Source organism: Struthio camelus, chromosome 5 (genome assembly GCF_040807025.1).
Source record: "Struthio camelus isolate bStrCam1 chromosome 5, bStrCam1.hap1, whole genome shotgun sequence".
NCBI classification, from domain to species: Eukaryota; Metazoa; Chordata; class Aves; order Struthioniformes; family Struthionidae; genus Struthio; species Struthio camelus.
This window is the reverse complement of record NC_090946.1, coordinates 49,240,688-49,312,776: the sequence shown is the minus strand read 5'-3', so window position 1 is coordinate 49,312,776 and position 72,089 is coordinate 49,240,688. Positions and strand designations below refer to the sequence as shown.

The window sequence follows — 72,089 nt, the reverse complement described above, 5'->3', positions numbered from 1 at the left end:
TTGTGATCTATAACTGTATTCTAAATGACACTGTACTTGCTGATAGTTTTATAATGAACATGCCTCCTGCTATATAGCAGCTATCTGTAACTGTAGCTGGTTTGAAAGGCCCCAGCAAGTCAAGCTGTTGCAGCAGTCACATGTTGATCTGATCTACAGAGGCAGTGGGTGCAAGTTCTGCTGAATATTTGTCTTACTTGGCAGTAAGTTAAGCAGTGTGAAAAACTGGGCAAATGCTCTTTTGGGTCATTATGTTATTGTGCATCATCTACAATATATTAACATATTTTGAGCTTGTGTACATGTCTTGTTAAATTTATTTGTTTTTAACAAATCATTTTGAAAACCTGCACACTTTATCACAACTGCTTCTTAAATCCAACATATTTATCATAAAGTATTTTATTTATTGAATTTTATTTGTCATCAAGAGAGACAGACATGAATGTAATGTTTAAAAAGATGTCTATTGATGTGAGAAAAATGCAAGCCGTGTGGTAGAAGCTCAGTGAGTGGGAGAAATGTAAATGTTCTCTGCATTTTATCTCACATGACAGAATGCATTATGGTCAAAATAGTGTCTTCTCTGAAACACAGGTTTCTAACATCTGCATAATACACACTTTTATGTAAGCTTTTTATTCTGCATGCAATTGTTTAGTTAAATGCCCTACAGTCTCACTTATAAGACCCTCTCTTATGTCATCACCTTCTTCAGGTTCTGTACCTTGGATACATATAACCTAATTATAATTACCATGACAATATGTAACACCTTTTTGAAACCCTCCTCGTGTGATATAGGGGTGTGGTACATACTGATGTCAGAAACAAGCTATTTTCATCAGACAATTAGTTGTCTTTGACATAGGCTTGCATTTCCCACCAATTAGTACGAGCGGCAGGGTGCATTTCCAGAATTTTGCAGAGCCAGCAGCTCCAGCTATTATGTGGAATTTAGGATATTTAAATAAGTTCCAATGCATATTCTGACTTCTTGTAATTTGTTAAAATTAATAGCCACTTTTTGTCTGTGAATCATTTTTGACTTAACATAGTGCATATAGATTAAAGGATTTATGAGTTTTACTCTTCCTGTCAACAAAGGGTTTTAGTTCTAATTTTAATCTTTCATACCTGATGAATGCTATTAGCAGCAGTTGAACAAAGGCTGAAAGTTACAATATCCTGTGTAGCAGTTCAGCTATTAAGTAAGGACATGTAAGATTAACAATTAAAATAGACCACAGTCTTCTGATCAGATATGCAAATACCAGCCTAGCAGATTGGTCAGATTTTAATGGATTTTCATATATCATGAATAGCTAGACAGAGTTGGGCTCAAGTGTCCTTCTCTACTGTGCTATGAAATCATCTTAGAAATGTCTTCAGATGTTATGGATCATAGTTTCACAGCAAGCAAAATGAGTCAGAATAATTTAGAGCTGTTGTGGTCAATTTTGCCATGGCGGTCGGCAGTGCTGAAGGGCTAGTGCGTGATCAAAAGCCATCAAAACTCAGCAGAGACTCCTGTTTGTGTCAATAGGCTTTCAATGAGTCCCCGAAAAAAAAAGAGGGGGGTGGGCAACATAACAGCATACTACACACTTCTTCCCAGAGGTACTGTGGTCCACATGCAGGAGGGTTGTTTGTAGCTCAGATTGGCATGTTTAACTGTAAACTTAAAGGACTGAATAACAACTCCTGTGAAGATGTACTTGGCCACCTCCTTGGTGGATCAAACCAGCTGTGCTTGGTAATACTGTATATGTATTCAGATGGCATGCAATTTGTTCATATTGCTCTTTCCTTGCTTTTGTCTACCCCCACCTTGTTTTGTTACAGAGCTGCCTTTAGCTTGCTTTAGTTTTCTTATTTTTGCTGCATACTTTTTCATGGAAAACAGTTAGTTTACTTAGGCTCACTTTTTACCACCCTTTTTCTCCCTCACTTTCTTTAAATACCACTGAGGTCATGAAAGACAGCATAGTCACACAACATAGTTCCTAGCTGCCTGGAAATCTTGACGGACAGCTGAGTATAACATAAGTCAGGAAATTCAGTCAGCGTTCTTTGGCGCTCCATGGGATCGTTACTATGTCCATATTTTCTGTATAGCTGGGGAATGGACAGTATGGATGCACTCTGCAAAAGCTTGCTTGACTGAGGCCGTGATGCGATAGTGCTGGACTGCAGTTCTCTCCCGTCATTCGTTTGCACAGGGGAAACCTGTGGAATTTCTAGCTCTACACCAGCAGAGCCGCCGTTCTCTTAAACCTTAAAAATGCATTGTCCCACTGATGCATGGAAGGCCATGGAAGGCACTCATCAGCAGTAATGTGAGCTCGCCACCTAAATCCCTTGCAATGAGAAAATAGGCCTCTTTTGATTTTAGAAGTCTTTCCTATGAGGATTTCCCTTGTGTCAAGTATGAGCATATAAATGGCCGTTTTATTGTATTAAATATGTATTACATCCATCATTTTAAATGCTGTGCTATGATGAAGACTTCTCAGTTCTGGGATCAGTTCTGAAAATATTTAAACTTGGCAAGCTAAGCAGGCTCAGCTGAATAGGCCTAAGGGTCCCATTCATGGAAATGTTGTATACCATTTATGCTTGTTTTTTTAGTTAAATTACACAGAAAAGGTTGGTATAATATTGTTTCAGCACAAATTAGAGTATTCTAATATTCATTGATCCAACTTCTTTACTCTCCTTAGTGGAAATCTTTCCACTGTTCAGCTGAGGTTCTGTGCAAACCTGGAAAAGAGAGGGGAAAAAAAAACAGTGGGAGGCAGCAATCCGCAACTGAAAGCTTAGAGGTTAAGAAAAATAATCATCTTCTGGAATAGACAGAAAATGGATGATGATGGTTGAAATCAACTCTTCAGCTGTATGGACAGTTAGTTTTATGCCATAGTGTTCATTTGTGCTTAAGTGTAAAGATCTCAATTTGATAGCCTTTATTCATTAGACTTTATATTGAATTATTAAAAAACCCCCAGCAAAATCAAACAAATAATACCAGAGAACTGAACATTAAGGAGAATCAGTACAAAATGAGAAGAATAGCACAACATAAACCAAATATGCTTTCATTTTTAAAGGTGTTCTTTCAAGTGTTTTATTTGCAGTTTACTTGACTATAAACAAGTTTATTTCTGTGACTCTCACGCTAGCTGTATTTTAACAGAAAAAATTGAATGAGAAACATTCAGAAATTACTTGTGGATTTTTAACTGTCATTTTTAACACTGTTTTGTAGTCCAAATCAGTTTGTTTTTACTCAGTACTGATATCTATATTTTTTATAACATTTTAATCACTTGAATTTTCTAAGCAGACCATTGTTAGCTTATTTTTTGGTCAACTAAATGCGGAATTTTTAAATTAATTTTTATATACTTTTTTTCTGAAGATTTTCTTTTAAATGAGATTAGTTTGTGTAGATTTCACATCACCGTTTTGAAATCATATTTCATCATTATAGGAAAATGTGAGCTGCGTATGGGTTCAACCACAGGCAGTTTCAGACTGCATGCAGCCTGTATCTTTTTATGAACTATGAAAGAATCTGCTTACAGCTTGTCTGACTCTTCTGGCACATATAATGTATGATATAATATGATAGGACTGGAAGGTAATTCCTAATGAAGAAAGTGAAAATTAAGAATAGCATGCAGTAGTCTCATATATTAAGACTATTAGGACTGGATTATGAAAGAGAGCATGTGTATGTGTGTATGTACGTATCTTAGGAAGACAAAGGCCCAAGGCAATTTGTGTTCGGATTTACAATGGTTTTGCTGCAAGCATGCAGAACTAACTGGGTTTAGATTAAGGCAGTCTAATTAGTGTCATGTCAAACTGGCAGTGATCATAAGACAAGAGAAGGGTCACTCTTGTCATCTGCTTGGTCTTTTGCCCTTAAATATAGAGCTGCATAAAGCACAATCTCCTTCTTGTTAATGGAAGCAGAATATGTATAATCTGCACATGAAATGAAAAGAAAATGTGTAAGGAAATTTCTTTTTCCCATTTCCTCGTCAGGAGCTGTGAATTTTAGTGAGAATTAAAGTAAGGCTAATTCTGCAGTCATCTTCTGACCTGTCAGGTTAGCTGTCACCCTCACGTCTCTCAATGCAGGTCTTTAGCTTCTTCTTGCTGAGTGCAGCCTTTGCCAACTGACAGAAAAATACCGACCATGACAAGAAAAAAGAACATAATGTCCTTTTCACCCATCACTACTCAAAATTGCTCAATCTTTACTGACATATTATTATACATTGTTTCTCTGAAAAAGCACTTGCTTTCTTTTCTATAAGAAGTATGAAACTTTCAAGAGACAAGTAACTGTTCTTTTGAAAATATTAAAGCGTGTAATTATTTTAAATTGTCTATTAATATGCAATATGTTTTTCTTTAATATGAATAAGTTGTTACAGATCTAAAGTCATTATGATGGCGCCCACTAGTGTCTCTGCAGTTGAGGGCTCGGTATTGCTATCACAACCCAAAGCAGCCATGTTGGGATTTGCTAAGGACACATTACCAGAAATACATGCTATTTAGTTAAATCAAAAAATATATTGTGATGATAAATGTGTTAATTGAAGAGCTGGTAAAATCCCATAGGATCAACTACTGAATCTTTTATTCCCACTTCTTTTTTTTCTTCCAATTTTTTAATGCTTCCACAAGCAGGGGTGTTTGACTCATAAACACAAGTTATACCTAGTTGCTTTTAGAAGAGTAAATTAAGCCTATACCAGTATAGAAACTGGGGACAGAAGTGAAAACTCCATTAATATCACCTTCCATGCTGCTGAGGTATTGGAAGGACCTGAAACGCTGGGTGAGCCTACATATCATCTTTGGTGCAATACCCACACTCTGTGGGGGTGGGTAAAAGATGGACTTTCAGCCGTAAGTGTCAGATTTTTTGCTTTTGTGAGTTTCTAATCTTTAATGTTACTTGACAGTTTCTTACGATTAACAGTTGGCCTTTTGTCTGAAAAACACCGAAAAATCTAAGTGTTTGCTGTAAGAAAATGATTTTTTTTACATTCGGTTGGAGCAGTGGTGATTAATGTATTTATATTACATAGACTAATACTTTAACATATTAATCTGTTTGCATTTCTTCCTCACTTATAACATTCCTTGATTTTTTTTTCCAGAGTGAAGCATGTGTTATTTCATCACATGACATTGCTTTGAAAAATCTTTCTAGTCTCAGATGTGGACCTTAATGCATTATGCAAAACCCAGGGATTTAGATTTTTGACATTGCATACACTCAAAATATATTCTAAAGGGAGACATTATATGCTAACTTCTTGTGAAATCCTGTAGCAGCTGCTTGGTTAATATAATATGTTGAAAAATATTTATGTAGTTTGTTTTCTTTTCTGTCAACCCTAGTATCTTATGAAATTTTTTCAAATGGCCAGTAGCTGAAGTAGTGACTTTAGTTTGACTTAATATTATGCCACATTGACAGATGAAAACTCCTTCTAAAAATGTCATTTGAGTGCTCTACTAATTTGCATTTAGCTCGAAAGCTTTTAGTGCTTTGCACATTCACATTATAAACATTTGGGTGAACATTAATACCCCAGCTAAACAAAAATGCTATTCACTTCAACCATTTCTTCCACTACATAAAAACTATAAATGATTCTCCTACAAAAAAAAAAAAATTGAATGCAACCCGAAAATCAATTATAGTAACTATTTAGAAATGTAAAGGAAAGGCAATGTAAAAAAGTGACAAAAAATCTTTAATTGTAGGGAAAATGTGCATCTTTTTTTCCAACGTGTGAATAAAATGCATTTCCTTCTTTAACAATCACAGTTACAATGGATCTATGCATCTCGCAGGAAAAAATTGACAATTTGATTATGACTTGTACTTTTTGCCGGGGCCATGAAAGTGGTTTGTGTTTGAAATGTATCAGCTGGAAGGTACTTATTACTCATAAACGCTGCGCTATTTCACTCTCTGCAAAGTGAGCTGTTAACAGATACAATTTGAGCAGAATAGCCAGAGGAGGCCTTTTGATATGCAGAAGAGCTGACCCGCGTGCTGAGCCTTTAATTGGGTTTTTAATTTTCCAGGCCATCTGACAATATCAAACATGATCCCAGTGCTTGAAATGTTGATTGGAGGCTAAGCAGGATGTACTCCAACATGGCATTATGGAGAGAAGTGGAAAGGACTCAGGTAGAAAGGAAGGCACAGTTAAAATAATCCAGGTCTCCATATTTGCTGTTCCCCAGAATACTCCAAAGCAGCTTAATATTTCACTTTATTATTTTGTGGTTGGAGTTTTAGATTTATGACAATATTTTAGCGTTATTGATCTTCAGTTCCTTATCTTGAATGAATCTGTTGAAATGAACTGAAAGCAAGTGCTGCGCAAAATAAGCATGAACAATTTAGCACATTTTCTTAAGAAAAATTAATGCTCTAAAAAACATAGCTGCAAGAAAATTATGTATTAGCCTTACATCTTCATATGCCTTCAATTTTCAATTTGATTTTTAAAATGTGTTTAAAAAAGTAAGATCGCACATTGCTTCGTGCATATGTATATTGCTTCTACCAAAAGGACTGGAGAAGAGTAATGTTTAATTTGTTACCTTCTGCTGGATTGCTCAGTAAACATTTTCTTAATTTGTTCATTCGTAAGGATAAGGCAAAGAATAAAATCTAATTTATCATTTTATTAGAACTGGGTATCTGAGTGAAGCAGGACTGTGGATTTAAGAAATCTGTAAATCTCTTTAATAAAGGCCTGGGGAATTATTATTAGGGACAAATGTAAAATGCCTGACAGTTACGTTTCCAAAAGAAAACCACAACAATCTCATTAAAGAAATTACTGACGGCAGCTCACAAATGTTAATGGTTGAAGCAACAAAGGACATACAATATCAGAAAGCAAAGATTTTTTTTTAACTATTGATCTACTAACTTATGGAGCATATCAAAATAATGTGCTAGACAGTTTCTTAGTGAACAGACATCTTCCTTAGCAGTTCTAGACAATGCAGTGCCAGAAAAGCTGCTGACGTACAGTGGCTACTACAGTGTAAAAAGATAAAGAGCAGCTACAGTAATAAATAGGCATCTTCTAGGAGAAACAATATTTTGTGCTACAACTTTGCTAAAACCTCTAAAGATTAGAATGAAACGAAAATTTAAAATGAGTTGTGTCTTGAAGCATATATTTGGCATGAACTTTGAATATTTAAAATGTTTTTGCTTTTGTATATCTATGACTGATAAGTCTTATAATGGTGACAATTGCTTATTTCTTTTGGAAATAAGCAAAAAATATTTTGGAACTACTGCTTCATATTTGAGTGTTTCTATTAGACTAGTTTTTGTACAAATATATGTCCTGTTTATTTTGTCATAATTTAGAGCTTTTGAGATCGTTGAAGAAAAACAAAATAAAAGGCCTATTTCTGACTTGTTTATCTGCAGCTGAAACTGACATGGAGGAATGCTTCACAGATATATCTGAGAAAATTAGTAAAACCTTATTTTACAGTTTAAATGCATTTTTCTTCCATTTTCTGTGTGCTAGTTTGCCAAATTATGTACTCAAGAACACTGATAGCCTGTATACAGACATGGAGAAATATAACCCCGTTTTATCAAGGCAGCTATGTTAACCTGTTAGGCAGCTTCTCTATGCCCTTACATTCATGATGCATTTTGGGACTTTTACCTTTAATTTTTCCAAGCCCGTCATGATATCCTGGTAACTGTGCAGGAATATTCTAGAAGTAATTATTTTCTCTTTGGAGTAAAAATAAAAATATTATATCACATGTAAAATTATATATGTATGAATTTTCCTAGAAATTTTGGACATATTAATTCTCCACTAATTCAGTTAATTTAAAATTAAAATTTGAATTTAAAACTTGAATTTTAAAAATAAAATTGGAATTTAAAATACATACTGTTTTGCTGATTATAAAAGAGGAGGAAGAAGAGTGCCTTCTAAATATTATAAGTAGAAACAAATGACCTCGTTCATGCATCTCATTCATCAGGTGCAATCCCATATTTGAAAAAAAAATTTAGGTGTAAAATAGAATGTAGGCTGAATTTTGTAACAGGTTTTGCTGTATTTATTCTTTTTCCTCTCTAGAGCACCACTGACGTGTGCCTCAAAATGTCTTCCTCAGGTCTGTATTCAAATGTATTAATATCAATGAGCCTATTTACTTCTTGCATACAAATTTCCCAGTGCAATCACTAAGGACTGTACATATTCAGGGGATTCAGTTCTAAGAACTTTATTGAAAAGCTTTACATTCTATTTATTGTTTTTATAATAGCTTAGTGCCTAAAGGTCCAAAATATAATCAAGGCATCAATGCATATGCCCTTTATTAGGAAACTGATATCATTACAAGTTCTAGTGCATAATATCTAGGATGTTTTTTATTCAAGTGCTTGCAGATATCTTTAAAATAGAAAAAAGCTTTACTAGACTGAGCTGACCACATCCAAATCTGATCCACATAATAAAATTAACTTCTCCTAAAACATAATTCTTTTTCTGCATGAGGTTTAAGTCAAATGTTAAACGTACTAATTTATTTTATAAGAAAAACTGTTAATGGTAAATAGTAAAGATACATGCTAATCAGAAGAAATAGCCTTTTCATTTATTTCACTCTTGTAGCCCTATGTTAAGAAGGAAAGGCTTCAAAATCATAACTGGCTTCTGTTTTCACAACATCCTGACAGGTAGGTATGTAGGACTGCGTTTTGATAAATACTAAGCTAAGACAAAAGGTAAGTTAATGATCACAAGAAGTCAAGCCAACTAAAGAAGTGAACCCTTCTTTCTGGTCCCAGTTAAATAACTCCTTCATTAGATCAGTCTTCTCAGCTCTGTGAAGACCTCCTTAATTAGATCTGTAGTATCTGAAGAACACTTGTGATCCCTTGCAAACAAATATTAAGTAGTATTATGTAAGAACAATATCAGCCTTCAATAGTGAGAAGCACTTACAGAAGTGGCAGTGCTGTATGTAGCATGGCAGTGACCTGAGTTAAACCTGTGGACGTGCGCACTAGGAACTATCCATTTCTAGACCTCTGAGCAGTCAGTCTGAGTCATTTTGTGCTTATGCAGATTAGAGGGAAGAAAGGGCTGTGCCCTTTATCCTCTCAAAAAATACCACTTGTGACTAGAACTGACCAAATTATTCGTTGTGAATTTTGTATAAGATTAATTTCCAAGCAGCGTGTTCATGAGAGTATTTTGATTTATTTAATCAACTGTAGAATGAATCAATTTGTATTTATTTTTTTGTGTAGCACTGTTTTGTGCTAACTTTTGTGCAATTGACTTACCAATTTAAAAAAAAGAAGCCAGCTGTATTTCTCAGTGGTTGCTAAAGAGGGAAGCCATGGGCGGGCATTTCTTATGAAGAATTCCTTGGAAATTCCTTCTACAAATACGCAAGTGTTAACAGAATGCTGCTGGACTCGGTTATCCTTCGATTACCCTTTTGGAGAGATAGCGAGTTTGCACTCATGTATGGTAGATATATTATTAGGCAGAGCCAGTCACACTGCAGGGTAGTTAACCCATTTATCTTGGAACAATTTTTAATCTATGGTGCAGAACATCCCCTAGAACATATTTCCCAAGGTTTCAAGGAACAAAGAGGTCCCAGAAAAGTCGTAAAAGGCTTGATTGCATAGTCTCAGGTAGTCTGCATATTACTCACTCTAGCTTCAGACCTTAGGATAAGATTTCAACTTGGAGAGGGAGAAAGATAAAATATTGGAAGCATTTATGCCTTTCTCCTAGTTGAAAGAGACCTCACCACAAAGATCTTCAGGGAGAGGATCTTGCCCCACACAGAAGTAGCTAGATGTCTACTATGGATTTATGATGATGAGAGTGTAGAGGTAGAAGATGAAGAGGGGAGAAAAATATTTGATATCTGCAGGTTATGATTAACAAGGAAAGACCACATTATCTAAATTTCTGCATTTCAGGACAAAATTAATTCGTATGTCTGTGAATTGTCCACCATACACTGAGAGTAATATAAATCATAATTATAAAGTAAGATGATACAGTTGATTAATCACTTAATTAAGCCTTAATTGATATTTGTAAAGCAGTTTAACATTCTTAGTCAAAAATTCTTATAGAATTGTGAGATATTAAATACTATTTACAGTCAGAGGTTCCGGCCTGCCCCTGTTGAAATTTCAGAGATGCTTTGGAAAGTCAGTATTAAAATGTGCTTATTACTAAGAAGACAAGAATTACTCTCTATTTCTATCATGGACAGAAATAAAGTCCCAAACCCTTTGGAGCTCAAAATTCAGATACAGGATGAAATACAGTGCATTACACTGTAGATCTTCCAATGACTTATTTGCATAGTCCATGCTGATGCAATATCTGCAGACCATCTTTCCCCACCTTTCACATGCAGTGAAAGGCAGAAAATCTTTTTTGGCTTATTTCAATATGTTACCTTTTATTGCAGTAGCATTCACTTTACTAGTCCTCATTTACAATTCAGTTCCCTTCTCCCCCAAAACAACAGCAACTACAAAAAAAAATTGCTTGTACCCTGAAGAGCCTACAATATATGGCCCTCATCCTGCAATCAGATCCACTTGGGCAAACCCAATTATAGGATCAGGACCTAAATAGGATAATAGGTACTGCAGAAACTACCATAAATTTCTCTCTGGTGTCCTATTTTGCCACTACTTGAACTAAGTGGATAATTCCGGTCATCTTTCTTGTTATGATGTGTCAATTCAACCCCATAAGTTTACTGCTATTGGCCTAATTTGTCCATAGAAAATCTTTGCAAAGCTAAATTCTGTATTTATACATACATATATCTTTTTTCCCCAAAAAGCTGGTTAGCTTTTGCCCAGAAAATTTCAACAACATTAGACTAGAATTGAACAAATAGAATTTTTACCAAACAATGGACATAGAACTTGGTTAATACAAAAAGAATTCATTAAGGAAACATCTAGAGATGCGACAAACTGTCCTCAGATAATCCAGATAGTCAGTGAATCACAGTATCTGCTGGTTTGTAAGTAGCTAAGACATCTCATTGTCTGCTCTGTGTGAGTTCGTACACATAGTTATAATTAGATACCTATTTTCTGCAGTGATTGTGGCTATCTGACTTGAGAATGAGAGTGTTACTCTTTAAATGTATTCTGTTAACTGTACTGTGTCATGTTGTGTTACATAGCATTCAGTCACTTTGCATCTCGTTAAGACAAATATTATTTTGATACGATACAATGCAAATATTTAATTCTTAGAGAAAGAGCAGTTTTTAGGTCAGATTGTTGCTATACTATTGAGGTTTTTAAAAGAACATGAAAACTATTATTAAAGTTGTCCTCAATGCTTTTTCTGTAAGTTCTGCCACGCATTCTCTTTTATCATTTCCAACTATTTCCTTTTATTGACCTTTATTCTTAAGTTATTTTTAAAAAAAATCTGCACCACCTTTAGTAGGCAAATTGCATAAACTATGCTTGCCATAAGCAGCATTTACGTGTTACCAGAAGCCTATTAGCATTACTCCTGCTGCTTTCACTCCACTGACATGAGGCAGTGAAAGCTCAAATAAGTTCTATATTTAATTTAGACTTCAGGACATGAGTCAGATGCAGAAAAACAGGTACCTAGGGTCGTATAAAATGCGCTGGGATAAACACAGCATCTGCAAGAGCTGACAGATGTAACGTAGGACCTAAAGGAAGTTTACACCCTTCTGGAGTGTGTAGAACAGGCAGGGCACTCGAGTGTGTCTAAGTGACAGTAAGTCACTATGTTTAGGATCCTGAACCTAAACCTCTGCATCACAGAAGTGTCACCTTACCATTTTTTTTTAATTCTAATTAAGATACCTTATCAGCCTGTGAAGTTGTATTCTGTTATTTCTGTATTCCAAATTTTAAGTCATAGTCTCTTTATTTCTAATGATGTTAATCATTTTGTACGTTACTAAAATTAACTTCACTCTTCTATGCATCCAAGAGCAATTTCATCTGTGTTTGTGAAGCATATCAAAGGAAAACATGTAAGTATTATGTTGAACTTAATGCTCCCAAAAATGTTATGCTTCATAATGTTAAAGATTCTTATTTCAGCTGGAGTCTTGTAACAGACACCTTACATTTCTCTAAGGACGGTTTTTAGGGCACAATGAGGAAGATGTACTTAAAAATATGTTGACTAAGAGGCAACTAACTGATTACAAATGAGTTTCTCTAAATGGTCCAATGTATAAACAGTTTGGTTTATGTTCCCATAAGTAGTGCAAGGACAACACTCAGTTCCTTTAGGAATCATCCCCCTTGGTTTATTTGAGTGCATTTGTCACTCAAATAAACCAAGAGTTTCCAAATGTACTAGTCAGCATCACTTACCTGTATATATTCTGCAGATGTTGAGTTCTGATTATTCTTTAAGGTATTTTTTTACTGTATGTTTGATACCTTAAGAAATAACACTGTAATGGCATTGGTTAAAATGAGGGGGAAAAAATCAGCAAATTTACATGTGAAATGTTGCTCTTATCTTCGTGAAGGAAGGAAAATACTCTCTATTTAGGCTTTTTTATTGAAGAAATGAAGTTGAATGGCTATCTCTGTTGGCTATATATATTTTTTTTTCAGTCAGGAAGAAGGGCAAGTAGTAACAGTTCCCAAATAGAAAGTGTCCTGAAGAGGTTTATCCAACATTAGATGCAACGTGCTTGGTGACTCATTTGTACCAAACATAGGCTTGAAGTGATTTTGAGCTGCAAAGATTCTGTTTCACTGTGTTTTCCTTAAGTGCACTTACATTAACTACTTTATGCCAATATATCCAGTCTTCTAAGCAGTCCTATATCATAGAGAATACAGAATAAAAACCGTTATGATCTCACCTAACCTAAGATGCTCTTAAAAGCCAAGTAATATTAAACAAAGAAGATATACATTCCTAGTGTATCTGCATGTACTTTAAGCATTTTACCTGTGTTTGGAATTTCTTGGAATAATTTTGATTTGAGGAATTCTTTTAACTCCTGTAAAGCAATGAGATGCAGAGTTTTAAAATAGTCAGTGATTACACGCATGGTTTAGCTTTCAAACAGGATCTTTTTCAATGTTGAACAGGAAATAAAAGTGCCCAGCGGTTTCAGAATGATGATGATAATGCAAGTACATGGTGAGGATGTGCATATGAAGGCAAGCCTGGGAAGAGGACATTACAATTTCAAGGCAATGACAAAATTTCAATTCAAGTCTATAGAGACCATATTACAGTGTCAAGACGATGGCAAAATTATGCCAATGCGAGTCTATGGAGACCACTTTACTATGTCAAGACAATGGTAAAACAATGTTATACGAAATGATTGAGACCACATTGCAATGTTAAATTATGATGCCAAAACCTTGTCATTCTGTGGAGCAATGACAGAAGATTCTGCATATGCTCCTCACAGCGTTGCCACTGGACCTGTACTCCAGCTCAGGACACTATTGTAGTTCAGGTCCTGGGTCTTTCTTGAGTAGTAACCAACTTTTCTCAGACTTCAGGGCAAAAGCTGAGGGTGTTTGAGTTGCTAGAGCTATCTTTGTATTTGTCAGCCCTTCTTCATCAGCAGGGCTGATGAAGAAGATTCTACCGCTAGCTATGATTTTTTTTTTTTTTTTTTAATTTTTAATAGTAGGGCACAGCCAGATTTCATTGACTTTTGAGGTGCATTGCTGGCCTGGCTACTTACTTATTCTCTGTGACGTTGTTCTGAAAGTAGATTGATGCTTCTGTTTTAGGAATGTTTATTATTTTACATTGAGCCAGTTGCTTACAATGTTATAAAGTTACTAGTTACTGTTCATATACACAAACAATCGTACAAAAAAAAAAGAACTAATCCCAAGTACTTCTGCTGAAATTTTCCTCTCCAGTGCGAAAGTGCATGTGTTTGATGTTCTTGCAGAATGACAGTTTGAAAGCTTGCTTTTCTTCACAGGATGAGAAAAGTGCTGATAATGGTAGAGCATATGTTAGCTACCTCTCCTACAAGTATGTTTCAAGACATATATAGAGAGAACAAACTTCCTGCAGCTCATTTCTCGTCTATTCAGTTCTTGGTACCATCAACAAAGAGACCACTGTTGATACTGCTTAAAAATTTGCTCACTCCCATATAATGGGCTCTAATAAGTGCAGCTGCATTAGATGAGACCAAAGACTGTTTATCCTAGTATCCTTCTAAGGCAGCAACCAAGGGTAGATGAGTAGTAAAGAGCAGGACCAGCATTTAGTGACACACGCCTAAAACACTCCTCTTTGAGACTCCAAGAGTTTGCTGCTTAGGCACTTCATTTGAAAATTCTGGAAAAGCTTATTCCATCTGAGATCATGAAATACTTTGCACGGTGGTATGACTGTCAGGTGGCTGTAATGACCTAAATTTGAAAAAAGGAAAGAGACTATTAAATTAGCTATAAATTATCTAAGATCTTTTTTTTGCACAGTCGCTAATGTTGTCAAAGTATCAGATAAACAAGTTCTGCTTTAAGTTATTATACCTACAAAGTGTATAATTACTGATTAAAACATTTAAATGGGAACTTTTTAAAAAAATGAAGCATGAAATGGTGCTCGTATCTTGAAATCTGGCATGTTCCAATTCTAATTAGAATGTTTAAAAAACTACAAGGGGATGGCTTTTAAGAAAGAAAAAAAGCAGACCTTTCAAGATCTACAACTCTAACAACTACCCTGACTTTTTCTAAGTTTTGAAATGGCAGCTCTAGTAACTTCTTTGGCCATGAATCTTATTGAAAAGTGAGTAAATGGTGCTATACTTACTTTCCTAGTAAGAAGTAATGTTCTAAGCAGTGTTAAAGCTCTGTGTAATTGTGCAGAGACATTTCCTATCTGAATTAGAGGGGAATTTTTCTACCACAATTAGAAGCTAATGTGTGGTTATTATTTCTCTGTAGAATTTAAAATTCACAAGACCACAAACCAAAAGGTTTGTGAATTAGTTATCAAAAAGTCAAATGATTCCTTCTCATGTCTCTGTTTATGGTATTGTCAGTGACAGGAGTGTTACTATTTACCTGAGTTTTCCAGGAAAGATAGGTTGAGGTTTTTTAAGAGGACAAAAATCTTTTTCAGATGAAAATTTAAATGTTTCCTCTTCTGTGGAGATATTAACAAAGCATTTTTCTGTATAATTTGGTGATTAGTATTATTTTTTAAAAAGCTAATCACTGTGATTGTGTTTTGAGAGTTTCTGCATTGCTCCTGTATAAATTGTCTCTCTATGCTTTGTGCCACCTCAGACGTCCTTCCCATTCAACATCGTCAATGAGAAAGCACTCTACTCACTAACTAATCATCACCAGCTTTTGTTTCATGTGAAAAGTTCTGTGATTTCACAGTATGGTGTCTTTTACAGGTCTATGCTGCTATAATATTATTTTCAGTAGCTTATGAATGTGATACTTTGGAAGAGGAAGTCATGGTTGAAGGGATTACATGGGGATTAGGACAGAGGCTACAAATAGCTAGTGACTGGCCAGTGGTCAAATAGTATTTTGCAAACATTTATTGTGGCTAAATAATATGTTAGGAAATTGTGAATTTCTTAGAAAAATCTTTAGAGGCAGTATTAGTCAGTGACAAGAAGATGGGGATAAAGCTTAGGAGGCACAGCTTATATTCCTGTACTACTGACTTGTTTGTCACCGTGGGCTATTAACACATCCTGTTTGTACCTCAGTTTCTCCATGCAGCATGGGGATAATGATACTTATTTTCCTTTGTAAAGCACTTTGAGATCCTTGCATGATGTGATAAGTATTACTATTACTTTTACATATTATCAAAAACCAAAGCAGTCTTTTAAAGAATTCATTTAGAGGTTTTAAAGAGCTCATGTTACCTAATGTATTGTAGGAGATGTATAATAGCAAGTAGCTTCCATCTCTATTTTATACATATTAAACTTTGTTTCCAACATTTTATAGTGTGTGCCACCAACAGTAGCAAGTATAATATGCTATACTTGGATAACTGCCAAACTTTGATTGTATTTATTAATTCCATTCTAACTATACTCACTGCTGGACTTCTTTGAGTGGGACATATAAATTGTTGCCATTGAGACATTGTTATGGGCAGACATTTTCCAATAGAACAAGTGAAAAATAAGTGAGTTAGAAGCTCATTTTACAGCTCAACTGAAATAAAAGGTTTCAACTCAGTGAAAGTCTTACTATGTTTAAATATCATCTGCAAGGGCAGAAAGATGTGCATGAATTTGCAGACAAATGAAAATTAGAGATTTCATATACTATACAGCTACCAAGAAATGCAACTTTCAGTCCAGGAAGAGGAACTGAGTATTTATTTGCCACACACCTCAGAATGAATTAGGAAAGACAGCATGCAGAAATATGAGGTTGCAATGCAGGGGACTGGGAATTGTTCTGTTTATTTTTTGTCCAAGAGTGTAAACTGTCCAGAAAACTGCTGACCTAAAAAGAGAAGTATCTGACACAGAAATAGCATGAAATTTCCCTTAATTGTTCCCCTACAAAGCTACTATCACTAAAATAAAAATTAATCTTTGGGAATTGGAAAGCTTTCCATTTCTTCCCATACATTCATGGCTTGATTTTTGTACCTCTGCTAAGGTGCCTGTTTGAAAGGCACCTGTCATGGTGGTACTTGACAATAAACTTTTTCTTAATTCTGCAGACTTTTAGGCATCAGCTACATTTTCAGAGGTGCTATAAGAGTTTTAAAGCCTCAGTAGCTTAGATTTCAGTAAGGGATTTAGGATCTTTTGTGCTGAATTTTTTTAAATGCATGAGGCACTAGGTATTTTGGAGAAATGTTTTGCAGGAAATGAGAATGCCAGACCAATTCTGTGTGCTACTGAACATCTGTGATGTTTTTAACTTTTAGTGTTACTTATTTGTACCATTTTTGTAGCCTAGAAGTGGAAATATCTCTCTTTCTCTCCATTTTTCCCCTATATTAAAAGTACGCTGAGCCATCCAGTCCCTAAATGCATGCATTGCAGTTTGCTAATAAGTATTCCTGCAAATAAAGCAACAGGCATGCCATTCAAATTGGATATAATTCTTTATCACAATATTCTCTGTCTTCTTTCCTGAACTAGCTAGAGATGATTACAAGTACGTCTCTGGAAAAAAAGCCTAGGACACCCTAAAGCTGAATGAATTCACAGTGTCTCGGAGGAGTGAATGAGGCACTAGAATATAAATAGAAAGTATAGCATCAATACTAAACAAACGCTACCAAGGTCTTTGTGAGCTCTTATAACTTCAGATATTCACTGTTAATGAATTTCACTCTAGATAACATGGACCCCATTGCTTGTGGTGGCAGCACTGCTTTTTGGAGCTTATTTTTTTTCTCCTGATTTGAAAACAGTCCATAACACATTTTTTGCCTTTGCTGGATATCACTGTAAATGTCCACATGAGCTCACTGTTAGCAAAGTATGCCAAGTATTACAGTTATGTTATGAGTTAGCTTAAAAAATATAAATGAAGGCAAATCAATCTTTCTTCTCTCCCAGTCTCTCACGCACACGGGAAAGTATTTAGGGCTGAAACAGAAATTTTATGAAGACTATGTAGCAAAAAGGCAAACAAGGAATTAATATGCATTGAGATCTTTCACTATTGACCATGATAATATGATTAAGCAGTCTACCTTGAGCGCATCCTTATATTCATTTATTCCAGAATCAAACCTCAAATTCCATAGCAATGAATGAGTGGGTTTCAGTAAAACAAAAAGTGACAGGGAGAGATCTTATTTTTGAAGCATGAAATGCTAATTTCATTCTGTCTATTATCTGTTATCTGTCTATTTTCATGTATTTCTGCCTCCTAGATCATGCTGTAAGCAAATGAAACAAAATGTAGCAAAAATGGCATTTCCAGTTCAGGTGAAAGCAGTATAATACAAGACATCTTACAAAAAATTCTGAATTTGCAGCTCTAAAGGTACCAGACACAAATTAGAAATCTTTCAAGCATTAGGAGGTTTTGGTTACCTCTGTATCTGTGGCTTTCATACTTCTCTTCAGTGTTTGATCCTCATAACCTATATAAGGATATTGTTACTGCTGAGCTGCCCAATTTGACTGTTTAGCTCTGTTTGGGTAGAGAGATGTTTTTACCCTTGGAGTTAGTAATATCTGTCTGGATGTAACAGCAAAAGTGGAGGGTAATGTCTATGCTTATGTTTTTACTTTTGGTGGAACAATCTCAGGAAGCAAAATTTAAGGCTAGAATACATTAGTTTAAACATTTTAAATCATTTGCATTTAACTGAACCTGGATGACGTGATGGGAGAAGATTCTAATCCTTACAGTTCTATGGAAGTTTTACTTCCCAGAACTTTGTAGTTAAAAATAGTGTTGCTAGACAAACTAAATCAAATCTTTTTCGGTGGCTTTCTTCCTAAATTCCTGCTTCCATTCCCAAAACTCTGCAGCTCCTCCATCATTTTTGTCACCATCCTTCACCTTAATTAATATTCCCAAATCTGATTTTTTATTTCTAAATGCAATCAATCCTCTCTTATTTCCTCAGCTCATACTCTGTGGATCCAGCTTTATAGTCTTATTCCTCTTTTTCCATTAATACTGTTTCCATTCTACCTAGCCCAATTTTCCTATCTGGCATACGAGATGCACAGGGCTGAGGTCTGTGGAGCTTAGGTAATATTCTCAGCTTGCTTCTCCAGAAAAGCTGTCGCTTTCACAAATGACCCAAAATGAACGCAGTTTGTGACAGTAGTGGGGAAGATCCAGGGTTTATGATTTAGAAAGAAAATTCCACCGAGCAAAGATTGCTGTTTTGAGTAATATTTGGTTGGAGTTAAAAGAGACACCTCTGTAATGTAAAGGGATCTTATTTGAAATGGGCAAATTCATCAGTGGAGTAGGTTCTGGCTTGATTCACTACTTTCAGACTGGTTTAACTGATTCTAATTATAAGCTACTATCTAGAGCTGTTATAATTTGCCAGATATTTCAACCTTGATGAGCAAGCCCCTTTAGGCTCACTTGGGAAAGCTTACAAACAAGGAAATTCAGTGCTGTTCACCCGCTGGGCTTGGGACAAAAAGCAAATATGAAAGCTGCCAATATTTCTATATTTGCTTGTTTCATCTGAGTGGGACCAGTGCAATGACACAGAAAAAGACTCTTTAAGCCCAGAGCGAAAATAACACACTTGAAGTGCTTAATGGGTTTCTTCTAAGAGATTTCTTCAGCAGCTTTAATAGAGCTGGGTGAACTACTTGAATGAAAAAACTTCAGCTGATGAAATTCAGTATTTTTGTCAGTGTCTGGATTGTTCACTAAGGGATTTGATTTTGTTTCTAATTTTTAATTATTCACAAACCAGAGCATGAGCAGTGCATGCTATGTATATTTCTGATTCATTACATGCAGTACAAGACCACTTTACTGCATTATAGTGTCTGTGTAAAGTGAACGGATGCACTTGCCAGAACTAGGGGGAAGGGGAACACAGGACTATGTTGTAAGAGACAGCTTGGAAGACATGGGGCACTTTGTCCTGTTTGGAGCTGGGTCAACAGCATGTGAAGTATTTTAAACTTTACACATTTCAGAATACTTCAATAAAATCTTAAAAAGGATTGTAACATTTTAGTAAAGCATCACATTTTAAATGAATGCTCCTTTATAATCAATGCAAAATTATACACACAAATGACCTAATGTCAGGTCTTTGCCTAATTTATTTTGCCTTTGTGCAAAGACTATGGGAAAATTATTCACACGACCCCAGTAACAAAGAGTGTAGTTACATTACCTTATATATATTTATAAATAAATATTACTACAGTTAAAATATATTAAAATAGATAATACAATAACAAATATATATTATAATAACAAGTACATATACATATATATATGCATTTGCAAATATTTAATACTCTAGTTAAAGCATATCTCACTGCCATCCAGACCCTAGTAAAAGTAATAAAATCTGCCTGATCATTTGGGATCAGGTCCTTAGTGTTAGGATTTTGGCCACAGATTTGGGGAACGTTCAGGTGAAGCAGCTCTTCCTGTCATTCTTTGTTAAGCTTTCAGTTCCATTTCATGTTCCTCTTTGTCACAGATAGTTAATATACCTATTTCTGGAACTTAATAAAATTCTGTTGAATAGATCCAGATGTCCTGTGATAAAAACTGTTTAATGTGATGATGCATGGTTTCATCTGACAGTTTCCCATTTGCTAGGGTCACTAGGACATCGTACAGGAAAAAGACAAATGTTTGGTTTTACAGTACTGGCTGGAAGAAGGTGGATTTGGTAATAAGGTCCATGTTGGGGTATAGATCAGGCATGTTTGAAGCTTTTCATCTAGTCTACCCAGAAGGTTTATTTCACTTATACTAGAGATGAATTTACCAAAGTGAGGGGGCTGTAACCTTCCTTAAATATCATCTCACATATGACTGCAACATAAAAAGACGTCTGTGGTAAAGAAACGTGGTTATAGGTATCTGACTCTGATATGAAATTTGACTCTAAAAAGTTGTGGCTTTCATTTCAGGAAGAAGTTTTCAACCGTCTTGTAACATGAGGTTGTGAGACTTTAACATAAAATCCTCTAGTCTGAAGATGATGTGTGAGTGCTATTACCCAGAAAATAACGTGGGTTAGATGGCATAAGTGTGTGCAACTTCCCTCCCCAAGAAATAAGCAAACTGAATCCCTCAGCCAAGTTTTAATGATTACATGGGTAAAATGGGCAAAAAAAAAAAAATAAAGAACATTTTTCTCCTTTATCTTTTCCATTGTTATTTTTATCTTTTCTTTTTATTAGTGATGAAATATATGAGAGAATGGAAATTTTTCTTACCAGATTTGTCAGAAAAACATAGTGGAAAACTTCAGATGAAAATAGGAAATTCAACTGGAAATTTTTTGTGAATTTGTACATATCTATACCTTTTTTTTCTTCTAGTGACCTCTTACACAGTCTTATTCTCTCTTATTTAACTGTTCTGGGTTTCATGCATAGATAAATGATAAGGACTGACTGCAGGAAGCAAAAAGGAGAGGGAGGATTTCATTCAATTAAGCCACCCTTCCCATTCACACAAGTAGCAGAGCTAGATGGCTAAAAGATTTCAAAAGTTGTCCTGTTCTAAATGAAACCAAGTCCTTTTGAAGTATTTTGGGGAGAAGTAATGGAAATAGCTAAGGATTCAGACAGTAGATTTGCAATTGATCTTCTACAACCCAAGGGAATGCCCTGATTATCACGATGTTTGGTGGTTCTGAGATGAGCCTCCTTTTGGCAAGAGATGACATCCAGGATTTTAGAATCCTTTCAAATTGGAAAAATTAAACAAAATTGGTACATTCCAGTAAATGTACAATAATGTATTTTATTTTTGTAGTTACCAATATGTGACAAATAATGTATATTTGCATACACACATTACTTATTTAACATAATAATACATACAATACATTATGTATATTATGTATTATACGTACATAATAATGTACATAATGTACATTACATATACTTTATATTTGTATAAATATTTATATTCATAAAAGTATATAAATCCCTTCAAAGGATCTTACAATGAAACATTTAGTTGCAAAATTGAGATTCAGCTTTCGTGGAAAGAGAACTAGTTAGAACCCTGGTTTAGTACTAATGACTAGAATAGATGGAGAAGCAATTTTATTACCTATTGCACTGATTTTTTTCCTGGAGCAGAAAACATGAGGTTAACTGTGGTTCTAGCTATGTGCTCTAACTCTTAAAAAAAAATATAAATTGGGTCCAGGTTTGACTTCACTGTAGGTTCTATATGTCCTTTTTACTTGGTCCTTTTCTAGTTTTTATAGAAATAAAGAGATGTCAGTGAACCCGTTTCTGAAAGTTAGGAAAAGATGTAATGTTCAAAGGTTAAAATGTTCATCTTTGCCTGAATATCAACCTCTCCACCCCCAAATGTATATTAGGTTGAAATTGTGGGAGGTTCTTTTATTCTGACAGCCTTATAACTGAGATATATTTTCACCTGTCATGTAAATCAATAAAATATACAGTACTTAATCCTTAAATGTTTCACTGTTAGAATCATTTTCTGATCCCTCTGGATTAACGCATTGTAAAATAGAACATTCAATTTTATATGAATAAATTAAGTGTTTTGCAACTTACAGTAATGAGATAGTTGGTTCACATAACTGGTTGATATGCTGCAGCCATGAGTACGTTCAGTTTGGAGGCCTGCTTTTCTTAATGAGATAAAGCTCCTGTTTACTTCACTGACTGTTCTGTTTGAATAAGGACTGCAAATCAGATCATTACTTCTACATTTTCCCTTTTTACCTCTTATATTCATAAGTTTTCCATCAGTTTTTATTTTTCTTTTAATTATGAACTATTATGTGGCCATAAACTTCATAAAAGATGGCACAATTGTAAGATAGTCATGTTAATTGCTTTGTTTCCTGAAAAGTCACACAGAAATGCTTCGTCTTTACAGGGGACAGTGGCAGATCCTAAACATATCTTCCATGGAATAGCAAAGGAAAGGTTACAACACCTAGTGGCAAAGATTTGGCAAGCTACTTGTTAACAATTTAATGGTATGAATATTTGGCTCCCTGAAGTGTATAGACTAGGTGGTTGTAGGGAAGTGAGGGAGTAGGGAAAAGGCTTTGCATAAAGTTCCCCAAAGTCAGATAACATTGTAGATGGAGGATCTCACCTCTGCTGATTTTGCAGGCAACTGAAATCTAACAGAGCAGAAAGGATCTCCCCCTGGGTTTTGTGAGGCTGCCGCTCAACGCCTGCTGCCAAGGAAGCGCCCACAGCCAAAGATCCACATTTACTTGCTAAAAGTAATTGGCACCTCTGAAGGTCAGGCTTGTGTTGACTCAAGTGGAGCCCATGATGCCCTCACAGGCTGCTCTGTGCTGTAACCACAGTGGAAGAAGCAGAAGGAACAGTTGACCTGTGCTGGTAATAAAGTAGCAGAGATGTGAAAACACGGGCTTCAGTGCATGTAAACAAGGTGCAAACAGCTCACATTAAGAAAGAATAATTTGTCTATTTTTATCTAAATAAATTAATAGTGGTTAGAACTTTCTGGAGCATTCTGCTGCCATACATTTGATTATAATGTAAATGTAGCCAGAAGTTAGGTATCAGTTATGAAAATATGGAATTTAACCCTGCTGTACCACAACCGTCCATTTGTTTTTATGTTGGCTAATTACTCCCAGCTTCTGTAACACTGTGATCAAAATTGGTTTTAGAATTCGTTAGGTATATGTTAGAAACAATACCTTTGAATAAAAGAACAACATCCTTGTTATGTAGAGAAGTATTACTGTGAAGCAGAGAAGTATTACTTCTTTAATCTTTTTAAAGGAATTTCATGGTAACTGCATGGCAAATTGGAGAGGAAACTCATAGGTTTGATAAGCTCCTTGGTAAACATTGGACAGGCTTCACATTTTTGCCTGAACTTGTCACAAACACATGTGAGACAGTTCTGTAAGATGAAAATGAAAATACTTATGTAGAGTAAAAAGACTTATCTTTATTTCTCTTTTGGATTTTAATTATTAAATGATGTACTCCCCATCCTCCTCTTCACTGTTGTTGTTTTTTTCCTCTTTTGGCCCAAGGACGTCTTTTCAGGCATGTTATGCAGATGAGTTTTTATTAATACATATTCCTATTCATATTAAATTTTAACTGTAAATGGACAAAGGCTTGGGTCAGTGACAGTGCCCCAGAACCATCAGAAATGCAACAGCAACTCTTGAGTGGGTAACTGATGCACACTACAGACTTATTTGGTGTAACCATTTGTAGTCATCTTTCAATCTGCCATGTTCGTGTGCCACTCTGTCTTGCATTGGACGAGATTTAGTCAAAAGAAGAGGGTTTTTTTTGAGTGTGCTTTAAAAGAAGAGAAGATTACTGGCTAACAATTATATAGTCTGGATTTGAGTCATATATGTAGGTATTTTTTAGTAGCTTCTTGTCATTCTCCTTTACTGGATGCCCAATGTCACAACAGGAGGGTCTCTTATTTTGCAATAATCATCTCTGACATGCTGTTGGCAACATTATCCTTCAGGTTCTTTCTGTTTTCTTCGAGAACACATTTGCCCCATGGGGGATTAAAAAAGCATTCTGTCTTTAAAAAAAGGAATTAAAAAAGTAAAGCTAAAAGATACTTGTTGGAATTCAGTGCACCCCTTATTTTACCAGCGCTTACAAGACTAAGTGGGTTATCTATACTTAGCCTTACTTTTACTTCCTTCAGCATAGTGCTAGTAAGATGAAAACAAGGTTTTCTGATAGTGCTGTAAATGGAAATATCAAATGCTGTGGGCAATGATAGAATATAAGTCACGGTCTTTGGGATGACGTTGTCTGAAAGGATCCAGCGTTAATGCACTGGATAAACTGGGAGTGCAGTGGATAAGCTAAAAGGGTCTTAATTCTTTCACTACCCAAAAAGTAGAGAAGTGGGGCAGATAATCCACTCCCCCCGCCTTTCCTTTAATGAAATTGGATATCAGCACATATGCCTGGGCAAGGAAGTGACCAATCCTCTCGCTACAGCTGTCATCTTCTTTTTTAATTCAAATGGATGAAAACAGATGTAAAGTAGAGAAGTTTCTTGCATCGTAGATCAAATGATTATAGTCCTGTTTAGAAACCACGTCTTAATGATTCTCTAGCACTGCTAAGTCTAATAGATTTACACCTCTCAAAAAATTATATGATTCTGATGGCAGAGAAATGATGAAGCTGGTTTGCAGTGGCTTCATTTTCTGTTTCTTTCATCTGTCAAGAGTTTCCCTCAGGCAAGGCACTTTACCTGGCTAACTATTTACACAACATTTGTCAAGTTCATTTAAAACTTGATGAAACTAAGTTAAAAATCATACGAGATTAGGAAAAGCAGACATTGATATGGAGGATGATCGCATAACCCTTACTTCTTAAGGAAATCAGATTAAAACTGTAAAATTATAAGGTACTTTCTTTGTGAGACAGAAGAAATTAAGAAGTGTGAGGTAGTAGCAGACAGATGATGGTTCCGCAGAAGCTGAGGGGAATTTTGTTTTACATTTTTAGTATTGCTGTAGCCTAAGTCTCATTCCTCAAAACTGTCTTCAAGTAAATCATCCCCTAATAAAAACAGGGGTTTTTCCCTCTGTCAAGATGACAGAGTTCATTCAGTTTCCTCATTCCATAATTATGCTTTTGTGGACTTTTTCTGAAAAGTAGAGCTAAGCTGGCTATGAATATGCATTTGCAGTTTGTTTGTGCCTTCCTATTGTAGTTTTATATGCTTATTTACAAACCTATTGACAATGCAGTGAAGAATGATGTATTCACAAAAGAAATCACTAAGTACTGCTTTTAAAGAAATAAAAATTCTCTTCTACAGAATTCTATTTATAGAGAATGAATGACTGCCTTTTAGCATGTATCATTAAATAAATATAGTTTTCTGAACATACTTGTCTTCATGTTCTTATATGCATATATGGTTATACTGAATAATCAATACTTTGTTTTACCAAGAAAAAAAACAGACTGGAAGAAGTCAGGTGGTCTATATAAGGGCAGGAGATCTATACCAGGAGAGTTTTCTTCCTAACAAAACAACAAAACAAAGAATCTCTGTTTTTAAAACTGGTTCTGAACTGCCTTTCACCTTGTGAATAACATATGTGGATGCTAAATGCTCATTGTGCTGTGAATATGCAGAAAATGAATCCAATCTCACCCCTGCAAAGGAAGTCTGCGTAGCGGAAAAGTCCTTGCAGGGTAGAATGATGACATGGCATGATGTCACCTCTGCAGGACAAAGAACAGGGGCAAGCCTTGCAGTGTCATTTGCAGTCACTGTTATTTTTAATGCCCTGGATACTCCAGTTTGAAAGTTCATAGGCTAATAGCGATAACTGGTTTCTGGAAGATGGCAACAGACTTTGAACAGAGGACATATGCAGTAGAAATGGCACAGAGTGTATCTGAATGATTTCAAGGCAAGTAAAAATCTGAAGTGCTTGAGCTTCTATAAGCTGGTGCAGAAACACATGCAGGCATTTGTGTTATAGATGGACAGAGTATCTGCCAGCTACTCTCATCTTCTTCTGAACCAACTCTGTTAACAGTTGGCAGATTCCACAGAAATACTGTGTGTGAGAAGAGCTCTAAAGGGCAAGAAGGTAGTGGACTTACCCAGTTCAAGGAGAGTATTCTCTGCCCACAGGGAAGAAGGTGGAGAGACATTTCAGCAGGTTATAAGTATCACAGGTTAGGGGGCAGAGCAGGTGAGGGATGGTGCAACCATAACCTTGTTAGCACACCTGGGGACATTTATGTCAGTGATTGACCCTGTTCTCAGTGTTTCTCAAAATACATCTCTTAACTCTTCTGACCCAATAGCTTCTTCTGGGTGGTTATAAACAGCGGAAAATGATGAATAATCACTGGGCACCTTTTCTGCACCCAGTAGACTGTGATTTCCACACCAATACACTGGTCAGACACTGTTGCTGTCATAGCACAGCTATTCTCATTTTCTGCTAAAAAAGTTGCAGATTGTTGTGTTTTACATTTTATTTTTCATTATTTTCCAAGCTTCACACGCTTTTATCTGTTCAAATCAGAAACCTGATTATAGCCACTCTGGTTCCCTGAACTTCTTTCTGAAGGCTGCAGGACAGAGAATGAAGTAATCAATACGGCCTTTTGATTAAAAATGAGATATAGAGTTCCAGCATGCTAGAGCAACTTAACCTAGGTTTTATATTTCGATATCCAGGAAAGCCTGTGGTTTTGTGTGTATTTCCTTAAATGTTTTACCAATGAGAAACACATTTAAATAGCACATAGTAAAAATTAAATCTACGTAATTTTTTTACTATTGCAGATATCATTATGAAACATCTCAAGACTAAATTTATTCCAATAATCATTACAATGATGAAAAAATTCCTTGCTTCAATAATTGATTTATGCTTCATTTAAATGTACAGAGTAGTTTCAATATCATTTCTTATTAGCTCTAATGACAAATTTTAAAATAGCAGGGCTCTGAAATAAAGATGAAAATTTGCCATACAAGTTATTACATTTAAATGGACTTAATATTTAATATTTAAGAAATCATTTGATGTAAATAGCCATCATGAATCACTGCAAATATACTTAGATGTAATTAAACCTTTTTCCTTACCCATATCTAGTTGCTTCATAATAAATTATTTCCTTTCCTCTTTTTTATTTTTTGAGGATCTTCAACAATTTGAATTGTAGAAAACAGAGTTTTCTTCTGACATATCAGAAATGCTTATTGAGATTTTCAGTATTGCAGTAGTTAAGAGATTAGATGCAGTGTTATATATGGGCTAGTATTATATATATAATGCCAGTATTATCTTCCTGTTTTGAAGTTATATGCAAGCTATACTACGTATTCCACTGCAAAAGAAAAACATAAAAACCTCAACAGCAGAAAACTGTGAAGCTTCTAAAATATGTTGAATTACAAACTTTTGTGGGCAGAAGTTTAAAAAAAAATCTCTTTTTGTTCTGTACTGTAAATTCCCTTCATATGAGATCCAAAGGGTAACTTTATCCAAGGCAAGATCCTACAGGCATGGCCAGGAGGCAGCTTACTGTCTTTTGATGCATCTGACATGGTTGCTGTTTGCTGACCACAACAGTCCCAGTTACAGTCAGCCCCACAGTTACATTATAGCAGTCATAGCTGCTTCACAGCTGCTGGAAGTCTGTGAGCTGAATTCATGCAGTACGTTTAGGATGTTAAATAATAAATGGTGACATTTGGTAGGTACTTTACTAGAGCAGTAGTCCCAACAGTTACTCACCTATTTAAACTTAGGCACACACAAGAATACTTCAGTGACAAAAATATTGCAAAATTACTTACCTATTGATAGAGGTGGTCAGTTAGCTTTGTGATGTCAGTGGCAGAAAGTGAGCAAATGGGACGTTACCATGGAGTTCCATTGGGATCTGCACTGAGATCGGCTCTGAGCAGGATAATCATAGATGATCTGGGAAACGGGAGGAATAATGTGATAGGATTTTTGCTGATGATAGTAAGTCATTAGCAGTAAATACTAGGACTGACTGAAGAATTGTGAAGAAATTCCTCAGTGACTGGCTAATAAAAGGGCAAATTAAATTCAGTGTCAGTAAACATAAAGTGATGTACACGGGAAAAAAAAATCCTAACTTAACAAATAGAGTTGATGGACCCTATCTGGCCATTGCCACTCAAGAACATGATCTCAAGGTTTAATAGGTAGATATAACCCCAAGACTGCAGTCTTCTCTGTGCTCAGAACTGAAATTTAATATTAGGAATTATTAGGAGGAAAATAGAGAACAAAACTGTGTAAATCCATTGTGCACCTGTGCTCCTGACAGGTAGCTCCCATTCCTTCTACCTCGTAATGGTTTAGAGGGTAGAACTGAAAAAGAGTTAAGGAAGAGTTGGGCAGGTGATCAAAGATGTGGAACAGCTTCCCTGTGAAAAATGTCTTGGTAGTCTCACACTCTTCAGTGTGGAAGATTGAATGAAAGAATAAATAATATAGACTGAATGAAAGTATGATACAGAGTAGCATGCAGGAGAAGAAAAGGAGTGATTGTTCTCTCTCTCTTCCAGTATACAAAATAGGGGCATCAAATGAACCTAACAGGTGTCAGATTCAGAATAAGGACAAGAGAAATATTGCCCAGTATATATTGCAGCTGTGGAAGCCCATAATACAAGACCTTGTAGATGCTACAACTGCATATGGGGTCAGGATTTGTCCTGGACAAGTAATTCTTGCTTAGGGAGTCTCCAAGTCATAAAGAGTTGATAGCTGGCATAGCTTTCTAGGGAAATGCTGCAATATCAGTTTGTTATGTGTCTTCTTGTACTCTTTCTCTGACATCTGCTTTAGGCTACTGTCAGAAACAGGATACTGACTGGATAGATAGACCTTTAGTTTGACCCAGTGTGTCTGTTCTTAAGGTCTTAGTTACCAACGATCATTTACAAACACTATTAGAAATACTTTGAAATGATACTGCTGATGGCTTTTACAGTTTGTGAAGGGCTTCTTTTTGATATATATGAGATGAACATTTTCCTCTATATTTGTTTTACATTTTTCTTTGCATCTAAAGTGAAAACAACAAAAGTGATTGCTTTTTATTTCATTTTCTTATCAATAGTATCAGCAGAAATTTACACTAAGCCTATTTTACTTTAGAAATAATGTAGTTCAAGGAGAAAGATAAAGCTTCTTTGAATAATATGAAAAACATGATGACATTGATTAGTAGCGATGTAGAGCAGCTATTTTCTAAAGACTTATTTTGAAAAGGACGTGTGGCTACTTTTATTCAGTTACTGCCTGTCATGCCTGCATTTTTTTACAGTGACTTCCACTTGCCATAACAACAGAAGTTTAACAAACAGTATTTATGTGCTTCAGGCTTACAAGTGTACATAAACATAAAAGAAAAGTAACAGAATGCAGGTTGCCAATCACATCATCCAGTTTTCCCCAAAGCTTTGAGATAGTTTTACTTTGCAAAGAGTTTCTTTCTTGTTTAGCTTTCCGAAATTTGGACAATTTTGAATATTTTCTATGAGGGAAGTTAGTTGTTTTCCACATGGAAAATCCAATTGAAAAAAAAGATTTATTCTCTTGAAAACATGTATGTAATGCATTCATATATCGCAAGTACCTGTTTTTGGTGTCTGTTAATACACTACAGAGTTGTACTACTTTAAGAAAAAAAGTGAAAAGCAAACTTTAACCCTCTAATGTTCCTAATTCCAGGCCATTGAAGTAAGTGCGTTCAAGACTAGGTTGGAGAGTGAAACGTGTGAATACATCTGTCAAGGTAGCTAGCTATAAAATATTTGCACCTTTTTCATAAGGGTTGCATCAGCACAAGCAGTATACATATTCTGCCTTGAGCATTTGCTTCTCAGAAATGTAGAAAAAGTAGCTGGAGATGTGAGGGAGTTTAGCCATAAGCCATAAGCATTTTTCCATTCCCTTTATGTAGATGAGAAGTATTTCTGGCCTGGCAGCTCTCTCACAAAAACTAACAAATGGAAGATATCATGGGCGAAGCACGCACAAAAAAAATCAACCTAAGATAAAATGATATAAACTGACAAGAAATGCAAGGGAATAGTAATGTGCATTTGAGAAAGGCATACATTAAAGCACATATAATAAACACCCGAAAACCTTGAAATAATATCTATATCGTGGGAGATTATTAAAAACAAGTCATCTCAAAATATGGACTGAATTTGTCCATGCCCCATATTGGCCTTTATACTTCAAAGTTTACAAAAAAAAACAGTATTACTTTTATGTCAAATTTTGTGAATTTGTATATGATTTTGTCCATGAACTTGTCCATAACTTTGCTCGCATAATTGTCTTAGCAATTTATCACATCTAAACCTTAATTTGAAGCTAACATTAAATTAATATTCCAAGTCAAGTACGCTAGATATACTTTCCTTTCATAAATGACAATCTTAAAGGCAAGTAAATATTGCGTATATAAATGAACAAATCAAAATCTTTTGTTACTTTCAAAGTTTCGGATTTCTGATTAAAATTATAGTACGTTCCTTCCCTTCCTTAGACAACAACAAGCTTAGGTAATTATGCTGTATCCAGTTTTCAAAACACAGTCATCCAAGCTTTATTTACAAATCATGTGGTGCTAATAGTTTCTTGCATTTTTGGAGCAGAAACAGGTAATCTCTTTGATTTGACTCGATTTCACTTCTTTCTTTTAAAAGGAAAGTAAAATGAAATACAGTGGAATGTCAGTGTTGAACTCAGCCACTGATACAAGACTTAAACATTCTAGTACATGAACTTTGAGATTGTCTATATAAATAATGGAATGCAAAATTAAAGCTTGGGGTAAAAATATCATAACATACAATTTAATCCTTTAAGGTTCATTGTACTTGGGCATAAAGAAGTTTAGTAGCAAATTGTTAGGAAATCATTTTATGCCATATATTTTATTGAGATGGTATACTGTTAAAATATATTTCAAATGCAATATATATTTTTGATATGATAAAATAATTTGAAAGATGTCAACTTGAATCACACAACAGTGATTATTTACTAATGTAAGACAGAGACACTTTGATTCTAACAGGAAAATGTCTGGCCTGAAGTCACACCTTCATATGCATCTAACAGTGCTCTCATTTTATCATATTTTAAGAATCCACACCTCATATTTTCTGTTTCCTTATATGGATGGTGCTAATGACACACGTAGTAAACCTTCTATTAGCTTTGTACTTCAATAGGATTTGTTTAATTTCAGCTGTCAAACAATAAGGAGAAAAAAAAATCCACTTTTTTGATAACCCCAGGATTTAAAATGCATTATCAGTACAACGGCAGTAAATGTTTTCCAAACAGTCTTATTTATGGGCCATGTTCTTTCTTGGTGTATATACAGATCTGAGCAGCATGTGAAATCCCTCATTTGTTTGCCATAAATTGTGCATGTTACCGATATAAGATTTCTTACGTAAGAGTGGTTGACTAACCCAGGATTGGTGGAGTTGATATGCAACATTTTACCTTCAGCTCACTTACTCAAATCTGACTGGAGCTGGTACTATCTGAAAGTCATTACCATCTGATGACTGTTAGTAATCAATCTATATGAAATGTATATGCTAGTCTATTTCTTAGTGGAGAGGTAACTTATACACATTACTTGCATGTTTGTGAAGCCCACAATGATAACTGATTTCTCATTGCTAGGATGGACCACTTAAAGTTTGTAATAAAAGGCTGGGCAGTATGGGAAGCCACTATTATTGCCTGTTCTCTAACCTGGACAATGGAAGCGCTGGTGTTTTTATTGAAGTGTCCATCAGACACTTCACTGAGACTGCCAAAATGTTTTCATATTTACATAAACTGACTTGGTCTTTTACCTATAGATTTACACTAGAAACTTCTGTGAAAATTAGCCACTGAAATGTACCTCTTCTCTCCCAATACCTCCCAATTTTCTCTCTCACGCCATCAGCTCCATATTTATACAGAGCATAGCAGTTTTACACTTTGTCCTATTCGACTGTATTGAACAGAACTATGTGAAATTTCTATCTATAATATGAATTTTGACAAAATATTATCAATTCTTTATCATAGTCATAATGTACAAAAATTATATTTTAGTACTCTATTTGCTTTTTTTACATTATATTTAATTTCTTCTGATAGTATTTATAAAATCCTCACTGTCATGGTGTCTGAGGAGCTGGTATTACACTAATATCACTGTAATTATAATTTTATTTTACAATTCAAAAAATTATCTTTCATTAAAATATTACAAAATTAGGCAGTCTGACATCCATGCTTCTTATGATTTTACCAGAGCAATAGTCTGATACTAGAGGATTGAGAGATTTTTTTTAAACTGTGAATTCCATCTGTTTTTACCCTACATAGTCATTCAGTAATGAGAAAACACTGTTCTCCCCACTGAATATTCCTGGTTCAGAGGAGACCGCAAAGATATTTTCAATGCATCTTCTGCTTCATTAGAGTGAATGAGATGCCTACTTGTAAAAATGTTTTCTAATCTTTCCCTTTATGAACATGAAGAAATTGCAGATATGTGTAGAGCACTGCAACTTAGCAAGGGATCAATATAGCTTCTGATGCAGGACCTGACCCTGAAGGCAGCTTTCAAGTACAGATGCCAAAATACACTATGGAGCCTCTCTGCTTAAAAGAGCATACAATGCTACTCTTAGAGTGTCTGTGTTCCTGCCTACTTTAAGCTAGATAAAAGCTCGTTAGGATCCAGGGTCCCAAAGCGACAATACTCATTTTACAAAGTACTTCATTTCATATTTAACTTTAGATATGTGCATAAATCCCACTGAATGAATTTTCTTTTGAATAGGAATAGATTTAAGCCTAAGTTTGATGCTTTCCTGAGATGGTAGGTAGATGTTTCCAAGTGCTTTTTGAGCCAGCTTAGGTTTAGTTGTTTTACCAGTCTTCACCATGTTTGAAGAAACTCTCTGTTTCTAATGCTATAGGATTTTGATTGACTGCAATTGAAGAGAAGCAAACTGGGCAGCTGTGACTCAATCCTAAATTTGAATTAATAATATGTATTGTGCAAAGAGTTTGCAGATATTCAGTGAGGTTATACCCTATGCCACCTTTATCTTGTTTTCATCTGTATTTTCTCTTTCTTTTTGTGAAGTACACATTAGCCTTTTCATGCTCATGCTTCCTGCAAAAAATGTGAAAATGTATCAATAATATTTTTCCTCTCATTTGAAAAATTGTGTTCTAAAGGTTGAATTTATCATGTAGGTTTAATAATTCTGGATAGAAAAGCATGCATGTGACAGGTCTGTATTTTCTTGGCCATATTGCATTCGATTCTGAGTGCAGTTTTCAGATTTTTTAAATGGAATTTTGTGGGGTTTGAGAGTTTGTTTTTCATTATGTTAAACATAGAGCATCCATATGTTGCTTTCCTTTGGAATCTTAGAGAAAACATACAGTCATTTAAATCCGGGCTATTTTATCCCTGCAGTCATAAAATCACTGTAGAAGATGACTTCTGCCTTATAGGATATATTTTTCTCCCTCAGTCATTGCAAATGTGTGCTCTTCTTCATTATACTTTATATGATAAAGTCGTTGCAGGTAAGGAAACATGCACAGGATATGAAACAGCCTCTTAAGTGCTATGATGTGTTCCACAACCCAAAACCTTGACCAAGGTGCTCAAGTCATATCATTGGTTCATGACCTTCAGGTTGGTAGAACACAATAGGAAGTGTAATAGCTGGCTTCCATGGTATAACCTTTACTGTAAGAATAATACATGAGATCTTATACGCTTCTATCAGCTGCAAATGTTCTTGTAGCTCACTGTACAATATGTCAGATGAAATAGATTTCATGATCTTTTGTATAATGCATATGATCCAATAGTAATTTCAAATCTAATATATTTCCTTAGAAATTCATTCATCTTTTGAGTGCCATTTTTAACCATTTTGATTTTCTATTGTACAAGCATAGGGGCTAAATTCTTTGCTCACATCACATATCCCACTCCCACTGAATTTTGTACAGGATTTACAGTATCTAAGGGGAAAATTTAGTTTAGGACTATGTGTATTTTATCACTATATTACAAGTCCTTTTTCTGTTCAAAATCTGGTAGTTCTTTGGCAGTTGTGTTTCATTTTGGTCTTGCTGCTGTAACCAGAAGGGCTTTTACAGCTATCATTTTTTCCAGATAATATACCTCTCTAAATGCCAAAGTTGATTTCACGTCTTTCAAAATATATGCACAAGCCATTGGAAGTTTTAACATTGATTGTAAGTGTGTCACTGAAAATAGTTCTTGCATTTTTCTTTTTTTTTTACTTTAACGGCTGTTGGTGGATGAGGGTGTAGAAAGTGAGGAAGAAGGAGCGTGCCAGATTTCTCTGGGAATTCTGGAGAGCTCCAGAAGCCATGGGGCACGATTGTTCTTATGCTTTTGCTTTTAATAGGAAGAATAAGAGAACAGGGGATTCAGGTAGCCAAAAGAGCTTTTAAAAGGTATATTTCATTTGGAAGAGTGGCATCCTGGCAAGGATAAATATATTAAGCTGTAGGGCATTGTTAAATATAACAAAATTTTTGGCCTAGGGCAATGTAGAAAATGACAGTGCTGAAAATTCCTTTTTTCCCTTGGAGGAGGCTTTTTTCAGAGAGCAAAGTAATTGGCAAGATTAAATACATCTTGCATACTGCATGATCAGTTTACCCATTTGTTCTGGAAACAACATGGCAATATTTCAGTGTCAGCCCTCCTGCTTATTAAGAAAGTATGGGTTAACTATGTCTTTACGGTTTTGCAGTTACGGAGCAGTCACCTTCCCTTGGTCTATGAAATAGCTTCTGTAATTTAGATCCACAGTTTTATGCTCCATGTTCTGTTCTCTAATATTCTAGCCCTACCCATGAATATAGTGTACCAAAGTCCATCTCAGACACGTCATGATTACCTCTAGAAATCGTAATAAAGTGGATTTAAATAATTAAAAAATCAATGAAATAATCAAAGAGCTTTTTTATGCTAAGGTGTAAGGAAACCAAAACCTTGGATACTGAAGAATACTCTTTTGTATCCCTCTCAAAACTCCTAGATAGAGAAAAATGCCAAGAAGGTCTTGAAAAATAATTCATTAATCAGGATTTCAGAAGAGTACATGGGCTAAAGGAATAAAACAAGCATGAAAAATCTGGTAGGAAATATTGTTTGTTCAGAATTCAAGTAGGAAACAATTACACAAAGTATGAAAATGGAAATCCAAAATATATGTGAAAAGAAGTAACAAAGTGTGAGATACCTGGGAGAACAAGGTTATGTAGGCACTAATTCACCAGTCCATTGGTGAATCCCAAATAATTTATTTAATCTCAGACATGAAATATTTTGCAGCCCAAAACATTGATTCACATAAAGTCCATCAGAGAGGATGGTGACTTTGTTCAGGAAATGTTAGTATTGGATTTCTATCCGAAGGATTAGTAGCTGAAGTCAACGAGTAATATATGCCAGCTGCAATAGTTAACATGTAGACTCTGGTATTCAGTCTGGAGTACGTACTGATTACGACAGCCCTGAGAATTGCTATGGCTGGTGGAGACAAACCATGGGATCAGTCATTGATAGACCCCATGTCATTTATATATGAGAATATGGTCATGAACTTGAGCTGAAGAATTAGATATACAGAGGCAGATTTGTTCCCAGTAAAATGTTTTAGTGCTATGCAAATTTTAGGATTCCTGCCATGATGGTGTAACAATGCAATACACTTTTGGTAAACTGTATCAGGCTTTTCACACAGGTTAATGACAAAGAAAAAAAAAAGTAGTTTAAAAAGACTTTGAATTGCTCTTCATTTCCTTGTTTTTAACTGTTTTTTGTGTGTGTTAATAATATCTAGAATCCTAGAACACATAAGCAGTCTTGTATACATCATTGGCATTATTTTTCCAAGTTTGTGAGCAAAATGCATGGTCTTTTAAATTTCTGAAGATGTGAAGAGGCACATGATAGTAGTATTCATTTGTTCTTATTTGTCATGGTTTAGGTACATTGCAACTATAACTTGAGTTATAATGTAGCGAGTAAGAAAGTGAAGTATGCCAGTCTTTTACATTTTGTTTGTCTCTGCAGTCTTCAGTTTTAGATTAGCACGATCTGAACAAATTATCTGAATGTACAACTACAGTTAATTCTTCTGTCTTTGACTCTACTCTATGGTCACTCTTTGGGGTACTCATGAGTAGACAACTGTGCTATGTAGATTCTTCTTAGTTTTGACAGTATACAGCTAAGGTTGCCTCTCACAAGTATTACAAGATTTAGCTGCTTTCTTTGGTCACCTGTTACACATTTCCTGCTGACATGAATTCCTCTTTGTCTCTAACAGCTACCAGTGACTCTTGAATGAGGTTTTGGACCCAAATGCTACACAAAAATATCCTGCTCAGTTTGCCTGACTTCTGTTCACGCACACGCATTTATACAGGAAGGACTATGCGCATTGTATGTACATGAAGGGCTTCAATTTGCTAATGTGTTTTGGAACGTTTCCCAAATCGGGAAATCAGTGTTCACCATGATCCTTAAATAAAGTAAGGAATTATTTTGATAATTTCGCTGCTGCCTAGTACAAGTGCTTGTCATTGGTGTTACTCTTATATAGAATATGTTAAGCTGTTCTCTGAACGTGCCTAAATAAGAACAAAAAGAAAGGTTGTGAGACTTGTAATTTCCCTTTATAAACATACATGATCCTTAGGAAGGAAACCAAAGCACTGGACCCACATATTTTAAACTTAATCTAACTTAGGCAGATAATTAAAAAAATAATAAGGTGCAATCTTAAGCATTACATCTCTGGAGCTATGTTTTTTAGAAAGACCAGTGTAATTCAGTAGTATGCAGACACAGTTACCATTATCGATAAGGTGAAATTGTTAGAATGCCATGTTGTAGACAGTGAATGGTGCTTTTTCAAATTTATTATTTCAAACAAAGCTCTTCTGCTGGCTGTGTCTGCCCATACACAAAATACTGCTACCGTCAAAACCATGTCACTGGATTACATTCAATTTCTGCTTTACTTTTCAGTGCATCTGCATGGCATAATTGGACAGCACAGTTTTTCTGTGTCTCACATTCCTCTTCATGATGGCAATGGTTTGTCACCAGCTGCTGCACAGCTACAATTGCCTTCCTCTCAGCACTGTTTACTTTTGATTCTTCCTGAAAGTGCTACATTTTGTTTTATGTTGTGTCACCGTTGTTATACTTACATAATGTACTTAAGTATTGTTTAGATTGACACAGTGTTAGCACTAAAATTGAAAATAAAATGTCATTATTGGTAAGCACAGCTGTTTTCATGCACATCATTTTCTGAGCTTCAGTTTATTAATCAGGCTAAGCGGGAGTTTTGTACAAATGGTAGTATTTTTTCTTGAAGTACTCTATGGACTTCAGATTTCCATCATAACAGAATTGAATAGTATAATGCAGTAGAAATGTGATTAAAAACTGTTTATTCTGGGCTTGTAATTGATTTAATTGTAACATCTAGAGGGCTGCAATTTTGAAAAGTTTCAGCCCTGATTGCCTATTATTCACATGACAACACTGAAATAAAATGACACTATAGTAAATGAAAACATAACAAATAACCCTGGTGGTTCAATAACATTTTGAAAGAAAATCAGTAGATGTGCTGCAGAAATCACCTACAGGAACAGCAGAAAGAAAAGCCCATATTTTAAATCAGCTTTTGTAAAAACCTGCTAAAAATTGACTATTGCAAAAACTTAATGTTGCTCATCCAGTAAAACTGTTTTGTTTGTCTTCTGTAGTATTAAATGATGCCTGTTTGTGAAGTGCAATCAAATATCAGGGGAAAGGACTTATAACCTATGTTGAAACAAAAACGTTGCATGCCTCTAGGCCTCCCACCCCAACTCATTTACTCCCCTCCACGTAAAAGCCAAATGTAAAATGCATCAAATTTACCGGAAATCCAGGAGTACTTAGGTTCTGAACCTGCAAAAAGTTAATCAGGTCCTTAATCCCAGGGGAAACGTAAGTGATTTTAATTGGCGTTGCACAGTGTCAGGGAGCTCTTCTTATGAACTGAATTTATAGAACTGGGGCTTTTAATTTATGTAAGCCTTGGATACACTACATTTCAACGCTGCCTCATTAATTGTATCATGCATAATACGTCCCTGTTAATTCCTAACCTGAGAATTAACAAAATTAAGATTCAAATTATTAACAATAAAAATGGTACAGGTTTATTTACCAACCGTATTCCTCAAAGGACAACAAAGAAGTGTTTCATATACTACAATGAATATTAGTGTCATGTTTTAAGTACTCAGACTGACACAAAATATTACAAAATATTTTTCTTTTCCTTGGGGGGCATATGCTGTGTCTTCTACATTTTGTGACAAAATAGTATAAAAAAGTTACAATAGCTCATGTTTTTGTGTTTTTTGTTCTTACTTAAATTTCTTTTTCTACATTTAAAAATATTAACTTCCTAAATTTAAATTCTCAAATTCAAACTTTCAAATCTAAGCCATTAGGCAATATTCATTGCTTTCTCTGTGTTTTCACCACTACAACTATGGTAAGTTTTTTACGTAATGGTGTTTTGAACATGTCTATAAGTATTTAAACCCTACTAAATTCCATTGGCATATTCAGCTGAGATAAAACTTGGACCTGCAAAGTTATTCATTTTACACAGTTCTTGATGCTTTACCTATAATTGTTAAGATCACATAAAATTTGTATACTTTATTAATAGTAATATTTATTATCTTTTCAGTCATTTTTAATAATCACTTCTGGTTTTCACCAATGGTCAGAATCAGTTTAACATTTTTCAAAGTTGTTCAGATGACCAGGGCTGAATCTTTGACAATATGATGGGTGGGTTTGTTGAACCTTATTACCTATAGTCAAGCTAACCTTTAAAGAAAAATACATTTTTGCAGATTGCTTCTAATTGTCATTAGAAGCTAGAATATTTAGATTTTTTTCCTTGCGTAATTCAGTTAAATATTTTCTGAAAAATGCTTCACAGGTAGTACTGGATTAAATATTTGCTGGGTTTTTGCCAAAATTAAAAAGCATATCAGCCTGTTTATTAATTTATGTAATGAATGGCTCTTGCTACAGAGAAGATAACCTCTGTTTCTGTAGAGGAGTGATAGGTCACCAGAATACCTTATTATACACAAAGTACTTGTCCCAGTATTTTTGTAACTTCACTTTGTGCAAGCCTTTTCAGCTAGTCACTGCCTGAGACAGAGTTTTGCAATTAAGTTGGTATCTAGACATAGCAGAGCAACTATGAGGAACTGCAGCTGCTTCTTCTGCAAGATTTGTGGCCTCTGATGTTAGCAATAAGCTTGGTCAAAATATGTATATATAGTTTTTACTGCCTAACTTGTTTTTTGAAGACCTGAATTAGTTTACCTTTAGGGACACTAGTCTGTCTGTGTAGAGTTTTGGGTGACTTTGAGCCCTGAAAGTTAATTTTGAATCTTTGAAATGCAGCTGAAATGTTGGATATTTTTTCTTGTTAGAAATAAAAGATTTTTGACAGAAATAGAAAAACAATCAAAATGTCTGGAAGAATGACTGCGTTGCTAGGGAGTAAGATATCCTTCACTGCCCTGTCTGCAATTTTTGAACATGAGTATCCTTTTGCTTCACAAACTATGCCACATTGTGCTTACCATTTTACATACAGGAAGTGAGCTGTTATGCTGTGAATCAGGTAAGCTACCTTCTAATCATATATGTGGTTTACTGCATCCTTTAGGGTGTCATTTAAATTCTTTTAGAAAGTTCAATAATAATTGTGACAGGTGCTAATAGGTCTTTTGAATAAAAATTTAGAGGGTATTTTGTAAGAATAACATATTATTAAGAAGGCCTTGTAGGTGTAAGAGCCTACCTCCTAGCCTTTCTGCACTTTGGTGGGCAAAGGTGAAATCCAGTTCCAGATTCATCATCCACAAGAGCTCCTCAACTTTCAGTTCCGTTTCTCTTTGTATTCAGAGGCACCAGAGACATTAGCATGGCACAAACTTCACTTTCTTCTTTAAATGTAGTAGGTACAGACTCTTACATCAAAGGAGTACAAGCCACTTCATGATTGTTTTTTTAATTTTGGAGAATCTAAAATGTGAAATTGCAGAAAATATATTGGTGAACAAATTTTCAAGGATATCTTTTAGCCAGTTAATCCAGCTGTTACATATAGGAACATTCATTGTCCAGTGTTCTTTGGAATGACACATATGTTTGGAGGTAATGGTGTTGAATAAATCTTCACATTTTGCAGCTCAACGGATATATAGTATATGTCTCTTGAGATTTTCTTTCAAAGTATTTATATATTGGAGAAATAGTTGCAGTTCAGAAGACTGATAAAAGTTACCATAGAACCATGAGCTGAGAAGATGGTAGTGCTTGCATCCTAAAATCCCACTTGGGACCTTTTCCTCCAAACTTCCCTAAACTCAACTGACATTCCTGTAGCCTTTCCTCCTCTGAAAACAGAAGAGCCTTCTACTTTCCAAATGAATAAAAAATGCATCATTTGAAACATTTCACATTAACTGTTTCAAAAATATTTCTGTTCTTGATATGCGGTTCATACAGACTTGATGTTTCAGTCTACTAACTGGCCAGCACATAACAGGCTATATCTAACTGAAGGCAGGGGGTGAAGTACAAGGAGGAGAAGAGAAAAAGATGGCTGCAGTTCATCTTATACATCAAATCATTGTCTATTTGTGCATTTTTATTGTATAAAATGGATTAGAGGAACGTGACCACTTAATGGATCACGGAAGAGAAGACAGAGGGATAGAGGAACTATAGAGCTAAAGGGTTGTTCAAAAATATTATTAATGGATGCAACCTTTTAATTAAGACACATGATAGTAGGGAGAAATCTTTTAGGGCTCAGTGCTGCCTGAAAGAAGCAAGGAAGGGAAATATACCTTGTTGTATTCTTTGCATGTTCCATAAAAGAAATATCTGATCATCTCCAGTTTCTTTTTTCTAGAGTTACTAGCAAGAAATTTTGGCTAAGCTTGAAAGGAGTAAAAATGAAGAAGTTATTTGATAATTTAAAATCAGCACAAATGGCCTTCAGGTGCCATTTCTGCAGAAAGTTTAATTATGTAACCATAAATGCAGTACAACTTAAAAAGGGAAAGCAGCTGCTTGTCATCAGTGAAATGAGGTGAACATTTAAATCTTTATCAGGGTCGTTTTGTTCATCTTGAGTTGTAATGGTATAAGAATGACACTGGCGCAGCTAGTGCTGAAATTTCAGCTTGGAGAATTTCTTTGTTATGGATCATCCTACATGCTGAAATTTAGAAACTTGCTATTAAGTTAATTGTTCTACCTGAAAGATTAATTTCATACACTGCTAATGAAATCCTCAGGAAAGATAGGGAACCTCGGCCTTGTTAACATACAATAAAATACATTTCTACAAGAGCTACCAAAGCCTGAGAAACTAGCAAATAGGAGCAAACTTGGCATTATTCATTACTAGTCTAGACAGATGTATTTTGGGCAGGGGATAGCTTGTTCGACTAGCAGTCGCCCACCACTTTTTGCACCAGCAACTAGAGAACATCTTCAAAGTTATCCCTTTCCCCCTGTCCAAAAGACAAGAATTTCCAGTGACAGGACAGTTCAGTGGTTTGGGCATAAAAGATGTGATTTGCTGTCTCCTTTATGGAGAAGCTCTGCTTCTTCTCTGGAAAATTGGTATGTAATATTTCTCCCTTTCACATGAAATAAGCTCTCTTCGTATCGTGAAGTGTTATTGGCAATGGTTGCTATAAATACATATGCACATACACATTAGAGGTGTTTCACTCAAAGTAACGTGTCCTGATATTTTAGCGTAGGATTATCAAGCCAGAGACTTGAACTAAAAATTGCAGTACATAAACACTATATACAACTAGGAGAAATTCTTGGGTCATTGATTAGGGACTAAATGGGAGAATACTTGCACAGGTGCAGACTGGTCAAAGAGAACCAGAACATTTATAAAAGGGAAGCCGTGCTTGTCAAATGTTATTAACTTGTTTGAGGAGGTGACAATGGGAGCTGACAGGGGTGAAGCAACAAACATAATCTGCTTGGACATCAAGATGGCTTTTGATACTGGTACACTGAAGACCAGATACAGAGTTTGCAAGCATCTGATGATGAAGTGACTGATAGAATGTCTCTAAAATCCCTTAGACTGAATCTTGTTGACATATCACAGCAAAACATGCAAGAAGATGTACAAAAGCAATAGGTATAAATGAATTTCAAAGAGATCTTTAGCACTAAAAGGAGGAGGAACGAATCAGCCTGAGAAAGCAGAGGACAGGGAAAGCAGAGGGATGGGAGAGGAAAAGGCTGACCTCTTCATATATTTTCACAAAGAGAAGGTAATGAAGACTACTTCATTGAAGATCACTGTAGACAAGATGAGCATTCAGAATTCAGAGACACTTGATGACATATCTCTCTGTATTTGTCTATAACTGTGCTTAACCTTATTAAGAGTCCTGTGATGCACAAGAAGTGGTTGCTAGAGGGAATAGAGGATTTTAAGCACCTGCTGGAGGAAAGATGTCTGTAGGGAACAGGGCTCATAAGACTTTCTCTTGTTGAAAAGAGAAAATTGAGGGCATATACCTACCTAAATCAGATTTAATTGTTAAATACTAAGCAGTCCTGCGCACAGTACCTTCTTGTTATTTTTAATGGAGGAGAGAGGTCAAAGTGTAAAGGATTCTTGACTTCCACTTTCTGTACTGTTATTTCTCTGTATTTGTTTACATTCTATTTCGCATGAATATATTTGCCTTTCATTAACTTCTATTTGCTAAGGGAAGGAGCTACAATATTTAATAAATAGATACCAGCTATAATAGGTCTCAACTGCAATAAAAGTTACTGAAGCAATTTTTGAGATAGAATTTGTGGATGGAGTGGATCACTACATGGAAAACTTGAAGTAATAATCAAATAGCATACATTATATCTTTCCATGTCATCATGCATTCCTTATTTCCAGAATGCTGCATGAAGTTCTAATAAACTTTCACATAACCTGTGCATTGTGGGCATAGACAAAAATATTCTATTGTAAAGAATGGAAGCATAGTTTACTGGTGTGGAATATCCATAGGTTAAAAAAAAAAAAAAAGCCTCCAATGAGAAGACTTAAATGTAAATTGGTAAGCTATTTTTGTTTTTTGCTAGGGATTTTAGACTATTTTCCAAAATGTGTCGCAAAAATCCTCTCTTTAAAATTTAAAAATATAAAGACAAAGCTTTGCGAAATTTTCTTTAAGATGAATTGATGAAAACATTTTAGCTTAAAATGATGGTCTGATTGTTAACATTTAATTCAGTAAACAGAGGCAGAGGATACTGCTCAGCAGGCTGGTCCATAAGTAAGAAACTGCAGTACTCCTTGCAGTTGAAGAAACAGCAAAACCGATACAGAAAAGAGATGCAGTGGATTGAAAATGTGAAAACTCCATATATATTGTGAAGCTGAGTTGCACAATGACAGCGTAGTGATTTTCCAAGACAGTGCTGAGCTAATTTTTGATCTACTTTACTGAGGTGCCTAATCCGGACATCTAGTTCTAAGCAGCTCTCCAACTGCTCCACGTCTTGACTGAAAGGACTTACTTGCATTTACTTAATATACTTTTGTGTGTTGACAAGATGAAGAAAAAAACAAGTCTAAATACACAAAGAAATTTGCTTTTGTGAGTTTTCAGTTAGTAAAGAGAGAAAGTTATGCCCTGATGATGGCTTAAGTGGCCAAATTTACTAGAAAAGGAAGAATAGAGCCAGAAAATAAAGGGTGGTTCTTTTTCCTACTTTCCTAATGCTCTAAATATTCTCAAAATCTGTTCATATTTGGAATAGTTCCAATACGTTTTGGGGAAACAGCAAAATGTAAGTCCAAATTTCTTTTTTTTTCTGGTTTGGCCTATCTTTTTTGTGTTTTGGAGCATGTCATTTAAAGTAGTTCAAACATAATTACCATGCTGTATCAAATACAAAATAGGTACATTTTTGAGAAAGGAAGCTAATGCATACTGGAACAAAATAGGAAAACACAAAGGTAAACTTCTGAAATAGGGTATGTTGTGAATTTATACGTTTCTATGCATTCTTTTAACAAATTGAATATTTTAAAGCTAACTTTATCTTTGAATGCTGGCAAAAGACAAGGAAATTAATATTTTTGTAATATAGATGTCATCTTATATTTCATGCCTGATTCATTTGAAAATGTAGATTAATTTGCAAACAGTTTAGAGATGTGAACTATTGAATTGAGTCCTATAAGATTTAGGATTTGTCATCTTTTAAAGTTGACACCCAGTGAGAGCTTGTCAATTACAAAGAAGTGAAATGAAGTGAAAATAAGCCTCATCTTCATCTTCTTGTTATATGCTTGGTTGGTTATAGAAAGACACCATCTACAAGCTGAGAATAATTACTTGCAAAGTATTTTTCACTTTAAACCCAAATTATTTATTATTTTATCTCATTCCATTATGATGTAGCAGTTACTGTAATTTCCTAATCTCATAACCCAAATAGTCTGATGTGGCCTACCCTAAATGTAAGTTTGTTTGGGTCAAAAATGAAAAATGTTGTTTAGAGTAGGACTTTTTCTCAAATGTTACTAATCTTTTTGTGATAAGTTATTCAGAATTTTTTCACTTTATAAATCTACAACAGCATGTAATTTAGTAAATATTAAACTTTACGTATGATATAGGGAGAATGTCAACAATATAAAACTTTTAACTATATGCAAACATATCAAATAATATCAACCTTTTGTTTACAGATTTGATTTTTGCACAAATTCTTTTAAACCTCTCCATAGGCTGTAATCCGGCTGAATTTCTGGGGTGGGTTTCTTGGATGTAAGCGAGTTAGTATTGTTCCTCTTATCAGTTTTCTTCAGCAGCACGATTTTAATTCTGCAAGCATATAATTGGTGTCAATCTGCCTTTTTTGCATTAAGCATTCCTGCACTTTGTAAACGTATGTACTAAATGCTATTTTATCGAAATCTTCTAGCTGTTTCTGAAAAAGTAGTCTTTAATTGCATTTTTATGTTCTTTTAAATAAATATAAAATAGACCTCTTCAGCAATGCTTAGTTCAAATGTTACTTTTGACTTTTAGCTGAAGCTCTGAGGTGATTTGTTTTCTTGCTTGTCATGATTTTCCATCTAGATCAACTGAGGCAAAGAGAGGCCAGATGATTTGCCTGTGGTGCCTAGCAAACCAGTAGCTCAGTCTGAACTAGAAGTAGAGCTCTCCTGGCTCAGAGGGCTTTGCCCAGACCACCTAGCTTCCTGGCATGAAGCACTGCAGAAGAAATTCTCATAAAAGAGAAATATAGGAATCTCTCTGAGTGGGTACTTGATGACAGTCATTTTATTCATAAGTGTACACTCTCTCTAGAACTCAGTGAACACATATGCAAAATATTAGATGTCAGTTACCACTTGAAGTTTTTAGATTGTGTTTACCTTCCTTGCCATGCAGTTAGTTTTCTTTATTAGTCAATCTGGATAATTGCGTCTGTGCATCATGCTTCTGCTAGCTGATGCACAAAGCAAACCCTATAACATGTCTTGTATTATTTTCATTTTGTTTTATAGTAATCTTGCTCTCCTCTAGTACATTTTGGTTATGCTATTTAAATACATAGTAGAATATTTCCTTTTTTATTGCAGAAGAATGCTTTGATCTATCAAGAAGTTTAATTGCATTTCATGCAATGGTTCCTATTTGCAATTAGGTATGTGTATGGCAGTTGCTAAGTTTTTCTTTCATGTGCTTCCATTCATTTTTAAAGCAAATTTTCTGCTATAATATCATATATTGTGCAGTAGGTGCTTTGCTCACATTCTGGTAACAATAACCTCAGGGAACTGCACACATATATCTGATTTCCCCAGTCATCCATGAAGTGTTTTGGCAACTTGGCCTCTGATTATTTTAATTATTCCCTTCCTGTTTGTGATAGATTAATGCGTGGTTTGATTTAACATTGTTATATCTCTGCCTCTGAATAGGGAAACAAAGACCAGTGTCACTGATTGCAATAATACATTGTAGGCTGTACTATTCCTTTCACTTCTTTTTTGGTGTTTTAAATAAAACCTGCCGAGGGAAGATCTGTCAGTAAAGAAAATTTATTAGAGAATGAAAACCACCGAAATAAGACAATTTGGAGATTAACCCTTAGGTTGACATTATAATATTCGTACTATACTGAGTAGCATGCCATTTCACACGTGGCCCTACAGAAGTGGAACTAATTGAGAAGGAAGGAAATAAAAAATTTGAGAAGTAAAGTTTTGGTAGTCTAGGGGTTAATGAGATATAGGGTATTACTGGTAATATTACCAGTATAATTGCCAGTATTACCAGTAATACTACTAATAATATAGAAATACTTTCTGCAAAGAATTAAAGCTCACTTTTGCGCTTCATACTTACCATCTTTTCAAACAAAGCTTGAAATAAAAGCTTAGTTGAATAAGGTGTGAAAAAAATTGGCATGAAAAAAATCGGAGCATACTCAACTGAATCCATGAATGAAGAAGCAAAACTGGTGTAGCTGGCACAGTAGAATGGAGGGCCAGTGCTTAGTAATTAATGTCCCTTGGTAACTGGAGGTATGTGGATTTTTATAGGGTCTGGATTGTCTTAATTTTTTTTAGAATATAGGCTCTGCAGCTGTAAAGCGTTATATAAATCGGCAACACTTCGCTAACTTCTCTTATCAGCTAAGTCAAATGACGTAAGAAACTTGTTGCCAAGGTGCAGCTGGGCTGATGAAAAATAGCTCAGCAATGCTATTGGTCTCTTCCTTCAGTTAAAGTATTTAGATTAAACTTAGATCAATATGCGAAAACACTATTTTGGGGCAGCTGAGTAGACAACTAGTTCCAAACAATAGCTAGAGAAACTGGCTTTTCAACATGACTCAAAGAAGTAGAAAGCTTAGGCAGGGAGCTGGGGGGCAGATCAAGCTGAACTGTGGTGAAATTGGTAGTTGTCTAGCTGATCCACCAAGTGGTTTATCTGTTAAAGCGCTCAGAATTGTCTCATGTCTAGAAAGCATGGCAGAGTCTGGAACTGGAAATCCTTGATAATTCCATTTTTGTTGAGGAAGATACTTTATTTGAAGAGATGGAGAAGGTTTGCCTCTTAGATATCTACTGGAAAGGCAAAATCAAGTGGTGCCCAACTTGTAGCCTTATAGCTGTCTGCTTCTTCAGAGAGGTGGGGTGGAATATCAACAGAACACATGCTATATATGATGTCTAAATAAATAGCCCATTACAAATCTCATTCCTTTGATGGGTTCTCACTTGGACAAAAGAGCAGTAAAATCTTCAGTTTCATTATGAACACAGTGTTTTTCTTAGAACATTGAGGCCGAAAAAGAATAAATCTTTGCAGGTTTCTCAACAAATTAAGTCAAAGCCAAAGACTCCAAGAAAAAATTATTTGAAATTTCTTAACAGCAATGGCTTGTGAAAGAAGCAACACAAGGTTTTGTTCCTAAGGTAGGAAAAATCTGATTCTAGCTGGTTCATGCCAAGTTATATAGCCCTATACAAGGCACTTAACTCTCCATACTGTAGCTTGTCCACCTGTGGAAGGGGGAAATATCTAACTTTTTCTCTTAGAGAACAGAGAGAATTAGTACTTACTTTTTTCTTGAAAATATTTTAATTTGACAGCACTGCAAAAAATTAAGCGCTGACAATTTCTTCTTTCTTTTACTACTGGTTAAATATAGGTTTCCCGGAACTCAGCTTAGCTAGGCTTGTCAAGAAGAATAGTACCGTTGAGTAAGCATTGCTACTGACTTGTTGGTGCTCAAACTGTTATAAACTTCCAGCTCTATGCATTTGAACTACGTGCACAAATCAAGGCTTTGCTAGAGCTGTGTGAATAATTTCCAGTGGAAGAGTTTTGTACAAAATGACAATGTTTTGCAGAATCCTTTAGATTCTTTTAAACTTTTCGGTGGGAAATTGTTGAAACATTTCATTTCTGTGAAGTTGAAACATTATGCTTTTACTATATTATCTTACTTGCTCCAAAAGATAGTATTTTGAAGAATATGATAGTTTAATAGAACAAGGTCAAAATTGTAAGGTTTAGGTGAATCATTCTGACTTTTTAAATAATTGATTTGATGAAAAAAGAAGGGGGGGAAATTGCCTAACGAACGGCTATAGAGAGACAGACCTTTCTAAAAGACTTTCACCCGTATTGAGAAAAGTTGAATAAGAATTGCTATGTAAGAATAAGGGGGTATTAATTCTGACTTATAAAATTCTATGTGTTTACATTGAGTTCTGTTCAGCATCATTAAACTTTTATAACACATTTTTTTTTTATTCTAAAAAAACATTTCAGGCCTGTTGTATTATTTTTATTTTGTAGTACTGCTACCTAGGTATGCCAATCAGTTCTGAACAGTCCAACATTTTGCCACAGGAACACAAACTAATATCTTGGGCTGCCACTGCATTAGGTGCCCTTGATGAGCAACAGGCACTGAAGCCCTCCCCAAAATCTTAGTTCAAGATGAAAAAAAAAAAAAAAGCAGCAGTCAAGGAACATTGTGAGTTCTGTGAGGATAAATAGAAGCAACTCCAAAACATATCATATACTTTTTTTTTTGCATCTGATTGAATGCTTCTCATTTGACTTTGTTGAAATACAACATCTTAGAAGCTTACATAGAAAACTGAATCAAATACCGTAGGTGAACCACAGTAGAAATGAGAAAGTCTTAATATTGTGCTGTGGGTATAAGTATACCATGTAGTTCCCCTGCACCAGTGATAATGATAAAGAGAACAGAGATGGTTTAGTGTTTCTTTTTTCTGAAGTGAGTGAACTAAATACTCTGTAAAATGGTTTATCCATTCTGCAAGAATTTTCGGTATTAAGCTGTTAAAATGTGTTTCACATATGAGCATATATTTGTAATTTATTTTTCAGCCCCCTTCAATTTTCCTTTCCAAAACTGCAGATTAGGCTGCTCAAACACCTATATATTCATGTGAGTATTATTTACTTCTTGATTGAAAAACACAAAGTCATTTCTATTTATGAACGTTTTCTTGTAATGGGACCTGGCACTTCTCATCACTACTGCTTGCAGTCTACTCTTATAAAATTTAATGGATGTCAGAAATGAGCACAGTATGAAAAATAAATAGACAAAAGAGAAATCCTTTACATGCTAACAAATGTCACAAAAAGGTCTGTTAAAGTTAAAATCCCTGGGGAGAAAAATAGGTTGGTCTTGACCAAGAGAAATACCTCTTTAAGATACATGACTGAGGGAAATCTTGGAACTTTTTGTCTTTTGTAAAGAGTAGCCTTATTCTGCATGTTCTTCCAAACTACGCTTCATCGTTATTAGAGAAATCCTTCTTTTCCACTGGTTTTAGGCAGATTAACTGGCCTAATTGGATGTAAGCTGCTGTGAAGAGAGAAGAAAAAAAGGTGGAGGCACAGGCTCTCCAAGTCCTCAAGTCACATCCTCCTGGTTGACTGGTCTGCTTAGCCAAGCTGAAACTGGTCGTATTGTCATGTTGGGTGCATTAATTGGAGTGCAGACTAATTTGCAAGAATGCTTTAGTGCCCTTTAAAAGGTGATTTAAAATTCAAAGTGATGGAAATTGTATAAAAGCATGCTGATCTGATCATTACCCAGAATTCAGTTTGACATTTCCTCTATTTATCTGTTTTTATTGTTTAGACTTTCAGTTTACTGTGAAAGACTTAAGTGACTGCAACAATTTGTGATATTCTCTAGATTGGTTGATAGCCCCTCCTTTTTCAAATTTAAGGAATGCAGTGAAAATAAACCGGTTAAGCTGAAAAATGTCTTATTTGGGGATGATGAACTAAAGAATGTTTTCAGATCTTACAATGTAATAATAATTAGCGCAAAAGCTTTCCCTTGTTTCCAACGTATACATGAAAATTCACTCTCTGGATCATTCTTACCAACTAGAGACATTAACACCTCATTAACATAAACTTGAATACAATGGTAATGAGGATAGTGAATTTACATTTTCCAGCCAAAAGGACATAAATACAAAACAAGGCACCGTTTTTGCAAGCTCTATAGGTATAGCGATATGCTTTGTTGAAGTCCAGCTACTTTCATGGGTGAAAACCTGTGACTACCAGCAGTATAAAAGATCACTCCACAACAGTTTACAACAGGAAATAAGGAGTATTAGTCATACAAAATTACCGAAGAAGCTTTAAGTGGATTCACAATAAAAATATACAAATTAGAATCTCATGTAGGTAACATAATAAATACTTGAAAAATATCCAGAAATATATAAGTTACAGACTGTTAGAAACCACTCACAGTCAGGACCTTTGTTCTACATTTTATTCAAAGCCAGAAGAACCAATAGATGTAAAGCAAGTGATTTGAACTACCCCTGAAGTGTACTGTACTTGCCTGTACCAGAAGCTGGAAATATTGGCTAATATTAGTATGAAACGCTAAATAGCTTATGCTCTTTCCTGAAACACTTAGATGCAATGCTCTGAAAACATACTTTTATTCGAAAGATGCCTCCTGTTGCATCCCTGAGCAAGGGTTATTGTGCTGGCAAGAATCTTCTACTGTAATTAGTATACTCAGATAGCAAGGTTTCCCTCCACCTGAGTCACATCTCCAAAGCCATTGCCTTCACTGAAATTGTAGAGGTGCATCCCCGTTCTACAGCTAAGCAGGAGGAAGGGTGGGCATAGAACAGTTTTTTTTTACGCCTACCTAGGCTGCTTGCTTTGCTGGAAGTGAATCAGGTAGGCAGCATTTATCTTTTAGCCTTCATGGAACAGACAGCGAAAAAAGGTTCTACCTCCCGGTGTGTCAGTCAATCCTTTAAAACTTTGGGCTGAGAAAGAGCCAACATCAGAGTGGGCTGAAACAGAGTAATTCTTCTCTGAAGCAAAGCATTAGTGTTGTTTCTTCAAGAGCTGCTGCTTGTTCAGGCTGAACTGTAAGATTAATAACCAATTCTCTGAGATTGTACTTGTGTTAAGTTGCAAACACTACTTTCAGGAGCTGTAGCAACGCAGAGGCAGAAACAGAATCATTACTGCCAGTAGCAATACATGTACAAGGAATAAAACAAGTGGACTTTAAGATTCTAAGCTGAGTCCCTAGCCTGACTGTGAATGTCTTCTGTAAGAATGGTAAGTGTGAATATTGGAAGGAAAAGTATGGAATCCCATGATCCTATTTGTAATTTTTCATTTCAAAGGGTGAACAGTGAACTTCTGGCCTCTGTGTCAGCTGAGTCAAGCTAGCGCTTGTATGATATATGATACATTTCTTCTGTGCTCCTAACATAACACCTTTTGGCCATTTCAATTGTATTGCACTTGAAGAATTTTCATATTTGAGAAATTCTCTCAAATCTTTTGTTTTTTGTTTTGTTTTTGTTTTGGTTTAATGGAAGGAATTATTGTGGTTTATTTACTAAAAAACTTTGAAATGATGCCGCAGTTCATTATGCTTAAGATAGTGTTGTTTTCCTTCAAAACAAGTTTTACATATGTTCTTCTGTCTATGTCATTTTATTAACTATTAAAGAAGAAAATATTTACCATAGCAACTTGGACTACATAAAACATGTATAATTTGTTCTGAGAGTCACAGTGATGTGTAATGAACTCTGTCCCTGAGAAGTATTTGTAAGAATGCTTTCATATCATGCAATGCAGTCTCATTGCTACTTGCACAAGATTACCTGTGGGCAGAAAGCAAAGCATTAAAAGGAGCTTAAACACTTGATTAGTTGTAATGTAATCCACTGAAGAGGGACAGTCTGTATGACAGGCTGTCTTGTATGAAAGAATTGGCTCCTTAACACACTCTACTTCTATTATCACATTCAGTAACAAAAAGAATGTACATGCAGAGTACATCTCAATGAATGCCTCAGCTTCTGTTATGCAAACACCAAACACTTGCTGTCTCTTCAGCACTAGAAGATTTTAGGAGAGGAGGGACCAGGGATAGATAAACAGTGGTAATGTAACTTAAGAATAGCATGTTCTACTAGTAAGAAATGTATACTAAGAAAAATATGATAAATAGATGTACTTAAAAGGGCAGAATACAGTTTTCTGAAAAATGGCTTGTCATTCAGTCAGATGTTCTCTGAATTCTTTATATGAAAGGGACATATTACTTATCCATGTGATCTTGACTGTGGTTTCACCTTTATGTTCCAAGATGACTGGTCTGGCAGTTCAAGCTCCTAATAGATAAAAAAAATCAGCGAGTAATTCTGGCACCTTGGAAGATTTGCTGTAGACCTCAACAGGGTCAGGAATTTGCCTCGTATGTCTTCCATTTGTATGAAGGCTTAACATAAACTATCCTTTCACTTGTATAGTATTAAACTCTGGGATTTTTTACAGCTGTTTGACCTACTTGCAAATGGCACTAGGTCTGCATTTTCACCTGAACAGGTTGAAAAGTGTGGAGTACAGTATGTTGATATTTTTCAAGCAAGCACTCCCACAAACTATGCACCCTTTTTGCATAATTCTGAAGAGCTAGTTTCTGAAAAAGTCAGTTTGGCATTCATGCTTTCTTGCACCCTTTGACGGCCAAATCCTAGGACCCACAACCAGACCAGCCAGGTTATACATGAGATCCATATACGTGAAGTAGTCAGGGAGGAATTCTCCCCTCTGTGCAGTGTAGCACTGAGGAAGGTCCCTTGCGACGAAGCTCCTGCCACTTGTTCAAATTTGTGCACTGCATGCTTGTGTGGGGAAATGGCTGATGAACTGGTTTAGTCACAGATCAGCTGGACATACCAGTCTTGCTTCCAGACCCTATATTCCGAGGTGCAGAATTGAGATCTCAGAGTTCCTGCTTCAGTCTCCACATTTTGGACTTTCCTTTTACATTGTCAAATTCCCTCCAAAGCATTTAGCTGACAGCATTCAACGCCAACGGATAAGAGTTCTTGTGAAGAAAAGAGCTGGAAAAATCCTTGGTGAGGGTCTGCTCTTCTGCCCTTTGGGAACTTAAAAAGTTGAGGCTCTCACCTCTGCCTCACCTACTCTGCAGTTGCATCTTATCCATGCCTGTGCCTGTACCCAGAGCCCTGACTCAACCCGTGAGCTACCTACCACCCAGCAGAGCCCAGCCCGGCCCCAGCCCTGTAGAGGCACCCGATGCCCAGGGCTGGGGTTACCCTGGGTGCCCCCTGCTCACCATGGGCGGTAGGACAGGCCCTGGCAGCAAGACCTGGCCCTGCATCACCAGCAGCCGCTGCTGCAGCCATATGTAATGGAAGGATTCATATTCCTCCATTCAGGTTTATTGAGTATAAAAGAGGTTTAGCGTTCTGATGATATTACTGAGCAGTTATTACACATTAAGCAGCAGTGCCTGGTATTGCTTAAAAACATCTGTATAGGTGGATAAAATCTAAATAACTCCTAGCAATTTATTTAGAGCTAAACTATTTCCATGCTTTGGATCAGAAAATACATAATTATCAATAATAATTAGCAGAATTCAGATGTATATAAAGAGTCTGAAAACCAATTTACCTTTCAGCAGAGTTCACATGCTCTGAACTTTCAATTGCCATCCTCTAGCGCTGTTGTCTGCAATGCCTGGTCTTCACTTACATTTCAGGCCCAAGTGCACTGGAAGTCATATGAAGCCACAGAGCTGGCCATCTTGAGCTTCAGCACAGCAAAAAAGTTATATAAAGTTATTAGCTGTTTTTCTGCAGGAATTTCTGCTTCCAAAGGCAGTAACATGCTTTGGATTTTGTTTTACTTTTGTTGTCATTTTTAAGTTAATCATTTAAAATAACTTTTGTGTTCTGTGTAGAACTGTCTTTCATGGACAATGCAAAAAATGTGTTCATACTGAAAACACTTTATATTTTCACTTGAATTTGCTAAAAAAAGGTATTGAAGATCAACAGATTTCAGCTGAAAGAATAAGATATAGAAATCTTGTATGTTTAAGGCTAAAAAAATTAAGCGAGCAAGAAAACTTAGAACTGCATAGTAAACATGGCTTATTTGCTCATGGATAGCAAAGAGTGCTTGCTCTTACTCTCCATTAGGTCCAGCATAAATACAGAAATATTCTTCTGAGTAAGTGTGAAATCAATTAGGTCCTAAGGAGAGCCCCTTGGTTTTCCAAAACATCTATCTGGGTTATCTATTTCCTGTCAGAGGACATGATTTTTTTCACCACTAATTCCTTGGAAGATTTTGCTGCCAGTTTCAGCCTGCAGAGCACCATCACACTATATTAGCAATATCAGCTACTGGATTTATTCTTGCACGTGCAGATTGCCTTTAACCTCATCTCAGTGGCAGCGCAAGGAGCTCCAGCATCTTTTATATAGTTTAATAACATCATTGTGCAACTTAATCTTTCTGCTCTAATCAGCCTCACTGTGGTCTCAGAAAACTGAAGACTGCAGCGCAAGATTCACACTGACCAGAGAGAAGCTAGAAAACAACAACAGTAGTAATCATAAGTCTTGGAAACATGACCTATGGAAATATGACCTATGGAAACATGACCTATGGAAACATGAAAGAATGGGCTTGCTTCACCCACAAAGAAAACAGTCTTCATCTAAGAGGTTGCCACAGGGTAAAAGAAGAACCTATTCTCAATGTCCATTGTGGATAGGATAAGAGGTAATGGGCTTAAATTCAGGAAAAAAAAATCAGGTTAGACTCTGTGGAAAACTTTCTAATAGTAAAGACAGAGAAGCTCTGGAATAGCGTGTCTGAGGAGACTTTGGGACTCCATCATTTTATCATGTTTTTAAGAACAGGTTAGACAAACATCTGTCAGGAGTAATATAGGTACAGTTGATCTTGCCTTAGGCAGGGGATGGACTAGGTGACCTCCTGAGGTCCCTTCCAGTCCTATTTTTCTATGGTTCTGTGATTTTAAAAGACGGTCAGTAGACAAAAAGAAAGAAATATCACTTAACACAGAAATAGAATTTATTTACTGAAGGCAATGCAATGTGAGATTTCAGAGTCTGGAAAGCCAACCAGCTTGTTGTGCATTTGGTGATGATCAGCTGGTGATGAAGTACAGTTTATGACAAGACACTTGGAAAAGAAACAAAATGTTTAGGGCATTCATAGTTTGAAATGCCTGATATCTTTCAAAGAAAACTTTATAAAAAAAGAAACAGAGGATTTGATGCTCAGTGACTCCAGGTTGCCTTTGGGGCTTTATTAACTTTAATAAAGGTATGCTAATTTACATCATGTCAGCATTTTGAGCTAGATTTTCATAGCATTATTATTGTTAATGCACAAAAAGCACTGCTACATATTATACTGTAGAGCAGAGGAACCTTTAAAAGTGTGGAACTGACGTTTTATTTCATAAAAATGCCTATGAATTCAGAGCTTCTACAAAACATGCTCAGACTCTGTTTTCTGAGAACAGCTTTTGCTATGAAATTGCATAGCTTATGGTTCCAGCTTTGAATTCAATTCTCTGTTATAAAGCTACTACAACACTAATCAGTTACTAGCAGTAGAATTAATGTGTGTAATGTGAATAAGTATATAATCTTGCACTGTGCAGTTTACTTTTTCTAAAAATAGCTAATGGTTCTTTAAAATATGGAGAAATGCAATAAAATCATTTCACTGACAAAAAACACTTGTACAGGAGGAGATCACAACATCTGAAATAGCATTTTGTAGTTCATCCTTGCTTTCTCTTACTATAGCACTTATCTCCAAGCACTGACAGGACCTTATTGTGTTGTGTGCTTTGGAAATAGAACTGCAAGACAAATGGTAAGCATGTCAGGCATAGGACAGTATAAGATAAAAAAATACAGATGAATACACGTAGGAGAGCATTAGGAGACAATATCAGCACGATGGTCAGTAGCTAATATAATGTGAATATGCGTGAAAACAACCAGTGGTCAGTATTTTGTTTCTCAAACTATTGGAAATATAATAGATTAGAGATATTCTTTCTCAGTGAACAATAGTTCACTGAGAAAAGACGGACTAAGAACAGAGGAACTTTTCAGCGATACTAGGGCTATTCCTTTATGAGTCTAAAATCAGTAGAAACTTTCAAAAGTAAGATGAAACTTTACTGAAAGCTCATTTAAAGAATTTAAGTATAATAAGAATTTTCCAATAGCTGCCACATTTTGGAGAATCTGTCTGTGTAGGATACTTCATGGTATCTGCTGTTACTGCATGAATGGTGCTACATCATTCATTCTAAAAGCACTCGGAAAATGCAGTTTTGTAAATGTTTGACATATTATGTCAGTCCTGGCCATGGAAGATCTCAAGGCCTGATAAGTGTCATAACGCTAGGAGATGAACGTTTTGTGCCAAAAATTAGAAGTACTGTATTCATCTTGAAGGAATGTAATACCTCCCCCATTAGCACTTTTTTAACCAAAAAAAGAGCCCTAAATATATCTTTTTGCCCACATGAGTAAAAGGAAAGCAAGCTTAGCAACCAAACTAACACCACTGGCAAGTACTCTTAAAACTGTGTTCCTATGAAAATATTTAAATATCAGCACAAAAGGCTAGACTTAAAATGAAGCATGGTTTAACATTTGTAGGACGAAGGTTAAAGTTAGCAGCCACTGCTAAACTATAATATTGCTGCTTAAATTATCTGAACAGGGCATAATCCAAAACCCACTAAATTTATTGGAAGGGCAAAAAATAGCTTGTGTATCTATTCCTATCAGCTAAATTGCCTAAGCAGTATAGAAGGTTATATCAAAAATAGCAAATGGACTGAGGTTAAGATATCTGAACTGAAACTGGAAAGACTTTCAGTGTTAGGACAGTGCTTGGTAAAGTAAGGAGAAGCAGATTACTATGAAAAATATTTTGATACAAAAGCTTTCTACCTTTTGTTTTAAAACAAAAAATTAATTAGAAGCTCAAAAAATCCCAAAAGACAAAACAGAAAACTCCAGAAAATTATGCAGGATATACATTATTTATTAGACTAATACAATGTTATTTTGCTGTTAGGGAAGCTACTGAAGTTTGTGGGGTTTTACCACTGAATGTAATGGTGTTTTTAAAGTAAAACCTGTAGAAAGGAAAGTGATTTTGAAGTGTATTTGCTCTATACAATGAAGTCACTCTTTTTCCCTTTTCCCTGCTCCCCAGTTTATTCTCCCAAGTAGGAACTGGGCCAGAGAAGACTATAGAAAGATAATAAATTTGTTCTTCCTACTATTTGAGTTGCTGTCATGAATTCAGAAGATTTACAAGTTCATTTACTGGTACAGATGAAATAAAAAAGCAGAGATGGAGGTGGTGAAGAAATCATCTTCCAGTTACACAAAATCTTATAAGAACTTCTACATTGGCCTCATCTTGGGGCAAATTATTACTTTTGGGGGAAGAGATTTTTCCACTGCAGAGGAGCTAGGATTAATCAGCTCTGGCAGGAGGGGCCGAGAGCATAGAATAGCAGTCAGCCTTTTGGTTATACCTTCCCCACCAGAAAAGGTTTCAGTTCCTAAATGTGGCAGAACAAGAACTTGAATCTCTGTTTCTTTACCTTCATTCTATGATAAATTCTTGATAAATGAGGTTGTATGTATCATGCAGAACATGTCCAGAGTCCAAAACATCAGGGCCAATTCCAACCCTGTTCATGAAAGGTACTGATAAACTGTTAAATTTGCACTTACCATTTGTTTAGAGTTGCTGGTCATCAAAAGGTGTGTGAGAGATGCCAAGCTGTTTGTCTCTAGCAAATTTCAAATAAGTACGCAGGAGGTGGTGCGGTTAATAATGAGCCTGAAGTTTCCTTAACATCCTGTAAGCAGTGGCCTCCTTTGAGATCAGGCTGACTGTAGTTTTGATGAGAAATTTCATCTTGCTCGAAACCCTCCTGCCAAGTGTCTCAGTTTTGACAAAACCTAGTTACAATCTGTTTTGTCAGAAAATGTCTGACTAGCACTAATGTTCATTTGTTAGCTTGTATTTAAACTGTTTGTGCTGAACATTCCCATTAAATTCCTCTGTTTCAGATGCTTAAAATTTGCCAAAAAGTGGTTGAAAATTCTTATCTTCTACAGACAAAGGTATCTGAAGGAATTTTCAGCAAAAACATTAGATATTTTCAAATAAATTTCATTAATTTTTCTTTATCTGATTTTGTGTGTAAAAATTTATAGCTGAAAAACTAATGATGTATGTTTGATTTAATTGCAGTTTTCACAGATCCATCTCTTAAATGATTCTTTACTGTTGATTCTCTTTTTACAGTAAAGAATCTGAAAACACATAGTACATTCCTAGGATATGATAGGAATCCATAAGCACAGTAGGTTGAAATGAGCTGCAAATGAGCCAAGCTCCTTTTTCCAAGCAAGGGTTATTCATTGGTCTTGGCATGAACTGCAGCAGCCTACGCATCGCTTTAATATATGCTAAATGGCTGTTGACCCGCAGCGTCATTTGGCAACTAGTTACAGTTATAGCATTGTGCATTCTGCCACAATCTTTTCTGCCTCCAACAGCTCTTCTTTCTAGAGAGAGTTGACTAGTTCATCTCCTTTGTCCAAAGGAAGGACAGAAGGTCTAAGCATCCATTCTCAGAAGTTTAAAGCATTATTTTACATAATAATTTTAAATATTAAAATACATATTTTAATATAAGGAGAAAAGATGTTTAACGTGAATAATATTTAGGATAGGAAATGATTAATTAAAATAAATTATCCTTCTCAGCTCCATAAATTCAGTACAGTAGCCTGCAGTGAAAGTAAGCTCTAAGTTGATTTGTAATATATGGAAGCAATTAAGTGGATTTCTTCATATAGCAGGTATTGAGATAAGATTTTTTTTCTTTGTGTGTGTAAATATGTGTATCAGATTAGGCAGATGCTATCGATGTTTGACGATATTGTAAGTTACAGCTGTGCTAACAGAGTATGAATAGAAGCAGGATATGCTGTATAGTCCAGTTCCAGAGGCCTGCTGGAAGAAAATTCTCCCTGTCCTCACAGTGGTTTTTGCTCTCCTGCTTACAGGATCGAGATGCTTATTCAAGCAGAGAGTTAACCAGTTTTTGTCATCACTACTGTAAAGTACAGTCTAAAGTGTTATGCATCTACGCATAGATTTGTTCAAGGTAAACTTTTTAATATTGGGAATAATAAGGGATAAGGATGTTTTACTTTCATTTTTTCTTTCATTTTCTTCCAAGTCTTCTGTTTTTCTCTTGAAGTTCAGCTTTAACCCGGATTTTTAATCCAAAACCCATAATAAAGAAGTCCCCAACTGCAGGCATAAATCATTAACTTCTACTGATCGGTATTGCCTAGAAAGATAATGTTAACTTTTTAAATTGAGAGAGGTTATAAATGCTCTATTAATGTTTGCTAAATGGTTGCAAGATGTCACTATGTACTCTAATAACACTTTATAAAAGGTATTATAAACTGTACTATCAAAGCATTTTCAAGAAATGCCATTAAAAAGGCCTTTTTAAGAAAATGAGTTAAAACAAGTAAGTTAAACTAAGCCTGTTTCTGCAGACACTGCAGCATGTGACTTTATTCAAGTGACCAGTCAATAGGTAAAAGTATGCACAAGAGTAAATGTTTATAGAGAAAAAGTGCCAAGGAGCACATTGCTACAAGCATAATATAAAATTCCTTTAAGAAAATAATATAGGTTAAATTGTTTGGGAATTACTTTGTTGCATCTGTATGACTTTTTAGAAGGGAAATATTATAAATGCATTCTTAATGTGAAGTACGATTAGAAGAATATATTATAAATTCTTTAGCACATAGACATTTAATGTGCTGTGTGCTCTTATGGATAATAAAACGTAACAGAATGTATAGTTACCATCACGAGATAATAATGACCTTGCGGCACCTAGGTACAACCTTTAACCTCTAATCCCAATGGTAAATGAGCTAATGATAACTGCTCTGCCTGAAATTGCTTTACTGCTTTTATTCAGTGGGGGGAAATGTCTTTTCTAGTGGAAAGATGAACTTGGCAAACTGAAATGTTAAATGATAATGTCAGCACTTTCATCAGAGTTATGTGGTTTGTGTTAATAATCGTGTTTACCAGCCAGTCTGAATTTTGCCTCTAGTCCAAACAATTTAATGATTTCATTCTCTCAACTTAATTCTGCACTAATTTTAAAACTAGCTTCAAAGAATACCCTCTGATTTTTGTGAAAGATGGTTTTAGTAAAGTGGACCTATTTTTTTATTTAACAGCCATTCAGATTATGTCATCAATAATATGCAGAAGAACTAAGGACATTAATAACCTGGAATTACCAAAAATAACAATGCTAACAACCTAGTCATTAATGAGAATTACTAGACTTGTTACTATAGAAACAGGCAAGAAGCAAACAGAAATTATGTGTAATTTCTCTTTCCCAAATGTGACACATATTATATCATTACCATAGTAATGATATTATTACCCCAAATGTATTAACCTAAAAAGCTACTTACCCTGAGAGGACACCTCCACACCTGAAAAAGCTGACATGCACATTCTGCTGTTGATCTTCAGTGGAGCTCCACAAACAAATAAAAAAACCTGAAACCCAGCTGGCAAATTTACCAAGCAAAAGTGGTGGAGTTGCCTCAGGACACTTACCGGGAGTTTGCCCTTCTTATGGCCAGGGCAAATTAAGCTGCCAATCACAGTGAACAATAAGAGGCCAAAGGTAAAAGTCAGTTTGGTCTGCTGTCCTTTTTTGGTATGAGCAGTAGTAATTGTTGACTCAGACGGGAAGCAAGACAAAACTGAACTCACAAAAAGGCTGATTATTGCTGCTGCTGGAGCCACTGGTCCCTTTAGCCATTTCTCAGGAATACCAAAGAACCAGCAGGAAAATTTAGACAAGAAAGCTTTACCTAGGTGACAAGAATTTCTGTTTGCTTGTATACCTTTCCTCTACCTGTACTGGAAAGCCAAACTGAGCATTTCTATAGGAATGAAAAATTATTATGTGTTGAGTAAATATAGGAAAAGATTTCCATGAGTGGGTACACAAAAGATTGCCTCGACAAAAGGAATCAGGGACAACTTCTGCAGCAACCACTACTAGCACAAGCAGCAACAAATATGAATTCATAGCCTTATCGTTTCCCATTAGTTTCACTTTTCCACTGCTACTGTCACAGACAAGAAAAAAATCCCTTGTACTAAGAAGCTACAGGCAGCTAAGGGACAATAGTGATGAGGCCTTTCACATTTAGAATAGGAATGAAAAGTATTCACTAATGTCTTGTCACTGACTCATTCAGCAGGTACTTCTGACTTCAGGCAAAGGGTTTGCTGTTATTCCATTATTAACTTTTGTTAAGGCTTGTTTATTGCTTCAGGTCTTGTCACACTTCCATTGCCATAAAAATGAAAGCCAGACTTTACAGGTTCTTGCTGTGGAAATTGTAAAGAACAGATCACTGAGAACCTGAGGAAAGTTATCGTTCCTAACTTCTGCCAGAGTGACACTTTAATACACACATTCATCAGTTGTTGTTCTTCCTCATCACCACTTGTTAATCTCTCTCATTTTTGAAATTTCTAGAAAATCTGTGATAGTAATTGGTTAGTTATCTAGATTTAGCTTTTAGGGTCTCAAAATGTTGTGGTAACTTGTGTCCCTAATTGATTCAGGTTGGAAGCTACTATTATTAATTTGGTAATTCAGGCTGATCATGAGGAGTTTATGAACTCATATCCTAGCACAGAGAGCTGAAGAGACCATTGCGCAGAAATTGAGTTGCTTAGTGGTGAGGGCATGAGGGTAAGCAAGCCTCAAGGTAAGGGCATGTAAGCATTGTATGCCTGATTGAAAAATAAGAAAGTTGTCAGTGTTGTGGGAGAGAGAGTGTTTGTAAGGGCCAATAAAAAGAATAAATAGAACATCAGTATAACCGATGAGCCCCTGAAGATATATTAACAGTTCCTAAATGAATTCACAACTTCATTGCTTCTGTTGCAATGGTAGAGTGGTTAAAAGAAGGAGAAAAAGACATGTTTTTCTTGCAGAAAGTCTGCTAGTTGTTACCAGACAACTTCAGAAAATTTGCACACAAAAAAAATCATTATGCTTAGAGAAATTATGCAATATAGCTCCAAATGAAGATTCTGTTTATGATGGTAGAGAACAATTATGCAAAGCACGCAGGTGTTTTCTGTTACAAGATTTACAATTTTGTATCTTAAAATGCCAGGAGATTTAAATGCAACTTGAACAACCACACCTAGATCTTTCTTTATATGCCTTTTTTGGCACTGAAAAATGCACACCTTCTACAAAATGCAACAAACGTTTATTTAGCAAATGCGTAGTCGTCCCTTTGGCACAAAATATTACTCAGCTTCTAAGGCAATACATTATATTATACCCAATAGAGTGCAGACAATTACCTGTAAACCTTACATATGTAGAGGAAGCACTCTTTCCTGAAGCTGTGTGCTGAAAATTCATGCAAGACAGCTTTTACTTGCAGAGCCATGTTCATCTATCCTGTGTTTTGATGTGCTACCAAGATTGCAAATCATGCTCAGCAATAGCTCTTCCTTTGAAAAGCAAGGGAGTAGAATGAATGAGAGAAATGTTGATTTTGCTCAGAGCACTGTAAGGGAAGGAGCCAACAATCCAGGCCTCGAACAAGCAATCAAGATTTAGAACTTACTGTGTAACACTGAGTTACAAAAACAAGAAGAGGCATGATGAGTATACAGCCATGAACGGAACTTGGAAAAAAGCCCTAATGACTGACAGCAAGCGTTATTTTAGTGATAGTACTCTGGTGAAAACGCTCTGGTGGAACTTGCATGAAGATATGTGCACGCTACAGTCTTCTGTCACCACCCCTGGACACAACGCCTAGCTAATAATTAATGAGGCAGCAATTCATGCCTAATGGCATAAACAGTTGGTTACTCCTTTGAATAAGAATTCGAGCTTGATTGACTTAGAGCCACTGTTTGTAACCTTATAAAACCACAATCATTGATTTATTCACCTCTCGAATTGGCAATACTGTGTATCGAGAAACCCTGAAGCGGATAAGTGCTTCTGATGTTCAGCCCACAAAGTGAATTAATGGCAAGAGTTGGAGATCTCAATTTAGGAATCATAGAATAATATTACATTATGTAATATTTCCCTTTTGCAGTGAAAGAGACCTTGAGGATACCTCACTGAAATTGTAAGAGATACCTAGAATATCTGGGTATTCCTTTAACCTGTTAAACCTTTTGAGAGCCATTTGCTTTTGCTGGGCATCTGGAATAGGTTCTGGTTAAAACAATGGTCTAGATTTTATGCTTGTCAAGACTTTTTTTAAAAGACTATTGTTATATATGTATGTAAATAAGCTGATTTCTTGCCTGATATTTTAGTTAATTAACTGTCTTCTGAAGCTTTTAAAGAGGAATTTAACTAGAACCTTCTACTTTCATCAGACAAACTGATTTAAGCTTGAATACACTGCCGTTTAAATTAGTATCCTGCTGATGCCAAGACACTGAAGCAAATGAACCAGCAAGCCTCACCTGCATGCAGGATACAGCTGAAGACTTGCAAAGACTTCAGAACGTGTAAACCAGAGTTATGAGTTTCAGGAATTACAGTCATGTGAAGCGGCATTAAAAGAAAACAAAACTCAGAACCATTACCTAATGAAAGCGGTCAAACAAAAAATTAGTCTCTACTGTAATTATATCTGTACACATTTTCAAAGTGAAAATTTCTGATTGGAAGTAGAGTTCAAGATATAAGAGAAATGCCTACATTCTTTAAATGTTGAGTTCTTGAATTTTGTTCTCTTTTTGGTTTTGGTCTGGTTAAATAATTTTTTGATGCAAATATATTTTCTCCTTGCTCAGTAGATCAAAATATATCTTATCTGTAAAGTCACTACTGAGCTGAGTTACTCTTAAAATATCTTGCTTTTATAAAAGACATTAAGAATGTCCTAATCTAGAAGCAGCTAAATACTATCAGACAACTAGCTAGATTAAGGTTTTATTTGTTTTTTGGATTTTTTTTTGCGTTAGAACTCAGGATGACAAATAGGCTTGGGCAGAAAGGAGATTAAACAAATCCTATTCCTTACATGGAGTCAGGAAAGAAAGTGATCACAATAATATTGATAAAAATCATATCCGAAATATAGCTGAAGGAGTATACAGCACAGACTTGTTACTCTAAAAAAAAAAGCCAGGGAGAATCTCTACAGTTGGCCTCTACTTGGAGTATATTGATATTTTCTTCCAGGTTTATTGGAAACAAAACCTTTTTCTGAGTGATATTGTTCGGACAAAACTTCCAAATAAGAGTGCTGAAACCTTAGATGAACTTTTTAGTCACTACTAGACAGACATTGACTCTAGAAACTTGTGCATTCCTTTCCCAAATTCTTCTGAGCTATTATGTTTTCTCTTTTTGTCACATTCTTTGCTTCTCTTTTTTGTCTTTTAGAAAAACTTTGAAAACTTCACCTTCACCACGATCAGAGCAGGCTCAGAGCTCCTCAGCAGAATAGACATATGGAAATTTGCTTTCTCTGAGGAAAAGGACAAAATAATTTATTTCATTCTCATACTTTGAATGGGAAATTCAAAACTGCAGCAGCAAAAGAGGCATTCCCAGGGTGCTTAGGAGTGAGGACTGAGAATCAGTAAAGACATTTTGGGAAAACGTAAGGAGAGGAGAGAATGGATAATGGCCTTAAAAGGTCAGTAGGATTTTAGAGGAGATAAGGGACAGTTGGAAAGATCACGTGCCTCATGCATCAGTCTGTGCCCACCTTCCTTCAATTCCCAATAGTCCTTCCTTGTACAAACTCCTGTGTGCACAAATGTGAGGCAAGATAATGGCAGAGAAGGAAGCAGGGAGGAAGAAAACCTGGGCATGGGAAGATCCCGCAGACCCTGGTGCAGACACGGCTGCTCCTTGTTGCCCTTGAGGTCCAGAAGCAGGCTCGGCTCCAGCAATGGTACAAGGTGCTACCACCACCACCAATTCCCTTAGTAAGAGCCACCACCTTATTCACCCCAATGGTTCCCTTGTGAGGTTAAGAAATAAAGTGGATATGAACTGTTTCAATGAAATACTACTTGAGCAGTCCATTTCAATCCTTTCCAGCAGTGGCAAAGCAGTCAGCAGGGCCACGGGCCTCCTTTAGCAGAACTGGTTTGCTATCCCAAGAGCCTCCTTTGGTAGAATTGGTCACAATCCTGCTGACCAAGCAAATTGCTTATTTTGCATATGACTACAACCCTAGAGCAGAAAAGGGAAAAAAAATCAAAGAAGTTTTCACATGTTGAGAAGAGGGTTTCTTGATTGGCTCTTTTATGCTATGGTGTGACAGCTCAGCAAATCCTATGCTTTTAAATAAATATAGCCTCTAAATAACATGTCCATATAACCAATGATCAAAATTATTCGGATGGTTACAGCTGTAAGAAATTTCTACAAATGTATTACTTAACGGAGAACTATGTATAGAGGAGCACTCTATCTAATCATTTTCATAAGAATTATTTTTTTAATCTATTAAACAGCACATGCATGCAGATTAATATGACACAAGGCCAAAGCTGATGAATGAACACTTTTTTGCAAAATAAAATGCGTACAAATGTGACCTTATTGCACTGGCAGGGGGTGAATTGCAGTTCAGTGTGAAAATCTGAGAATATATCTTGAAGTTTTAAATAGAATTCTCTTGGTTCACTGAAACCATGAAATAGGATTGAGGATTTTTTTTTTTTTAATGCTGTGATCTTCTCCCAGAGAACCATCTTCTCCTCCCACTTGTGTCTGTTACGACCTACAGGAAGCTCAGCAGTGGCATACGCGGAAAACGTTCACTACTGACTCACATGAAAAATCAAACTCATTCATTTTCTTCCAGCCAAAAAAGGAAAAATCACCACAAAGGACCATTCTCATTTAGTATTCTCTTTCCTAGTTGCTGAGTGCTGTTAGAAATTCCATTGACACACCTCAACAGGAAAACATGCTGACCATAGTTTTCAAGAGACGTTATAGTGTTGGCTTAGGGATGTTATTGACTTTTCCCAGCTGTTTTTATTTATTCTTTAAAATGTTGCTACTGTGGGTTAAGATTTCACAATCACTCTTTCCTCCTGGCAATCAGACATTAATTTATAATCTGTACAGAAAATGGATCTAACTGGAGAGCAAATGCAGGCAGTATGTAAGGGAAATGTTTGGGTATGTGAATAATGCAAGCCTTGATAGATGTTACATAACAAATGCATCAAATAAAAATTTGGATTAAAAAAAATTAGTGAAACCTTGACATTCCCAAGTTTTCTGAGACCCCAAGTTACAACTTAGATCACACTAATATAGCAGCTTGGCTACCACTCTACACATTGTTGCATGGGGGCTGGGTCCAGGCTCCAGCTCAAAAGAGGCCGTCCAGCTGTGCCTTTCTATCCTAAACTATATTGACTTAAAGATTTCTTACGTTTCTGCAAACCTTAGGTAGACAGGATTGTGTTTTAGCAGGTGTTAGATAATTGCCCTTGCTAACCCAGAGCTGGACTGAACCAGAAAATTCAATGTGCCTGATTTATGCACTCACATTTTCCAATATAAAACTGGCTTCAAAGTAAAGGAAAACTATCTAAATGTCTTATTTACCTTTGTGTTTGGGACTAAAGGTACGTGACTTTGTCATCAAAGGAACCTGTGATGTTGAAGTGAAATTAAATTTGTGCCTAAAATGCCTAGACAGTATACAAGATTTTCAAAAACAACCTGAAAAGTTATCATTTCTTTCTTCTTTACTTGTGCTAAGGAGAAGTGACTTAGCTATCACTGAGGCTTATTAGAATCCTGTAATATAACGAAAATGAAATGCATTGTGCCCAATATGCCTTAGTTTTCATAATAATGACAACACATATGCTGTATTTCTTTCTTTGTTTTCTTTGTGTCAAGGATATAAACTGTCTTTCTGCCATCATAAACTGTGAATAATGTATGAAATAAATAAAAAAAAAGATGCAAAATATGAATAGAAGTAGGCTGTGGAGGAGACCCATATGTTCTACTTTGGGATGGGCCTGATTCACAGCCTGTCAAAGTCAGTGCCAAGACTCCTGTGGAAATTAATGGGCTTTGATCAGGACCTACAGTCACAAATTTTGGGCCGCAGGTTCTTAAGTAATAAAAAAGAAAACAACTTGTAAATGAACACTATTCTTTTCCTTTGTGTGGCTCCTCAGGTGCTAAGAGCTCTCTTGGCACTTGAAGTTTGACTTCTTTGTTGCTGCTTCCCACACTTGGCCTTGTTACCTGTGGAAGATATGTGTTTAAGGGTATTGTGTTTAAATACCATTATTTAAACTCCAGATAGGGTAACGGAGTATCTAATGTCAAACTCATTGTTAAATTCAGAGGATTCCTGAGAGTTTAATGAAATATATTATCTTTAACTCGATGTTCATTAGACAGAAGAGTACCTCTGTTTTGAGCTTTGATTTGTTAGTCCCTTGAGTCATCACTTAATACATATTTGACATTTAAAAATAATACTTCTCGCAAAAGGGGCCAGCTTGTGTACACCGGGCCTGGAAAGCAAAATGTCTGCTTTGAGCTCCCACTCGCAGTTGTAACAAAGCTAATGAGTAACATGTAGGAATGCCAACTCCCATGAATTAGTGATGAGTAATGGGATTTTGGCTGGGATTGCACGATGACATGGGAACCTCCAGGCCTCTGAAGAATTCTGGCTCTGTCACAGGGAAAACCTTTCATATTGCCTTCTTCTTGTGCTTGCCTGCTTCCTGAGGAAAGGAGCCAGTGAAGCCTGCTGTGCGGAGGGCTTTCTCTTCTTCTTAGCCTGACGCTTCTCAGAAGAAGGAAGAAGAGAAGAGAGAGCTGAAAAAAGTATATTAGGATAAAAATCTGTTTGCTTCTTTCCTCACCTTCCACAAGCAGTGGGAGAGGTCCTCCGCTTCTTGCTGCGTCTGCTTGCTGGAAAAAGAAAAAAGGGAACATCCTGCAGGGTTCATGATTAGCCCATGCTGGTAAAAGAAAAGGGAAAAAAGGACTCTACAAGAAGCAGAAGTAGGGCTGGAGCACTGGGAAGAATTGACAAAAGACTGGGAACATGAGATTGAGTGAAAGTTTGAGAGAAATGTGAACAGAGGGCAGAGCTCCAGAAGAAATCTCGTAGCATGCCTGGCTGAGCACAGGGTGCAGAAGGGTGCCAGAGAGCCAGTCTGATGGAGGAGGGGAATAGAAGCTGGTGCAGGGCTGAGGGAGCTGAGAAAATGGAATTATTTGCTAAGGACATCGGAAGAGAAGAGGAAACAAGAGATTATGCAGTGCCAAATGCCTAAAATCACACTGCTCATTTTTCCTCTCTTTACCTTACAAGGACACTCTCGAAATAAAGGGAATTTGGAGAAAGAAACCAAGGCCAAAATCCCCAATATTATTATTATCACTACTTTAAACAAAGCATAATAAGACCAAAACGCTGTTTTCCTGTTTTCTGCAAAGGAATATCAAGACCGGGGGAACTATTGGAGTTGTAATCACTGCAACCTTTTGTTTCTGAGAAAAATATAAAGACATTTAAACTTCTCTATGTTCATTCTTTTTGATGTAAAAATTACTGTGATTCAAAAGCATGATAGGTTGAACCACTAGCAATCCAGGAACACTTCTTAGTGTGAAAAAAACTTCCCAGGTGAGTAGAAGGAGAAGCATAGCACATCCTAGAAAAAGCTGACTTGACCCTCCTATAAGTCTGCAAGTGCTATTTAGATCATGAAAGAAATGATATTAGGAGAAACCTCCACCTGAAGTCATCCATCCCAAGGGACCAGGATGGTCAGCAAAGTTCATTAAACATTCCCTGAAAATATCCAAAAGGACATCAGTACAGGTTGCCCTGTCATCTCACAGCTGACCTAAGGCTCCTTTTTTGATAAAGACAAGCATTCTTTGTGCAAGTAATACTCCTGCAAATAATACCACACCAGATTAAAAATTAAAACAATATGAAATATTTTATTTAGGATATTGAATTTCAGGAAGAAGAGATATCAGCTTCAAATGATAATGTACATGAAACCATCCTACGTAGCCTCAATTACGTTGCAGTGAAAAATTTTTGTATTTCTAGTGGAAAAATAGAACTGAAAAATATAGATTTGTACTAGGTACAGAAAACAAACTAAGATTTTTCATCCTCTTAAATATTCAAATATAACTGCTCCTATTCTACATTAGCAGAGTTTTTACCTAGCAGTGATGAAAAGAGCGGGAATTTTTTTCACGGAAATTAAGGGATAAAAAAACAACCAACTTTGCATTTTTTATACCTGGTCTATTTCTTTTTACCTAGAAATGTAGCATTCAATAACCTGAAACACGCATAAAACTGCATTTGCTTTTTATCTGAGTAAAATACTAACAATTGAAACAAAATATATCTGAGTAGTCAGTAGAAAAAAATGGACCATTTAATAGAAAGGGCATTCCACGCACATTTTGTAGAACAAAGCCGTTCTCAGGCATGTAAAGACTATGTACAATAGTATTGCTCCTTAAGTGTTATGATATGTGAATTTCTCAAATGCAAATACGAAAAAAAAAAGATAAAATGCATCTAATAAAAATGTTACTTAAAATCTTTTGGAAACTAAACAAAAAAGCTTTTCAGGTCATCCTTCCTCTCTCCAAACTAATCCGTAGTCAGACATGTGCCCACTTTTGCTCTAAAGCCAGTGGTTTGCTGAAGCTAGTTACAGGAAATTTTGGATCAAATCTAGTATTTTACATGGTACTGCTGTGGAATTTATGTAAAACGAATGGTCAGACAACACCTATAACTGACAGGACTGGCAAAATAATATGTATGTGCTGATTTAGCATTTATTATGTGAGTAAATGATTACAACAAAGCATCAGAGAAAGTACACTGGAGAGGCAACTATCAGAAAGATAGCAAATAAAACACACTTTCAATTTCAATCATTCCTAAACCATATACAGTCTGCGTAGAATAAAACTAAGTGGAGCAATTTCTTCTTTATTTTGTTTTAATTAAGGTGAAACCTTTGGTTGTATTTAACCATGCACAAATGATTGACTGCATACTAATACACAGCCGTACATATAAATATTACTGGCACATAGAGCGAACAAATTTATGAAAAGAAATATTGTACAAATATGATAAACATTACTGCGTAAGTGCCACAGAAGGCTAGTAATACAAAACATGTACAGTAATAAAAAGTTATTTTAAACCTTTGCAGTCACAGTTACACTCACTAAGGTGTTGAAATCCACTAATGCTTGTGAAAATTCACAGTCATATAATATGGCTGAATTCAGTGTATATAAACATTTTAATTATTGTCCTTAGTTTAAATAAACAAAGGCAGCGAGTTAAACTTGTATACAGAGCAGGTTCTTCAATACTGAGGTTAGAAACAGAGCATTCAGATATGAGATGTAAATTAAAAACTTTCCAATGTGAATCTTTAATTGTGCCATATAGCAAACATTGGCTGTGCCTAATTTTTTATATACCTATTGATTAATTTTATATTTGAAATGGAGTATTAACCGATTGTTTTTTATGCATGGGTGGCATGGGTGTTGATGTACAGCTGAATCTTATTTGATGAGTTTTACACTTTGTAGTGAGCTTCATGTTTTTCATTTGCGGTTATAAATGTGAACTTGAAATGCAAGCATTTGAAACTGCTCAAAGACATCTATATTCTTTATTGTCCCATATTACATGTAGAGTGAATATATATCTGTTATAGATATTTTATATAAATACATAGAGAAAGGAAATAAAGAGTAAGTAATTTATAAAAAATGGCACTAATATGCCAAACAGTCTTATTCACTATTTTATCTGGGATTATAAGCACTGAATCTAATTTAGAGAAGGCAGCTTCTAAGTCATGGCGGAAGTGGTGCATTGTTAAAAATAATCGATAACCCTTCTATAATAGCATTTTTATTTTTATTTTAAAGTGAAAACTGTAAATTGTTTCTACTTAACAAGCAAATATATACCCCATCTCCTGGTCCCCAGGTCACAAAAGAGGGTTATCCTGTCACCGCCACTGATTTCTTAAAAGTGTGACATGTATTTAGTTGTCAGTTCCTATCAGCAGCATTCACGAATCAACATTACATCAGCAGCAAAGCACACCATTTTATGCTCTTTTTGAAGATAATTAGAGTTCCCTTTTGTTGCAAATAAGATGTAAAACAGCTATAACTGCTGGTGAACGTGATTAAAGTAACCTCTATAGAACCCCATTATTCTAGACAGATTCCTTCAGATGCATAATTTCCCCATTTTAAGAAAACATAATGCATGCATATAAAATTCAAATTGTCGAGACACCTCTAACAAAAATTAGTTCTCTATTAAGGCATTCTTAGTAGCTGGTTAACATGTAAAACTCTTTAAGTGTATTTTAAAATAATCATGAAATAATAGTACATGTCATTAAAGGTAAACATTTTACAGTGAG

The 72,089-nt window shown here is 35.6% G+C and overlaps 1 long non-coding RNA gene across 6 annotated transcripts; it reads right to left on the bottom strand.

Annotated features, from left to right (window-relative positions):
* Positions 1-13,125: 13,125 nt before the first annotated feature.
* On the bottom strand, positions 13,126-61,156 carry LOC104145945 (uncharacterized). 6 transcript variants are annotated; one of them, XR_694498.2, is made up of 6 exons: positions 61,022-61,156; positions 54,072-54,209; positions 40,301-40,524; positions 28,109-28,235; positions 22,883-23,133; positions 13,126-14,509 (listed from the first exon to the last, which is right to left on the bottom strand). It is a non-coding gene; the product is annotated as an uncharacterized lncRNA (long non-coding RNA). The 6 variants fall into 6 exon arrangements; XR_694495.2 differs by lacking the exon at positions 13,126-14,509 and adding an exon at positions 58,217-58,344 and having other exon boundaries at positions 21,729-23,133; positions 61,022-61,119; XR_694494.2 differs by lacking the exons at positions 13,126-14,509; positions 40,301-40,524 and adding an exon at positions 52,721-52,759 and having other exon boundaries at positions 21,729-23,133.
* Between the last annotated feature and the right edge of the window lie 10,933 nt (positions 61,157-72,089).